This window comes from Oryctolagus cuniculus, chromosome 12 (genome assembly GCF_964237555.1).
Source record: "Oryctolagus cuniculus chromosome 12, mOryCun1.1, whole genome shotgun sequence".
Classification (NCBI taxonomy): domain Eukaryota; kingdom Metazoa; phylum Chordata; class Mammalia; order Lagomorpha; family Leporidae; genus Oryctolagus; species Oryctolagus cuniculus.
Genome location: NC_091443.1, coordinates 115,502,605 through 115,563,996, shown reverse-complemented (window position 1 = coordinate 115,563,996; position 61,392 = coordinate 115,502,605). Strand labels below are relative to the sequence as shown.

Below are 61,392 nucleotides of genomic sequence, written 5' to 3'. Positions count from 1 at the left end.
TTTGGAGGTAGTATGTATCCAGTCTGCCATTCATTTGGCAGGACCAGTGAATGGTTGGTAGATCCCCAGCCAGCTCACAAATTTAGGGGAACCTTTCTAAGAAGAAAGAACAGTAAGGACATCACTTTCCTACCTCTGAGCTGCCTTTTGGGAGAATTGCCACGGCATGTTGACAGTTAATTACTTGAAACGTCTTAAATCCCCTCATTGAATTCCTGCCCTGTTGAGGAATCAGCTGGGAGGAGCCATAGGCACCCACCCCAAACGTCCCCAGGAGTTGGAGCAATGTTCAAAACGAAAACCTGAGTGACAACTCCACTGCCTGCAACAGATGAGACTGCACTGCTTGTGTTAAATGTATAAAAAGCCATATGTTCTGTTTCCTCATTTCCAGTGTTTCTGCTGTGTGGATTAATAAAATTAAGTGCAAATTATGTGACTGGCCCAAGAAAAAAAGGTTCTTTTAAAATACAGTATTTTTTTAAACAATAAACTTACTCTTTTTACAGCAAAAAAAAAAAAAAAAGCAAAGGAAAAAGCAGTCTGAAAATCAGAAACCAACACAGTGCTCTGATGTGCTTATGCTTTATACTGCAGAACTATTACTATGCATCAGCTGACTACATCTGAGTGGCTTCTCATGGCCACTCTGGAAACACAACTAATGGGAACTTGTGCTATTAAAACCATGCTTACACCAGAGAGGTGGGAAAGTAAATAAAATCGAGCAAATGAAGGGAAAAAGGAAACTACCTCAAGATTATCTGTCTTTAATGTTAAAATGATCTCCTTAGGTTCACATTAAAATGAGTTTATGCTTTCATCCCTTCATGAATGACAAGAGGGAACCTCATATAATGTTTGCAGTCAATAATGCAGAAGGGTTGGTATCCCAAAGAGCAAATGCAAATTCATAGAGAATAAAGAAATGACTGGAAAAATCAAGGATGAATAGATTTATTAACAAAGGCAATGTTTAAAAATAAAACTACTTTGGGCTGACATTGTGGTATAGCAGGTTAAGCTGCTGTCTGTGACGCTGGCATCCAGTATGGGCACAAGTCCAGGACCTGACAGTTTCATCTCCTGTCCAGCTCTGGGCTAATTTGCCTGGAAAAACAGTGGCAGACGACTCAAGTGCTTGGTCCCCTGTACGCATGCAGGAGACTTGGGAAAGATCTCTGGGCTCCTGACTTTGGCCTGGACCAGTCTGGGCCATTGTAGCCTTTTGGGGACTGGGCCAGTAGATCTAAGACCTCTCTGTCTTTCTCTGTTACTCTCATATAAATTTTAAAATCTTTAAGAAAACTAAAAAAAGAAAAAAGTCACCTCTAAATCTTGAAATTTACAGTTAATATGCAATGGAATTTGATCCTTCAACTCTCACAATAAGCAAGCTTCCTGGGTTTTTCAGTGCCTCATGTCTGGAGGGTTTTATGGCAAGCTCTTTGGTCATCAGAGCTGATATCATGAATTTTTCTACATAAAGTAGAGAATCATTCAATGTTGCAAAGCTGTGTGCTTGTCTAACATATGTATACATCTCTGTTAGAGATGAAGGTACACATGAAGATATACAATAACAACACTAACAGAGATGTATGCATATGTTAGACAAGCACACACATCACAATGCATGCATGTGAACACTAACATATACTCATGCACATGTGCACACAGATACAGACACAGATGCACAATCAGAAGGTTCCAGAGAAAGTAAATTTATCTCTATTAAGATGTTTGAGAATTTTAAAATGAAGAAAAGGAGACATTAACACAAGAAAGGTGGAATAAATATTCCCAAGCCTCTGAGAAACAGGGGTGCAGATACTAAAGCCTACGTCTTACTGCTCTCTTGTGGTGGTTCTAAAGAACACCTTTCTGAGCACTGAACAGTCTCTCCTTCCTTCCCAAATGTCCAAAAAATAATAAGCCTCTCCAAATGTTTTGGAATCCACTATGAGAAACTGAAGATATTTGACAATTATTACAAAACCAATAATGGAGTATCATTTGGTCAGAACTAATTACCTCCTGATTGCCATGTTCTGCATTCAAGGACAATCATATACCAAATGCTTGGATTGGTTTAAATTATTATACCCTAAGAATTCCCTCACTATATTTGTTAGCCATTTGCATTTCTTCTTTAGAGAACTGTCTTCTGACGTCCTTTCCCCATTTCTTAACTCGATTGGTTGTTTGTTGTTGAGTTTTTTATGTTGCTGATATATTTTGGATGTTAACCCCTTATCAGATAAGTAGCTCACAAGTATTTTTGCACTTTCTGTTGGACGTCTCTTCACTCTATCTTTTCCTTTGACATGCAGAAGCTTCTGAGTTTTGATATACCATTTGTCTAGTTTTGCTTTTGTTGTCTATGCCTTGGAGACCTTAACCAAGATGTCACCATCTACACCAATGTCTTGAAGTGTTTCCCCTATATTTTCTCCTAGCAAATTTAGTCATAGGCCTTAAATTCAGGTCTTTAATGCATCCCCAGTAAGCTTAGGAGCCCCAAAATTATTCAGCTATCTGATGGTAATAAGGTATATAACATGCAATATCTTTTAAGATGATTTATTTACTTTATTTGCAAGATAGAGTTAGAGGAAGAGAGAGAGAGAGAGAGAGAGAGAAAGAGGAGAGAGAGAGAGAGAGAAAGGGGGCATCTTTTATCTACTTCACTCCCCAGATGGCTGCAATGGCCAAGGCTGGGCCAGACCAAAGCCAGGAGCTGGGAGCTTCTTCCAGGTCTCCCGCGTGGGTGCAGGGGCCCAAGCACTTCTGCTACTACCCCAGGTATGTTAGCAGGGAGCTGAATTGGAAGTGGAGCGGCCAGGACTCAAACTGGCACCTGTATGTGATGCTAGCACCTCAAGCAGTGGTTTAACCCACTGCACCACAGTACCAGCCCCCAAATGCAATCTTATTGTAAATACATCCTTAAGATGAACATTTTCAGAGAAAGAAAACAATTAGGAAAAATATTTTAATTCGGTGCGATTGCAGCATACAACACAATGAAAAATGGCTCTCAGATGAAAGGCAATCTTCCCTCATCAAAGCACAGACAAACCAAAGAGAAATTGTTTATTGATATTTCTCATTTCTAAAGTAAGTGCACTCTGAAGTCCCTTGTATGTTGATTTTCTACCAGTGTCTTGCATCAATCTCTTTGCATGGTCTGAGCATCGTATGCAATGTTCATCTGTGAGACAAAACCTCTGCATCACATGTCTTTGTGAACACTTGACTCTCTTTTCAGCAGGAAGCATGGACTCGTGTGTATACTCTTGTCCATGCTTCTGCCATTCTTTCTTGGGCTCATCCTAATTGGGCATTTACCACCGTTCTAGGGACACTTCCTGTATGGTCACTAGCAACCATGAGTCCCGTAGCGCCGCCTCAGCTCCTGACTTGTCCAACCTGCTGCAGCCCTGGAGCTGATGCTAAACTTTTGGTTGCCTAATAGTAACTATTGTAAAGGACTCAGCCTAGGTATTATCCATTGTGATCCAATATTGTTGTTTCAAAATATTTGGCATAGCATTCCTTATGTTTTCCTTTAAGAACTCCCCCTCCCTCAGACCCTTTGAGTGCACCATAGTCTATTATGACACATGTTCAACCATTGTGTTGCTCTACCATTTCCAAATGAATATCATTCTTTACAAAACCTGATTATTTTTGCTTTTGAGATTGCCATTGTCCTGGGGATATCACAGAAAACCTGGCCAGGTGGCCCAAGGCATCATGTTCTCTCCCAAGAGGCCCCTTCTTTTCCTACATGCCCCAGACAGGTTCCAAGAGGCCTGACTGCTGGCCTTGGAGTTGTCACTGAGATCATATGTGAAGTGGGGGCCAGGATGAGCTCATTCTGGTGTTGAAGGTGCTGACCTTTTGAAAGGATGAGAGGTTGTTCTCTAGTCACTGAGCTGCAAGGGGCATCTCTACTCCTAGATTCAATTAATCCATAGCCTGGGGGAGAAAAAAACAATTTCCTGCAGCCTCAGGCCCCCATAGGCAAAAGTCCCTTCTGGCTCAGTCATCCTGCCCTCCCTGTGTACTCTCAGAGCCTCCAGAGGTTTTGTGGGGAGTCTCAGAATACCCTGATGCTGGTCAGTGGTGGTGAGGCAGGCCTGAGAATGGATCTTAGGCACCCAGGGTGTGGGGCTGTGTGAGTGGGCAGAAATGAGTGCAGGCATCCTCAACTCTAGCCAAGTACAAAGCACTAGAGAGAATCCTCTTCCTGGATCCAGGCCTTGGGGAGCTCCGGGCTGGTCTATGTATCAGTGTGTGCAAAGCTCATGAGTATTCACGTGGGGCCCAAATCACCTCATCGTTAGAGAAGTAACACCAGTAACTGGAACATCTCTTCTATGTGGTGTGGATACCTGTTCATTTGTCAGGCACCCCCCAAGTGGCACCTGGAGACCTGGTTTGGACTGGAAGCTGAGTATGAATTCTTGGTTAACAACATCCAGGTGCAGAATGCAGTTTCTCTCTGAATAAAGGAGAGAAGATAAAAATTTGGATGGGGGAATGAAGTAGCAGGGTAAGACCCTTCAAGCTAATCAAGGGTGGGTTATCAGGTAACTAACTAACAGGAGCTACCCTGCAGATTCTCTCTGGCAGGTGTGTTCCTGCAGGGCTCCTGGAGCTACATCCAGGCCTGCCTGTCCTCAAAGAGGCACCCCTGGTCCAGAGTGCAAATCTTGAGTTTTAATCCACATTCTGAGGCAGCCCCTGCTTCCCCCCTGAACTTAATTGTTACTGTGGATTCATTCTGAGAGGAGGAGCGCAGTGGGGGCAAGAGGCACGGAGTCACCACACAGATCCCAGGAGTTGGGTGAAAGTGGGTGAAAGGCGAGCAGCCTGCAGACTTATTTATTTCAGTTGGTACAACAGCTTATATAGTCGAAGCAGCCAATCCAGTCAAGGGGCGGTTTATGCCCTAACCAATCATAGCCCATTGCCAGGCAGGCTCCATTGCCATGTGGTTTCCAAAGCCATCCAATCACAGGCTATTGCCAGGCAGGCTCTGTTGCCAGCAGCCATCTTGGCATGGCCTTCTTGTTCCACCACATTGCCCCCTTTTTGTTTATTTTCTTTTTTTTTTTAGAAAAACCAAGATGGAAGAATGTTTAATTAAAAATCGCATCACTTCAGATAATACTCAGGCAATTTTTAAAATGTTCTGTTTCTGCCAGCACAGGAGTGTCTCCTTGGCACTAGGTAAGAGAAGGGGCCACATTCTCACCTTATAGTCTCCTCTGTTTGGTCCACTTCACCGACTTAACCAGGGAAGGAGGGGATGGTGACGTTGTCTACTATCAAATTCTCCTCCCCACAGCAACATAAATAATTGCTGTGGGCAAGAGTGAGCACACACCAAGTTCATCACCTGTCTCTATCTTGGTAAGTAAGGCTTAGTCTCATCCCAGGGGCATTGGAATTAAAACAAAATAACAAACAAAAGGAGCAGACCAACTGCCCGCTTCTCTTCAGTGAATATTCTGGCCGGCAAGCCAGGGAAGTGTCCTTGAAGCAGGTGTGCCGGCCCTCTGCCCAAAGGCCCAGCAAAGCAACTCTGACAGACTGTTGAGGCCACACATATGTCCACATTTCTTAGCTATTTTAGAGAAAAAGGAACTTTGGCCTGAATGTTAACTATACCTCTCGTACACATTTCATTTTAACATAAATAGAAATATATTATAATCCATTTAGAAATTCAGAAAAGGTTTAAAAAAGAAAAAAAGAGAAAACTGTCCCAAGCATCCTACTCCAATATAGTTTACACTCATCTCTTGGTATATTTCTTCCAGGTCTTCATACAAGGTATGTAAATATCACAGGGTATTGGCAAGTTTATAATTTTCAATGGAATTTCTATCAGTATTACCTCATAATTATAAATACAGTTATTGACAGGCTACCTAAAGGGTCCAAGTTACATTTTATAATTAATGTAAACATTTCTCAGTTTGGGGGTAAACTGTTTCTAAAATTTTGCTTTAATGGAACTGCAACTTCAGCAGTGTGGCTCTGGGTAACTTTTTAGCTTTTCTAAGCTTCTGCTTTTTTTTTTTCTCTTTCAAAACATATAAATAATATTAGTGAGCATTAGACTTTCATGATAGTTAAAATAGATAATGCATTCAAAGCAAGTCATATGTCATAAAACATAGGCTTCTGCTGAGTAAATAGTGGGTACTAGAGGTTAATTTCTCATTGGATTTTCTTGGAAGAAATATCTGCATACAAGGCAGAAACACATGAGAAAGGTAAGGATGCTCCAGTCTTTCATTTGGGAAGGAGATTCCACTGGGAATGTTAGTGGAGAGACAGTCAATACTGCCACAGCGAGAAGCCCAGGCATGACCAACCTGGTCTTTGCGAGGTCAGGGCCATTTCAATTTTAGAGGTAGTGGAGTTAGAAGTACACTCACAAAAAGTATGGTCTTAGAAACTGTACATTTTAAACATGCACATTTAACAAAGTAACAAATTAAGAAAAACAACAGAAGTCAGAATAAGGGTGGCAGCCGTGGCACAGCGGGTTAAGCCACCTCTGGTGATGCCCACACCCTACATAGGAGTACTGATTGGGATCCCTGCTCCTCTGCTTCTAATAAAGCTTCCTGTGAGGTAGCAAATGGTGGCTCAAGAGCTTGGGCTCCTGCCACACTTAGGCCAACCCTGGCTGTTGGGGACATTTTTGGGGGATGAACCAGAAGATGGAAGGTCTCACCCTATGTGTTTGTGTTTTGCTCTATAGCTCTGCCTTAACAAGTAGATGAAAATAAAAAAATAAGAGTAAAGGCAACATAATAGCTTCTGTACAAAGCACTGGTTCTTAACTAGCACAATTCTGCCCCTTGCCAGGGAATATCTGGCAACGCCAAGAGGTATTTTGGGTTGTTACACCTGGAAAGGAGTGGTTAGGAGGCCAGGCTTGCAATGCACTGGGCAATCTGCAGCACAAAGACTTACTAGGCCCTGCTATGGTTTCTTTTTTTTTTAATCTTTTATTTAATTAATATAAATTTCCAAAGTACGACTCATGGATTACAATGGCTTCCCCCCCCATACCATCCCTCCCACCCACAACCCTCCCCTTTCCCACTCCCTCTCCCCTCCCCTTACATTCACATCAAGATTCATTTTCAATTATCTTAATATACAGAAGATCAGCTTAGTATACCTTAAGTAAGGATTTCAACAGTTTGCTCCCACACAGAGACATAAAGTGAAAAATAATAGATGATTTTTTTTAAATGATGATGAAATCAGATCAGACCTATTGTCATGTTTAATCCCAGTGAGAGTCAAGTTGGGAGTTGATAATTTTTTTTTTTACAGAAGATCAGTTTAGTGTACATTAAGTAAAGATTTCAACCGTTTGCACCCCCATAGAAACACAAAGTGAAATATACTGTTTGAGTACTCGTTATAGCATTAAGCCTCAATGTGCAGCACATTAAGGACAGAGATCCTACATGAGGATTAAGTGCACAGTGACTCCTGTTGTTGACTTTACCAATTGACACTCCTGTTTATGGCATCAGTAATCTCCCTATGCTCCAGTCATGAGTTTCCAAGGCTATGGAAGCCCCTTGAGTTCTCCGACTCTTATCTTGTTTAGACAAGGTCATAGTCAAAGTGGAGGTTCTCTCCTCCCTTCAGAGAAAGGCACCTCCCTCTTAGAAGACCTGTTCTTTCCACTGGGATCTCACTCACAGAGATCTTTTTGCCAGAGTGTCTTGGCTTTCCATGCCTGAAATACTCTCATGGGCTTTTCAGCCAGATCCGAGTGCCTTTAGGGCTGATTCTGAGGCCAGAGTGCTATTTAGGACATCCGCCATTCTATGAGTCTGCTGAGTATCTCACTTCCCATGTTGGATCACTCTCCCCTTTATTTATTCTATTGGTTAGTGTTAGCAGGTACTAGACTTGTTTATGTGCTCCCTTTGACTCTTAGTCCTATCATTATGATCAATTGTGAACTGAAATTGATCACTTGGAATAGTGAGATGGCATTGGCACATGCCACCTTGATGGGATTGAACTGGAATCCCCTGGTATGTTTCCAACTCTACCAATTGGGGCAAGTCAGCCCGAGCATGCCCCAAGTTACACATCTCTTCCCTCTCTTATTCCCACTCTTATGTTTAACAGGGATCATATTTCAGTTAATTTTCAACACTTAAGAATAACTGTGTGATAATTGCAGAATTAAACCAGTCATATTAAGTAGAACAGACAAAAAAAATACTAGGAGTGATAATGTATTAAGTTGTCCATTAACACTCAGGGTTATGCTGATCAAGTCACCGTTTGTCATAGTGTCCATTTCACTTCAGGAGGTTTCCTTTTTGGTGTTCAGTTAGTTGTCACCGATCAGGAAGAATATATGGTATTTGTCCCTTTGGGACTGGCTTACTTCACTCAGCATGATGTGTTCCAGATTCCTCCATTTTGTTGCAAATGACTGGATTTCGTTGTTTCTTACTGCGGTATAGTATTCTAAAGAGTACATATCCCATAATTTCTTTATCCAGTCTACCATTGATGGGCATTTAGGTTGGTTACAGGTCTTGACTATTGTGAATTGTGCTGCAATAAACATTAGGGTGCAGACCGCTTTTTGTTTGTCATTTTAAACTCCTTTGGGTAAATTCCAAGGAGTGGGATGGCTGGGTCGTACAGTAGGGTTATCTTCAGGTTTCTGAGGAATCTCCAGACTGATTTCCATAGTGGCTTGACCAGTTTGCATTCCCACCAACAGTGGGTTAGTGTCCCTTTTTCCCCACATCCTCGCCAGCATCTGTTGTTGGTAGATTTCTGTATGTGAGCCATTCTAACTGGGGTGAGGTGAAACCTCATTGTGGTTTTGATTTGCATTTCCCTGATTGCTAGTGACCTTGAACATTTTTTCCTGTGCCTGTTGGCCATTTGGATTTTCTCTTTTGAAAAATGTCTATTGAAGTCCTTGGCCCATCTCTTAAGTGGGTTGTTTGTTTTGTTGTTGTGGAGTTTCTTGATCTCTTTGTAGATTCTGGTTATTAACCCTTTATCTGTTGCATAGTTTGCAAATATTTTTTCCCATTCTGTCGGTTGTCTGTTCACTCTCCTGACTGTTTCTTTTGCAGTACAGAAACTTCTCAATTTGATGCAATCCCAATAGTTGATTTTGGCTTTGACTGCCTGTGCCTCCCGGGTCTTTTCCAGAAATTCTTTGCCTGTGCCAATATCTTGAAGGGTTTCTCCAATGTTCTCTAATAACTTAATGGTGTCAGGACGTAGATTTAGGTCTTTAATCCACGTTGAGTGGATTTTTGTGTAAGGTGTAAGGTAGGGGTCTTGCTTCATGCTTCTGCACGTGGAAATCCAGTTTTCCCAGCACCATTTATTGAATAGACTGTCCTTGCTCCAGGAATTAGTTTTAGATCCTTGATCAAATATAAGCTGGCTGTAGATGTTTGGATTGATTTCTGGTGTTTCAGTTCTGTTCCATTGGTCTATCCATTTGTTTCTGTACCAGTACCATGCTGTTTTGATTACAACTGCCCTGTAGTATGTCCTGAAATCTGGTATTGTGATGCCTCCGGCTTTGTTTTTGTTGTACAAGATTGCTTTAGCTATTCGAGGTCTCTTGTGCCTCCCTATAAATTTCAGCACCATTTTTTCCAGATCTGAGAAGAATGTCTTTGGTATCTTGATTGGTATTGCATTGAATCTATAAATTGCTTTTGGGAGAATGGACATTTTGATGATGTTGATTCTTCCAATCCATGAGCATGGAAGATTTTTCCATTTTTTGGTATCCTCTTCTATTTCTTTCTTTAAGGTTTTGTAATTTTCATCGTAGAGATCTTTAACGTCCTTGGTTAAGTTTATTCCAAGGTATTTGATTGTTTTTGTAGCTATTGTGAATGGGATTGATCTTAGCAGTTCTTTCTCAGTCATGGCATTGCTTGTGTATACAAAGGCTGTTGATTTTTGTGCATTGATTTTATATCCTGCCACTTTGCCAAACTCCTCTATGAGTTCCAATAATCTCTTAGTAGAGTTCTTTGGATCCTCTAAGTACAGAATCATATCGTCTGCAAAGAGGGATAGTTTGACTTCTTCCTTCTTAATTTGTATTCCTTTGATTTCTTTTTCTTGTCTGATGGCTCTGGCTAAAACTTCCAGAACTATGTTAAATAGCAGTGGTGAGAGTGGGCATCCCTGCCTGGTGCCAGATTTCAGTGGAAATGCTTCCAACTTTTCCCCATTCAATAGGATGCTGGCCGTGGGTTTTTTATAAATTGCTTTGATTATATTGAGGAATGTTCCTTCTATACCCAATTTGCTTAGAGTTTTCATCATGAAAGGGTGTTCAATTTTATCAAATGCTTTCTCTGCATCAATTGAGATAATCATATGGTTTTTCTTTTGCAGTCTGTTAATGTGGTGAATCACATTGATTGATTTGCGAATGTTGAACCATCCCTGCATACCAGGGATGAATCCCACTTGGTCTGGGTGGATGATTTTCCTGATGTGTTGTTGTACTCTATTGGCCAGAATTTTATTGAGGATTTTTGCGTCTATGTTCATCAGGGATATTGGTCTATAATTTTCTTTCAGTGCTGCATCTTTCTCTGGCATAGGGATTAAGGTGATGCTGGCTTCATAGAAAGAATTTGGGAGGATTCCCTCTTTTTCGATTGTTCTGAATAGTTTGAGAAGAAATGGGATTAGTTCTTCTTTAAATGTCTGGTAGAATTCAGCAGTGAATCCATCTGGTCCTGGGCTTTTCTTTGTTGGGAGGGCCTTTATTACTGTTTCAATTTCTGTTTCAGTTATGGGTCTATTTAGGTTTTCTCTGTCTTCATGGTTCAATTTTGGTAGATTGCATGTGTCCAGGAATCTATCCATTTCTGATAGGTTTTCCTGTTTGTTAGCATACAGGTCCTTGTGGTAATTTCTGATGATTCTTTTTATTTCTGTGGTGTCTGTTGTTACGTTTCCTTTTTCATCTCTGATTTTATTGATTTGGGTCTTTTCTTTTTTTAGTTAGTTGGGCCAATGGGGTGTCAATTTTGTTTATTTTTTCAAAAAACCAGCTTCTCGCTTGGCTGATTTTTTGTAGTGTTTTTTTTGGATTCAATCCTGTTAATTTCTTCTCTGGTTTTAATTATTTCTCTTCTTCTACTAGATTTGGGTTTGGTTTGCTGCAGTTTTTCTAGGTCCTTGAGGTGCGCTGAAAGCTCATTTATTTGGTACCTTTCCAATTTCTTGATATAGGCACCTATTGCTATAAATTTGCCTCTCAATACTGCTTTTGCTGTATCCCATAAGTTTTGATATGTTGTGTTATTGTCTTCATTTACTTCCAGAAAGTTTTTGATTCCTCTTTTGATTTCTTGAATGACCCAGTGTTCATTCAGGAGCATGTTGTTCAGTCTCCATGTGTTTGCATACTCTCTAGGGATTCCTGAGTTGCTAATTTCCAGCTTCATTCCGCTGTGGTCTGAGAAGCTGCATGGTATGATTCTAATTCTTTTGAATTTGCTGAGACTTGCTTTATGGCCTAGTATGTGATCAATCCTTGAGAAGGTTCCATGCACTGCTGAGAAGAATGTGAAGTCTGTAGATGTAGGGTTGAAAGTTCTGTAGATATCTGTTAGATCCATTTGGGCAATAGTGTCAATTAAATCTGCTGTTTCCTTGTTGATCTTCTGTCCGGATGATCTGTCTATTTCTGAGAGTGGAGTATTGAAGTCCCCCAGTACTATTGTATTGGAATCTAAATCTCCCTTTAAGTCCCTTAACATATCTTTTAAATAGACCGGTGCCCTGTAATTAGGTGCATATGCATTTATAATAGTTACATCTTCCTGTTGAATTGAACCCTTAATCATTATATAGTGTCCCTCTTTGTCTCTTCTAACAGTTTTTTTTTTTTTTTGACAAGCAGAGTGGACAGTGAGAGAGAGAGACAGAGAGAGAAAGGTCTTCCTTTTGCCGTTGGTTCACCCTCCAATGGCCGCCACTGCAGCCGGCGCACCGCGCTGATCCGATGGCAGGAGCCAGGATCCAGGTGCTTTTCCTGGTCTCCCATGGGGTGCAGGGCCCAAGCACCTGGGCCATCCTCCACTGCACTCCCTGGCCATAGCAGAGAGCTGGCCTGGAAGAGGGGCAACCGGGACAGAATCCGGCGCCCCGACCGGGACTAGAACCCGGTGTGCCGGCGCCGCAAGGCGGAGGATTAGCCTATTGAGCCACGGCGCCGGCCCTCTTCTAACAGTTTTTGTATTAAAGTTTATTTTGTCTGATATTAATATGGCTACACCTGCTTTTTTTGTTTCTGTTGGCATGGAATATCTTTTTCCAACCTTTCACTTTCAGTCTGCATGCCTCTTTGTTAGAGAGATGTGTTTCTTGTAGGCAACAAAGAGTTGGGTTGTGTTCTTTGAGCCAGTCAGCCAAACGGTGTCTTTTAACTGGAGAATTCAGACCATTAATGTTCAATGTGACTATTGATACATAGTGACTTTGCCCTGCCATTTTCCCGGAAATATTTTCTAGTATATGCTTTGAGCTTCCCATGCTCTTTTACTGGTAGGTGTTCTTCCTTTAGCTTCTTTCATATTGATGGCCGTGTTTCTGTGTTTCTGAGTGTAGCACATCTTTAAGTATCTTTTGCAGGGCTGGACGAGTGGCCACAAAGTCTTTCAATTTCTGTTTGCTATGAAAGGTCTTTATTTCACCTTCATTCACAAATGAGAGCTTGGCAGGATATAATATTCTGGGCTGGCAATTTTTCTCTCTTAGCACCTGTGCTATGTCTCACCATTCCCTCCTAGCCTGTAGTGTTTCTGATGAGAAGTCTGCTGTGAGTCTGATTGGAGATCCTCTGAGAGTAATCTGACATTTCTCTCTTGCACATTTTAGGATCTTTTCTTTATGTTTCACTGTGGTAAGTTTAATTACCACGTGTCGTGGTGAGGATCTATTTTGGTCATGTTTATTGGGGGTTCTATGCCTTCAGGAACTCCTAGAACTCGAATGTTGGTTTTTTTAATAGTATCCTGTAGATTCCCAACAATATTTTTTAGATTTCTAATTTCCTCTTCTTTTCTTTGGTTTGACTGTATGTTTTCCTGTGCTCTATCTTCTAAGTCCGATATTCTCTCTTCTGCTTCACCCATTCTGTTTTTAAGGCTTTCTAATGTGTTTGTCATTTGATCTATTGAGCTCTTCATTTCATTTTGATTTCTCTTCACTATCACACTTTCCTGTTCTACTAGTTTCTGAGTTTCATTTTGACTCTTCCTTAAAATTTCATTTTCACGAGAGAGATTTTCTATCTTGTCCATTAAGGATTTCTGTAGTTCAAGGATTTGCTTTTGAAAACTTCTAAATGTTCTTATCATAAATTTTTTGAAATCCGTATCTTGCATTTCTTCTATCTCATCATCTTCATACTCTTGGCTTGGGGTGTTTTGCTTATTTGGAGGCATCATAGTGTCATCGTTGATCTTGTTCCCTCGATTTCTGTGTTTGTTACTCGGCATAGTTAATTCTTCTTGTGTCACTGTGAGTTTTTTTTTTTATTTTTTTATTTTTATTTTTTTTATACTGTGTCCGTGTTAAGTGGACTGCCTGCTGTTGGAGGAGCCTTGGAGGCTTGAGATGGGTGCAGCCTGAGAGCTCTGCCTGGTTCTTCCTGGTTAAGGGTGTGCAAAGGTGACACCCTCAGGTTATGCGTGGTAAATCTCTCTCTTTTTATTTATTTATGTATTTTATTTATTCAGGGGGTAAGTAACACCGCACAGCACGGCTGTGCAGAATTGATGGTATTTCGCTTTCAGTCTTTGGCTTCTACCCGCAGAGTCCCAGAGTCCCTTTAGGCTCCTCTGGACTCCCACTGGGTTGCCTAGGCTACTGAATTGTAGTGACTCAGTTCCTTAGCTCTCCCCCATTGATATGTAAATCCAGAGAGGGGGCCTGCTCTTTGTCTCTTGGGAATTCTTCAAGCCTTGCAGCCTTGCAACCTTTGCAAGGTTAGGGGGAAGAGAAACCCCGAAGCTTTTTTTTCCTTCTTTCCGGTAGTGAGTTTGCTGCACTTTCCGGCCCCCCTCTAGATTCTGACCCCCGTTTCCCCACCAATGTCTCGGGTTATTGAGCTCACCTCCCCTTCCAGCGCCGATGTGTGGACTCAGAGCCCTGAGCGTCCCAAGTCTCCCCGCTGTTGTCTGTGTGGCATGCACTCCCCTTCGAGCACTGGCGTGCAGACCCTGGGGCTTCCGCGGCTGGGTCCCGCAGCTTGGCTTCCGCGCGGTGGGCGACCTTGTTCTCCCAGTAGGTCCTCCGATTCATGGCCACTGGATCCAGAAGAGTTTCCCCTGCAGTATTTTCCTGGTTCTTTTTTCTGCGGCTACCGTAACTCCCCTTTTATTAAACTAAATTTTCCCGGACTATCGGTGTGCGCCCTCACTATTCCGCCATCTTCCCCTTTTTGTTTATTTTCGAGCAACAGGAGGCATGATTCTTGGCCATACCATTGTTGACCCCGTTTCCATGTGGTCTCCGTTCATGGCTGTGCCTGTCTTAGGTTGTCCGCCAGGGGATCTTACCCGTCATTGACTAACCAGCACTCAAAACGGGAGACCATAGGAGTGCTTGCTCAGATGGGGGTAGGAATGAGGAACAATGGTAACCGCATGCAGGCTGTGGGCCATTTGAGTGGCTGACCAGAGCTAGTGGGGGTATAAAACAGTAACAAATATGGCTATGGGCAGTTCCTCAGGGTAGGATGATAGGGCAGTAGCTTGACAATTGGTAGCAGGTGCATCCACTAACAAGGTGGACTCTGTCTTGTTCAGCTAGTTCTGGTTGACTATCAGTTGCAGGCTTGATGTTTCTGGCTGGTACCCAAATGGGCTATCCCACATTCTCTGGATAGACACAAGCATATCCTTGGCCCTTGGTCAGCAAAAGCCTTTCTATGGGTGTTGGAATCCAGGGCCTGAATTCCACATCTGCTGCTACATTTAGGGCAAACATGCAGGTGGGATGGGGTCTAGCAGCTGCTCTGAGAGCCTGGGGTACCTGGGAACTGCCACAAACATGGGGACCCTCACTGGGTGCAGATGGGATGACCTCACATGGGTTATTGCCTCAAGGTCGTCTAAGTTCATCCCATGGGTATCTGGGGGGTGTCTAACTAGGCATTGCTGCGTTGTCTGCTGACACGTCATTTTCACTGTCAGAGCGCTCTCTCCCTAAGTCATCAACTGATGTCTGTGAGACAGGGACCTGGAGTGACAGGCTCTCATCACTCACAGATTCATTATGTTTGGTCATCTGTGTGGGTTTCTGAGAGGGGGTATCTTTCCCATGTTTGAGTGCTTAAGAGCAGAACGGCACGCCAACTCTAGCCAAAGGAAAGACACGCACAGCACTGCTGCCATAACAAAACAAATTCCTAGCACCTCAGTGGTTGATGGCATTATGCAGGGGTTCCCTACGTTAGACAGACAGACAGTGGTGTATCAGGTCGTACGTTTGTCCTGTGCTTAGTGGGAGACTTCCTTGATTCGTTAGGTCAAGGCCATATGCTCACACGGTGTCTCCGGAGCGTCAACTCTCTCAAGGGAGGGTAGATGACTTGGTTCCAAATTCTGGGATGATCAGTCCCTTATGTGAATTCACCAGGTGAACTGAAAGTAAGAGGAGCTGAGAAGCGGCGTACACTTCTGGGCGATGTGTGCTTAACCTGGGATCACTTAGACCGAGAACAAGGACAAGGAAAGGGGCGTAGGAGGGGGTTTTGTGCTCACCCTCACAGAACCGAACAGCACACAAAACACCGAGGGGCCTACTTGCCAAAATCAAGGGAGGACCTCACCGAGTCCGACACACTGTCTCTCTCTCAGTCACATTGGTGCCAGATGTTGCTGTGGATTCATTCTGAGAGGAGGAGCGTGGTGGGGGCAAGAGGCACGGAGTCACCACACAGATCCCAGGAGTTGGGTGAAAGTGGGTGAGAGGCGAGCAGCCTGCAGACTTGTCTATTTCAGTTGGTACAACAGCTTATATAGTCGAAGCAGCCAATCCAGTCAAGGGGCGGTTTATGCCCTGACCAATCACAGCCTGTTGCCAGGCAGGCTCCATTGCCAGGTGGTTTCCCAGGGAGTTTCTGAAGCAATTCCTGAGTAACTGATGCTTTCTTGCCAGCAGCCATCTTGGCATGGCCTTCTCATTATACCACACGATCCCTTAAGGGTGCAGGGGCCCCGACATGTGGTGCCAGTGCCCCCCGAGCCATGAGGGTGCCAGCATCCCCAGCCCCATGAGTGTGCCTGAACTACCAACCCCATGAGGGTGGCTGCTGCCCCTGACCCTGTGAGGATGGCTGCCACCTGACCTGGTCAGGGTGGCTGTGGCCACCGACCCTGTGATGGTGCCCATGCCCCCTGACCTGTGAGGGTGCCTCTGTCCCCCGACCCATGAGGTTGCCAGTGCCCGCCAACCCCTGTGGTGCCAATGTCCTGCATCCCCCATGAGGATTTCTGAGCCCACCCAATGGGGAGAGGTTGTCTACATGCCCCCCCACACAGTGGCAGTCACAGCTACCCCCAGCCCTCCCCCACCCCAACCACAGCCCACAGTTGGGCCTTCCTCAGTCTTCCTGGGCAGACAGAACTCCAGGAGGCTCCCGAGCTGTCTTTCAGAATCCCTCTCAGTGCCCCCTGAGGAGAGTCAGCCAAGGTAGGCACCTGCCACTCTACCTGCCTCAGGACCGCATCTGCCCTACTGCACCAGCCCCACACTGGGGGGCGCCCCTGTGACCTCAGGGCCAGGCCCCTCCCTCTCCCTGCAGCTCCAGACTCCCTCTTTCCTGTTTCTGTCCTTGGGCCAGCTGGCTCTCTCCTCTTCCTTCCCAGGCAGCCTCGGGACTCAGTGTTGCTGCCCAGGGCCTCCGTGGCTGAGCCTGGGGGTTCTCGGGACAGGATCCACACCACTGGCAGAGAGGCCAGGGAGCTTGTGGTTGATGGTGTAGGGGCTGGGAACTTGGGGGGTGTTGTTGTGGAACAGCCAGAGGTCTTTGAACTTCCTCCTGGGCGTGCCACACCTGCCCCAATCTGAGTTGTGCTGCTGGGGGCAGGGGGCAGGGAGTACTAAGCCCCCCAGCCTGGGAGCCCCAGCACAGGCCAGGGTGAAAGGCTGGGGGTCACCTCGTCCCTTGGGTGTGCAGTTGAGAGTGGCCGGGGGTGAAGCCTTCGGTTGCTTGATGACCTCAAAGCCTGAGAATCCTCTGCACCCATCAGCCCAGGTGAGGCGGGGACACACAGCCTCCTGCCTCCCATCTGGGCATTGTCACACCTGCTACTGGCTGAAGGCAGGGTCCTCAGCCCCAGATGAAGCCCCGTAGCCAGGACAGGTCAGCTACTCTGAGTTCCGCCTGGCCGGGCCGCAGAGTTGGCCTAGGGCCCCACCTACCACTCTTTGCTGGCCTCTGACTCTCCCTCTTCTGCTTTTCCCCAGCAGGGAGGGCCCAAACTCGCCTCCATGACCTGCAGCCTCCAGACCAGCCGAGGCTCCCTCTTAGATTTATGAGTCTGTGGCCCCCTGCCCGCCCTGCCTCCTCAGGGTCCCCTCAGAGGACTCCTGGGGTTTTTGAGTACCCGAGGGGCCTCCGGCACCCCCTCCAGCCATCTGTTTTAGCTGCACGCTCCTGGTTCAAGCAGGGTTCTTCCTCCTGTCTTTCTCCATCAGGCCTGCTGGCTGCCACGTGAGCCTCCCAGGCTAGTGCTGGCCCTGGCCAGTGGGTCCAAAGGCAGGGCCGTCAGTGAGGAGGGAAGCCCGAGAGGGCCAGGCAGTGTCAGGACTGTGGCACTGCTGCCTGGGAGGTGAGTGAGAGGTGGCATGAGTGGCAGGGGAGGCCCTCTCCAGCCTCGACTCCCCGGAAATTCTGGTCATCTACTCCAGCTCCTCCTCCCATCTTTCTTCCCCTTCCTGTCCATGGCCTTTTCCAGAAAGCTCACCCACATGCCCACCTGCTGCTGCTTCCCACCTCCGCCCTGCCCACCAGTGCCATGGCCTGGCTGCTCTTGCCTTACCACCTGTCTCCCTCCTCTCTCTCTGCTGTTCTCTCTGCTTTCTCTCCCACTGCCAGCCGATTGGGTCAGGCAAGGCCGTCCCATCCTGAGAGCCCCAGACCCCCCTTTGACATCTAACCAGATCCTTTCTCTTCCTCGGAGACCTCCCTTTGCCAGTCTGTCCAGAGAGCTGTTCTGTGACTTGACAGTGGCCCCTCAGCCCCTAAGCCTCCCCCTCATCTGTGACTTTCTGTTGTCTGGTGAGCTCACACCTCCAGGCATGACCTTGGTGAAAATTTGTGCCCCTCTGCGGTCCTACTCCTGCCCTGTTCTATAAATATAAATACTCATAAATACACACACACACACACACACACACACACGTGGCAGTGCCCCTGGAGTTGCAGTGTAAGGAGACCAGCCTGGAAGAGGCCTCTTCACCCCACTGAATGCTCAGCACAGCACAGAGGCTTCCCACTGCTGGCAGGCCCTGCTGCCCTGTGCAGTGCCCACCCGCAGCAAAGTAAACCCTGGGCCCTGTGACAAAGCTGCTACACATGGGCCAAGCAGTATGGCTCTATCTCTTTATTTCAAGATAATAACAGGAGCCACATCACCATGGTGCCACAACCCTATCTCCGCCTCTTTCCTGGGCCATAGACTGTCAATAAATAAGTTTCCCAGCCCCAAATAATTATTATGACCTCCTCCTCATTTGCGAGCTCCAGCCTCAGCTATGATACAGGGGAGGCCCTACCCCCAGCATATACAAAATATACACAAGTACAATATGTACGTGGGGGTGGGGGTGGGGAGGCCCACTGGAGGCAGCCTCTTCCCCTCATCAGGCCTAGAGTTAGCCCCAACTGTCCTAGGGCCTGACAGAATGCTGCCTACTGCCCTGCCCCAAAGTGCCTCCAAAGAAAAGGGAGTCCCCTGAATGCCTGCCTAGCCTGCCTCGGCCCTGCCTGGCTGGTGTGCCTCTCTTAGTAAGGGGACAGGCGCCCCTGCATCGCCTGCTCCAGCCTACCCTTTGAGGGCTGTTGACCGTGCCTCCCAGCTGGCCTGCCTGGGGGCACAGGCACGGAGTAAAGAGCTGGACCACGCCTGGCCTACCATGAGCGCCACCTGTGGTAAGCACCCGGCCTCCCATTAGCCTCAGCTTGCCCAGGCCACCCTGCAATTTGGGACCAGGAGCCCAGAGAGGACCCTCATCCTATTGTGCCCTCCTCGCCCATATACCCTTACCCATGATGCCCTGGCCCAGAAGTGACCCTTACCCATGATGCCCCTGGCCTGGAAGTGACCCTTGCCCATGATGATGCCCCTGCCCCGGAAGTGACCCCTGCCCAGCGATGCCCTTGCCTGGGTGCCCCCGCCCAGCAATGACCCTCAATCAGATGCCCTCCTTGCCTGATGCCCTCATGTCCATGCCTGCTGATGCCCCCATGTGATGTTCCTGGCCAGATTATGCCGGCCAGGCTGACACTTAGCCCCAAGAGGGGCGATGAAAACTGCCTGGCTGACTTGCCCAAGTGGTTGAGCATCCCCTGTTCTTGGCTGTTCTGGGGGCCACACAAATGCTGCCTGTGTTGGTCATGGCCTCTAAAGATGGAGCTGGAAATGAGGAGGCCCCAGGAGCCCCCGGGGTCCTCCAGAGAGGCAGCCTAAAGAGGCCTTTCTCTCCCCATCAGGGGTTCTGGCTAAGGAGGGAAGGGAACTGGGAAGGAACGGCAGGGGATAGGGTGGCTAGCAGGGGTGCAGTGGCAAGGATGGGGTTGGGGCTCTCCGGGCTGACGGCATCTGGTGTTTAGACGATAATTTCGTCATGCTCGTCAGCCTGGTAGAAGAAGGGGATGCAGTGGTTGGTGCCCAAGCCTGGGCGCTCCCAGGGGTTCTGCATCTCCTGTGGCTGCTTCCTGAGCTGCTGCACAATAGGGTTCTGCTTGTGCAGCGCCTTCTTCTCAGAGTGCAGCTGTTTGTAGGCGGCAACGTGCTGCTGCAGGTGGAACAGGCACTGGTCGCGCTGTTGGTGCAGACCCTGAGCCTTCTGGCTCTTCAGCTCCATCTGCGGAAGACCAAGGCGGGTGGGGGAAGCATGAGGGCAGGTGGTGGCTTGCTAACTGATTCCACTGGTTGCAGGGGAGTGGCGCAGAGCCCTGCGTCTCCTGCACCCAGCCTCACACCTCATCCCCTTCTTTCCCATCACTTTAACTTGAGGCCACACACGAGAGGGAAGGCATCATCTTTAGGGGAACACTTGTGCCTAATACTTTACATGCACAATCTCAGCTCATCCTCAACACCTCTGTAAGGAAAAAATGCTAAGTTCCTTTGTCAGGAATCTGAGGCTTAGCAAAGGGTAGCTAAGGTGGGTGAAACGCCTCTCGTGGGACAATGATGTCCAGGCCTGGGAGGATCCCGGGGCTACCAGCCCTAAGAGAGGCAGGACAGTCGATATGGAGGTCACCTGTCACTCCAGACTGGAGCGGCCTCCCTCCTGGGCCTAGCACTGCCCTCCCCAGAGACTTGTCCCCATGGCCCAGTCCTTCACAGTCAGGCTGAGCATTACCGTTTCCTTCAGCTCCCCCAGCTTCTCCTGCAGCTGGCCGAGTTCCCTGGACAGCTCGTTCTTGATGTGCTGCTCTGCCTGCAGCGAGAGGGTGAGCCGCATGTTGTCATTGCTCTGCACAGAGAGAAGCAATCCGTTGCCACCCAAAGCGGCTGCATCCGGATCCCAGCACCAGGTGTCCACCTCCCATAGTGCCTGGAGGGCTGGAAGCTCAGCCCCTCTCCTCCGACAGACATTTGAGCAGGGTCCTGGCTCACAGGGCACCTGCCTAGGTCATCACCGTCCCCTTTGGTGGCGGGGGAGTGAAGGCCCAGAGGGAAGTGTTTTGTGCCAGAGGCCTTGCCCAGGGAGGCCGAACGCACCAGTCTCACGAAGCCATCCTGCAGCTCAGCCAGCTGCTCCTTGAGCTCCCAGTTCTGCAGGAGCACGCGGCTGATGGTCACGCGGTTGCTCTGCTTGCGCTCCTCGGCCTGGCTGCCCCACAGCTCCACCTCCCGCTCCAGCTGCAGCAGCCGCTGTTCCTGCTGCTGGTTCAGGCGACTCAGGCCTGCGTTGTCCTGCACCTGGGCCTGCAGCTGTCCCGCCAGGCTCTCCAGCTCCTTCTGCAGCTGCTCAGCCTGCGCCTGCAGCTGCTGTTCTGCCTCCGACGGCCCCGTGGGGGAAGCTGGGGACTCTGGGGTGGGAGGCTCAGCTGAGAAAGGAAGCAGCCATCAGGGGCCCTGGCCTCTGGGTTTTCAAAAAGCTCCTGTCTTGGTCCTTAGCTCCTCAGGCCAACTTCTTGCCCCCACCCCGGTGCTGGCTTTTTGGCTAACAACTTTCCATATTCAGATGGTCATTACCCTTCCAAGCCAGGACACAGAGTGCTTGACCGTGCATGGTGGACAGTGGGTACACCACCCCTATTTACAGATGAGGTCACCTATGCTCAAAGAGATAACAAGACTTGCCATCCACCGGCACAGACCTGCTTCCCTCTGCCACAACACCCCTCGCCGGGGCACCTGACACCCATCCGGCTCCCAGGCCACCTCTGCCCCTGCTTACCCATCTGGCTCTTGAGCTCGACCACGGTGGTCTCCAGCTCCCGCTTCTCCTCCCTCAGCGTGCAGAGCTGCCCAGAGCACAGGGAAAAGAGCCATGAGCAGGGGCCACTGCCTCCCTCTGCACCGACGCTGCCCCCAAAACCCAAACACGCAGCCACCTCTGGCTGCAGGCCTCAGCAGGTGCACTTGCTGTACTGTGCAACTTAGGAAGCAGCAGGGGACGGCCTCCTGGGATCCTGACACCCACACAGGAGGTCTGGATTGAGTTTCAATCTCCTGGCTTCAGCCCTGGCTGTTGAAGGCATTTGGAAAATGAACTAGTGGATGGAAGATCTCCCTCCATCTCTGTCTGCCTGCCTCTGCCTTTCCAACAGAAACCGAGATGCTTAAATACACATTTTTGAAAAGCTGTATCACTGAGATTCTGATTGTGTAGGTCCAGGCAGGGACTCTCTCTGCAGAATTCTAGCAATTTCTGGAGGATTCTAGGGCAGGACCAGAATAAGGATTCAGAATTTCCATCTCTTGGCTGGGGGCCTCCCTGACAGTCCCTGGGGATGGTGGCCCCCGCGGGCTAGGGCTGGGGCTCCGTGGGCTGCAGCCTCTTACTTGTTGCAGCAGCAGCTCAGACATTTCCAGCTTCTTCTGCAGCTCCTCCGTGCCCAGCTGCAGGGTCTTCTTTTCGGTCATGAGGACTCGAAGCCTCTCTTGGAGCTCAGAGTTCTGCTGCTTCAGGTCCTCATTGTTTTTGCTGTAGTGAGAGGAATGAGCAAACAGAGTGGACCACTTTGGTGACCAACCCACCTTTTGCTGCACCTGCCAAGAACCTTGGTGTTGGAGGGGTCCCCAACAATCAGGTCACTCCCGTGGCAGGCCAGAGAGAGGACCTGAGCTGCCTGAGGCCATCGCATGAGCTGGTGGCACAGCTGGGACCAGAGCTTGGCTCTGCACACGTCCCAGCCTGTACAGCCACTTCCTCCTCATGCTCCCTGGCACCCCTCCCCTCGTCACCTGTACTAAGGTCCCCCAAACTCCTCCCGCCACCTTCCCCTTCTTACTTGTTCTTGTATAACAGCAGTTTCAGAGCATCTCGCTCTTTGGTCAACTCCTTGGTGTGCTGCAAACACAGAAAAGCTACGTCAGATCTCAGGGACCCTGGAGGGGGAGGGGGTGGGGTGCAGACACAGCAGCCGTGCCATGAGCAGACACAGAAATCACATTACTTTTTCCGCTTGCTCCATAGTTTCTTGGTTCTGTTGTTTCTGTGGGGAGAGTCAAAGAAGGGAAGGTGACTAAGGATGTCCCCTCTACTCCACTCCCAGAGCAAGAGGGGGTGGGCAGGGGGCCAGGGCGGGATGGGCACGTTCTCAGACCCTATGGGCACAGGACCTGTCCCGAGGCTCCCAAGGAAAGAGCATGTGGGTCTTTGCTGGTTTTTGCTCACAGCTGTGGAACCGCGTCTGAATCGGGATTCTTCTTAGGGGACAGTAAGGTGAGCCTCCAGAAACGGAATGTAAGAAAAGACGGGCCTTCCACTAGGTTTGGATTTACAGGGGTGTGCGCATCGTTCGACGGCTCAGCACATGTTACATAGGGGTTGGGGCTGCTCTTAACAGCGGGGATACAGGAATGAAAAGCACAGGTAAGATCCCTTCTCTCCCTAAGGTTGACGTCCCAGGGAGCCTGGAAATCTTGGATTCTTAGAGCTAAAAGAGACCTTTGACAACTGCCATTTCAACCTCCTTGGGAAACTCAAGCCCAGGGTGGAGAGGCGCTTGTCCAAACTCAAAGCTCAAGTCAGGGCCTGAGTCAGGGCAGGGACATGAGGCTCGTGGCCAGCGCTGAACGAGAGGCCACAATCCCAGGGCCAGTGTGGCCAGGGTGCAAGCAGGGGTGTCTGGAGAAGAGAGGAGGCGGAGAGGGCAGTGACAGGACGAGAGCCATGCTGCATGCTCCATGCTCTGGGGTCCCTCCAGCTGAGACCTGGCCCACCCAGCACCCCACTCTCCCTCGGCACCAGGGGGCCCCCAGCCCCTTTCTTCAGAGCCCATGGGGAAGCGGAAGCCCAGGGTGGGCAGAATGGAATCAGGGGACCCCACTGGGCTCTTACCAATTCCTCTATGGTGTTACTGAGCTGTTTGTTTGTTAGATAGCTGGAGTCCAGGGCTACTGCCAGCTCTTGGTACCGGCTCTGAGGCGCATGCAGAGAGGAGGAGTTGCAGGAGGGTTGGGGGAGAGGTAGAGAGAGCAGTCATTAGGGCTGGTGGGGGGGCATGGGCTATCTCAGCTGGCAGTGGGGCACTCAGCCCCCGCTGTGGGAGAAGGGGGGGGCTGGCCCTGCAGAGCCACTCACCTCCAGATCCTTCATATAGGAAGATGTGAGGCCCTCTCCACCGATGTAGGACGTTGACTAGAACAGACAAGAGCTCCCATGGAGACGCTACGTCCTCTACCGCCAAGTCCCTACCCTTGGACTACCTCTCTACCCCACCTCCACCTGGCAACTCCTCTGCCCAGCCTGCCTCTTCCTCTCATCACCCTCTATGCCTACCCCCAGACTACTTCCCCCCCCGCCACCCCCACCTGGCAACTCCTCTGCCCAGCTTGGCCTCTTCCTCTCATCACCCTCTATGCCTACCCTCAGGCTACTTCTCCCCCCGCCACCCCCACCTGGCAACTCCTCTGCCCAGCTGGGCCTCTTCCTCTCATCACCCTCTATGCCAGCTTCTCCTGGGTCTCATCACCATCCCCCTCCCTTCCCTAGTGATGCTCTCCCTATGCTTCCTGCGCTGAGATACATTGTCACCGTTCTCATGGCCATGTCCTTCATCTGTATGGCTTCCAAGAAGAAGCCATCACCCAGCCTGCCCAACACGGCCCAGCAGGTCAGTCTATTCCAGGATCTCCCCATCTCTCAGGAATCCCAGCCTCCATTTCTGTCCTTTCCTCTCTCTCCTCCCTTCCTGAGTCCCAGTGTCTGGGGTACCTCGGAGACAAGACCATTGAGCTGCTGAGCAGGTTGACGCAGGCTCTCCGTGGAGGACAATGTCCTAGGGACAGACACACAGAGGTTAGGGGTGCAGGGGCTTGATGCAAAAGAGGTCCTTGGGCCGTGGCCTGCCCTCACTCCCATGGCTTAGGGACTGCTGCCCGCACAGGAAGACACTCACTTGGTCTCATCTATGAGGACAGGGCCATAGTCAGCATCATGGATCTGAGGGAGAAGAAAGAAACAGTGATCACCTGATTTCCAGTAAGAACCACCCAGGGGTGGCAGGGGCCCAGCTCCTTCCAGCAACCTGCCACTGCCACAAGCTCAAGAGAAAGCCCCGCCTTGGCCTCCCCCACCCCAGTGCCGGGAAGGGTGCTTGGCATTGGGAACCAAGCTGCGGGAAGAAAGGAGAAGAGAAGGCACAGCAGGCGCAGTCCTCTGGGAAGGGAGATGGTGCAAGCATACGGGGGTAGCAGGCACAAGGACAGAGGCACAAACCTGAGTTGGTGCCATGCTAGTTAGACTAGCGCCAGGGGACGCTACACCTCCAGGTAACACGGTGGCATCAGCAGAGGGTGGTGCAGGAGCAGCGCGGTCTTTGGGCGCCTGTCAGGGAACAGAGCAGGGGGTTAGGGGGCCATGCAGGAGAGGAGGTGCCTCGCTGCCATGGACACAAGGGCGCAGGGCAGGTAGGAAGATGTTGTAGCAGTCAGAGTGACAGTCACACATGCTGGGAACCACAGGGGTTGTGGGAATGGCTTGCCCAGGCTTGGGGACACGTGGCATCTTTTCAGGTGGCCAAAGCTCAAAGGAAGGGGGGGCTACGACCTCCGTGGACACGAGGCCCTGGTTCTCCCTGGACCTCTGCAAGGGCTCTGACCTCCGGCAGCCACAGCAGGCAGAAGGAACGGGCACCAACATCAGGGAACACGGCAGTGTTCTTCTAGAAAGCCAGTCTCTGCCGCACAGTGACCCTAACTCTAGGCCCCTGCTGGGCCGAGGCTGCTGGTGGTGATGGGGCTCCCTCCAGGTAGCTCTCTGCCGCTGCCCTCTCCTGCTCTCCGCCCTTTCTCCCTGCCCTCCTCTCTGCCTCAACCATCAGCTGCATTTCTCTGATTCAGGCCTTTCCAAGGAGAAATGTTGCCCAAGAAGCCCCTCCCTGCTTTCTGGAGATAAAATCAACCACAGCCGCCTCATGGGCATACCTCTCAGCCCAATCCCGCAGCTCCAGAAACACCTACTCTACCAAAAGAAGCCAGGAAATCACAGGTAAGACATCTGCTCTTTGACTTGGCACATGGAGGTCATGGCGCCTCATTGCCAGAAAAACTGCTAGGGAACAATGTGGGGATCTAGCACTTGGAGCCATGGAGAAGCCTCTCCTCCTTCTCCCGCAGCGGGACCCCCTCCCTCGGCCAGCCCCATCCAGCTTCTTCCCAGGCTCAGGCCTAACTCTCGGTCCAAGCATCTGGCTCTAGAGACCACCTCATGTCAGCAGGCCAGATGGCCTCACACAGCCAAGATGGCTGAACAAGTGACAGTAGCCAGAGGAGCTGAGTGGAGGCAGGCAGTTGCTGGCTGCTCTCTGGACCCTTCAGCCCTGGCCTCTGAAAACCCCAATCGGCTGCCTCCTTAGAGTCCAGGCTGCAAAGCCTACAGATGAGGATGAGGCGTGCTGAGTCTGCAGTTTTACCGTGACCATGGCCTGGAACCCACCGCCCACAGCGATTGTTGTCCTCAGAACCCACTGTTGCCTTGACAATGTCTGTGACTGCATCTATCAGGTAAGAGCAGCGGGCCAGGCATGAGACTTTAGAGAGGCTGCACTCCCAGCCATGGACCCAGGTCCCTCTTAGCATCTTAGTTCCCACTGAGCTCTATTTTAGACACAGAAACAACAGGGGAGTGAGGAGAGCACTTCTCTGAGCAGTTTCCTTGACTTGTTAGGTTTATTTTATTTATTGGAAAGGCAGAGTGACAGAGAGAAAGGGAACTCAGAGAGAATCTTCCATCCATTGGTTCACTCCTCAAACGGGCACCATGGGCCAGACTGGGCCAGGCCAAGCCAAAGCCCAAGAGTCAGAAACACCAATCAGATCTCCCACATGGGTGCAGGGGCCCAAGCACTTGGGCTACCTTGTGCTGATTTCTCAGGCACATTAGCGGGGAAGTGGATCAGAAATGGAGCAGCTGGGACTCAAGCACTCATATGGATGCCAGTATCATAGGAAGTAGCTCAACCCACTGTGCCACAACACCAGCTCCTCTGAGCAATTTTAAATATAGGTACCGTGGCCAGTGCTGTAGTTTAGCAGGTAAAGCCACCGCCTGCAGTGCCAGCATCCCATATGGGCACCAGTTCAAGTCTCGGCTGCTCCTCTTCTGATCCAGCTCTCTGCTATAGACTGTGAAGGGAGCAGATGGCGGCCCAGGTCCTTGGGCCCCTGAACCCATGTGGGAGACCTGGAGGAAGCTCCAGGCTCCTGGCTTCCGATCAGCCTAGCTCCGGCCGGCGCAGCCCTTTGGAGAGTGGACAGCAGATGGAACACTTCTCTCTCTCTCTCTCTCTCTCTCTCCTCTGTAACTCTGCTTTTCAAATACATAAATAAGTAAATAAAAATTGAATCTATGTATCGTGATTATTTTGTGAACAATCAATTCACAATTCTAAGTCTTAAGGTGGGAGCTTAGCCTAGGTGTCGGGATACCAGATGAGAAGGCTACACCTCGCTTCAGAGTGCCCGAGCCTGATGCCTAGCTCCAGCTCTAACTCCAGCTTCCTGCTCATGCCAACCTAGGGAGACACGGTGATGGCTCAAGTACACTGAGCTCCTAGAAGTCATATACACAGCTGTCAGGACTTCTCCGTGCCTGGGCCCTGCCCAGACTATGCCACTTGGTGTCTCCTCTGAGGCCATAGAGTGAGTCACGGCCCCTGGCCAGACCTAACTGGGTGGGAGCAGCCATGATGGTTGACCAGCCACCTGTCCCTTTCCCCAGGCCCATCTCTGGATCAGCCCTGCTACACTGGCTTGGCTGAAGGCCCTGGAGCAGTTAGACAGGAAGTGCCAACATCATCTGCAGGTTATGGCCTACCTAGCCCCATGTGCCTGTGCCCTGCCCCTCCCCCAACCCAGGCTCCCTGCAGCCCTGAAAGGTGTTCTATGACCTCACAATGCTGCCTATGACCTCTTTGCTCCCTCTGCCTCCCCCACTCACCACGTGGATGAATATTACCCACTTTTAATCTTCACACTGGCCTCAAATGCCACCTCCTCAAGCTGCAAGTCCATTCGGAACCCACCTCCCTCACCTAGCCACGCAGCTGGCCTATTGCCGCCTTTCCCCTGCCCCTCTCAGAGGACTCTGTCACCCCCACGGTGTCTCCTGTCTTGTTCTTCTACTTCCACCACTGTGCAGCCAATGCCTTTGCCGTCCACGGGCCCAGTGAATACGGTTGAGCATCCCATCTGATTTGTCAAAGAGATGAGGGGCAGGCAGAGTGTCCTAGCACTGGTCTGTCTGGGTAGCCTCACATCCTTGCTGGTTAGTTCCTCTGAAAAGCTGACCTCCATCCTTGCGATTATAAAGCCAATTCATTTTCTCTTAATTCTACCTTCTCACTCTCAAACCAAAATGGAATTCATCAAGTTGAAAAATCACTCACTTCCATCTGGTCTACTTGCCCAGAGGGCAAAATGTAACAGAGTTTGTATTTTTTCAAATATCTCCTGGTCTGACCGCACCGGGCATTCAAAGCCCAAAACCCCACAGACCTGCTCTGAAAGTTATTCCCAAATTACCGAATCTTTGAGGTGTGCCTTACCCTCTCCAAGATGATAAAAGACACGAGGGAAGGGAAAAAATGCAATTAACCAAGCAGGGGAGGAAGCAGACATAAGCAGGCCGAGGGTTAATGGCAGCAACATAAAACAAGCCAGGGGCAGAGGCTCCCCCAAACGAGACAAGCCTCAGGGACATGCACACCTGCGAGGCAGCAAGCCAGAGAGGGGGTCTCGGCACTGCCTCCCCTTCCACTTGTCCTATGGGGCAGCGCTACCCCATCGGAACGGTTAAGGTCAGACACCAGCACCTTCAGTATGGCCTGCATCTAGAGGCGGTGAAAAGGGGAAAACAAGGGCAGGGGAAGACACAGAGACGTGGCTTAGAGAGAGGCGAGGATGTCGGGGAAGGAAGAGGTGGAGTCAGGAAACGGAGGCTGAGGAAGAGCAGAGATCCACACCGTGGCCCCCCAGGCCATCCTCTCAGACTGGCCATTGCTGCCTCACCAGACAGAGGGAAAAGTCCCCAGGCCCCAGAGTCACATGAAGCGCAGTCACTGACCAGCGCGGCTCTCAGACCCTCCCCCAGACACGACCCCCACTCTCCATGTTAAAACCAGACTTCTGCAGAAGGGTTCTCTTGAACAAGGGAGGCTACAGCTCAACAATTAGAAGACACTGTTCCAATCCAATAATATCTGACAGCCTGAAACTGAAGCTCAGGGGAGGCTGTGACTTTTCTGAGGTCACCCAGAGCCAAGGCCGAATCCCAGTGCCTGGGGCTTCCTAAGGGGACAGCCTGATGGCCAGGCTGCTCTCGCTGACCTGGCTTTTCCTGAGGCCAGGGATGAGGAAGTCGCAAATACCAGCGACTATGAATGTTACAAGACCCTGTATTCTGGATTAATATGAGAACAGCAAAAACTCTCAAACTTTGTGAGTAAAACATCAGCCCTATCTGTTTCACAGATGTGGAGAGAGAGGCCCAGAAAGCTTGAACAGTTTGCCTTACATCATATCCCTAGCAGAGGGAAAGGGAGCATTCAAACCCAGAATCCTTGACCAGTAGCTAACACTCCCTTCCACCATCTTCCACTGTCCTCTGGATCCCCAACCCCCCACCCCCCATTGCCCCTTAGCCCCCGAGCCCCCAGCAGCCTGGCCAGCCAAGACTCACATCCTCAGTTGAGTGACAACCCCGAGAAGTGGTTGTCTCAGGGCTACTGCCGTTTTTAAGGTTTTTCTTCTTTTTTCCTCCTGCAGGACCACCAGGCCTGTTCTTCCGCTGATACTCTCTTAACTGTGGAAAGGAAAAGCAGTTGATTCTCTGGAATGCCCTAAGCCCCTGCGGTCACATCCTACTTCACAGTGTTCACAAGAACTCTCATGTCCACCACTGACTTCATGCCACTGACAACCCTTCAAGGGGCTGGAATGATCAGTTAACCTCTGAAGAACTGACAACATGGCTTCAATAAAAGGGAATGATGGAATTTAAAATCAGCTTCCAACTCTCACTTCTGGGGTTCTGCCAAGAATCAGCAGCTGCTGGGAGCAAAACCAGAGGTAGAGGTAGAAGGTTAAACATTATGGGGTCAGGAATTGTACTTTGTGTGGTTTGGAAACAAGACATTGGGTCCTTTCTTCCATATCAGAACCTCACAGAACTTCGAGGGGCACCCCGAGGAACCCTGGACACCGAGGAGAAAGAGTAGAACCCAGGCATTATTCCAGCCAAGGGCCCATTATGATGTCTTGACAGGTTCCGTCCCAAGCCACAGGATGGCCTCACCAAGCTGCTCCCTCGCTCCTCTGTGGCAGTGCCCTCACCCAGCTTCAAAAACTCCCCTGGGGAGGGTTCAGGCTATAAAGTTTAGTCTCCCAAGGTCTGTTTCACAGACGGTCACACAGCTGTCACTCCAGAGAGCCTGAGTGTGGGGCACTCTGCTCCCAGGGTCAGGGAAATTGAATGGGAGCCTGAGAACTCGCACACCCCCCAAAGTCTCTGGAGAGTAGAAACCTGGGGGAAAACCAAACCAGTTTTCCCGCGGTCACCCAGAAACACTGCCCACACTTCCAGCTCCCCGGGAACGGGACACATCTCACTGTCAGTGTCCGAGCTGAGGAAGGGGGTCCCCAAGTCCCCAGTCCCCTTGCAGGCGGAAGCCGAAAGGGGGTGAGGACTTAGGGGACTGGGCCGGGAGATCAAAGCCCGAGCTGGAGGTAATGCCAGTCCCCAGGGGGATTTGACCTCACTACATCCCACTCTGCCCTACCCACGCTCTGCGCAGGGGGAGGTGGGGCACAGGGTAGGGACCCGAGTCCTTGGAGACTGAGCCCACAGACCCCAAGGAGGTCCGGCTTCGGGAGGCCGGAGGTGAGGTCTGAGGCTGGGCCGAGGAGCCCCAGGAGCCAATGGCCCAAAGTCACCCAGGGGCGACAAGCCAGGGCGGGGGCTGGGTGCTGAGGGGGTGGTGCTGGCTGAGAGGACTTGGGTGGGGGAAGCCAAGGGGCGCTCGGGCTCGACCCGAGTGTCTGAGGAGCCGCACAGACCCCGCCACGGACCGACAATCAGACGGGCAGTGGGCTGGGCCGGGGGGCGCGACCCGATGTTTTACCTTTTTCTTGGCCGCAGCCAGTTTGCTCTGTCGAGTTTCCTCCGACATCGCGGGGCGGGGAGGGGTCGGGGGGAGGGGGGGCCACATCACCACGATCCCGGCAACCAATGCGAATTGCTCCCAGCAGCTACCGCGCAGATGTGTGACTGAGCCAGGAGACGCCCGTTCAGGGCAGAACTAGGCGGGGCTGGGTGGGCGTGGTCGCCACACTTCAAGCCCATTGGTCAGTGAGAAAGATGAAACAAAGAAGGGCGTGGTCCGAGGCGTCAAAATGGGAGCTGCGCGTGCAGCTGTCACCGCCCACTCTGGGGGCGGGGCGATTTCCCTTGGGTGCGCGCGCAGCTTTCTCTAGTTAGTCTGCGGACCCCAGAGGCCGCTCTCCGGCCCGCGCCCTGGACCCCCTTTCTCCACAGGCGCCCCCGAACCGGGGCCTTCGGAACCCAGGGCTCAGGAGGTGGGCGGAGCGCAGAGCAGGGGACACTGCATCAGTTCACGAGCCCTTTCTGACTCCTCCCAGATGTGCCCCAGACGTTCTCGTTTCAGAAATCCCCTCGGGGGTCCCTTTCACGTCCTCCATACACTGCCCCTCTCACACCCAGCCCTTCCTCGAGGGGCCCCACGCTGATCCCGAAAGCGCGTCTGTCCCCGCCCAGCTGGATCCAGTCGGGCGCGCCCAGGTCTCGGCGGCTCCTCCTCCCGCGCCCCCACGGGCCCCCTTTCCCCTCAGAGCAGCTCCGGGGCCTCAGCCTCTCCCACGCTTCCCTCCAGGGCTGAGCAGACCCGGCCGCAGCTGCCGCGGGGCCTTCCGGTCACGGTGAGTAGCCCGCGCCCCCCCGACCCTGTGCGTGTGCCTGCGCCCCCCGACCCGTGAGGAAGTCTGTGCCCCCGACCCATCCGTGTGCCTGCGCCCCCCGACCCGTGTGGATGCTTGCAGACCCCATCCCGTGAGGTTGTCTGTGCCCCCCGACCCGTGTGTGTGCCTGCACCGCCCAACCCCATGAGTGTGCCTGCGCCCCCCTATCCGTGAGGATGTTTGCGCTCCCGAACCGTGAGCATGGCTACGGACCCAGACCCCGTGAGGATGCCAGCACCTCCCGACCCCGTCATGGTGGCTGCACCCCCCCGATCCGTGAGGAAGTCTGTGCCCCCAGGTCTCTTGCGTGTGCCTGCGTTCCCAGATCCGCGCGGATGTCTGCGCCCCCAACCAGTGAGGGTGCCTGCGCCCCCTGACTCCGTGCATGTGCCGGAGCCCCCAGACCCTGTGAGGATTTCTGTGCCTCCCGGACCGTGAGGGGGCCTGCGCCCCCCGACCTGTGAGGAAGTCTGCGCCCCCCAACCCCATGAGTGTGCCTGAGCCCCCCGACCAGTGAGGATGTCCAGGCCACCGAGCCGTGAGCATGGTTGCGGACCCCGACCCCGTGCGGGGGGCTGCAGTAGACATCAACCCGTGAGGGTGCCAGCGCCTCCCAACCCCGTGAGGGTGCCAGCGCCTCCCAACCCCATGAGGGTGGCTGCACCCCCGACCTCTTGAGGTTGCCTGGGCCCCTCGACCCGTGAGAGTGCCAGCGCCCACCGACCAGAGAAGATGCCAGCACCCCGACCCTGTGAGTGTGCCTGGGCCCCCAACACTGTGAGAATGTCCGTGCCCCCCGACCTGTGAGGGTGCCCGTGCCCCCTGACCCGTGAAGTTGCCAGCGGCCTCCAATCCGTGAGTGTGCCAGCACCCCCGATTCTGTGTGGGTGCCAACGCCCTCCATCCCGTGAGGATTTCTGAGCCCACCCAATGTGGGGAGGATGTCTATGTGCCCCCCCACACAGTGGCAGTCACAGCTACCCCCAGCCCTCCCCCACCCCAACCACAGCCCACAGGTGGGCCTTCCTCAGTCTTCCTGGGCAGACAAAACTCCGGGAGGCTCCCGAGCTGTCTTTCAGAATCCCTCTCAGTGGTCCCTGAGGAGCGTCAGCCAAGGTAGGTACCTGCCACTCTGCCTGCCTCAGGACCACATCTGCCCCACTGCACCAGACCCACACTGGAGGGCACCCCTGGGATCTCAGGGCCAGGCCCCTCCCTCTCCCTACTGCAGCTCCAGATTCCCTCTTTCCTGTTTCTGTCCTTGGGCCAGCTGGCTCTCTCCTCTCCCTTCCCAGGCAGCCTCGGGACTCAGTGCAGCTGCCCAGGGCCTCCGTGGCTGAGCCTGGGGGTTCTCTGGACAGGATCCGAACCACTGGCAGATGTGGGTGCCTGTTGCTGTTGATTTCTCAACAATGTTGCAGTGGATTCATTTCTGAGAGGAACAGCGTGGTGGGGGCAAGAGGCGCGGAGTCACTACACAGACCCCGGGAGTCCAGTGAAAGCAGGCTTGAGGTGAGCAGCCGGCAGACTTGTTTATTTCAGTTGAAACTACCTCTTATATAGCCAAGACAAGCCAATATGGTCAAGGGGCAGTCTATGCCCCATCCAATCACAGCCTGCCAGGCAGTTTCCAAAGCCATCCAATCACAGCCTGCCAGCAGCTTCCAAAGCCATCCAGTCACAGCCTGTTGCCAGGCAGTTTCCAAAGCCATTCAATCACAGCCTGTTGCCAGGTGGGTTTCAAAGCCATTCCTGAGTAACTGATGCTCCCTTGCCAGTGGCCACCTTGGCATGGCCCTCTCATTCCACCACACCAAGCCATAACAAAGAGCTGGATCAAAAGTGGAGCAGCTGGGACTCAAACCGGTGCCCATATGGAATGCTGGCACTGCAGACAGTGGCTTTACCTGCTACACTACTGTGCCAGCCCCAGAACAAGCATGTATAACACAGCAAGTTAGAATATTGGATTTTGAATATGAATTCACATTAGGATATGCTTTATATTGTAGGAGTTTATGGATAGAGGTTATGGGCAAACACAAGACTTGTGTAGGTAAGTTTTACATAGATACTTAGGCATGAAGATAAATTTTTCATTACCTACACAATCATATTATTGAAAAATAAAAATAGAGATAAAGGATGGAAAAAGAAAGCAGAGGAGTCATATGTGATTTTTTTTCAGGGCCCATACAAATAGTGACACTTTGGCAAGGGATTTTTCATGAGATTGTTTTAAGGAAGAAATTTTTCTGAAAAGGAAACTCAAATGTAGCACACACTTATTTTCTATGATATTTCTGCTTAAGCAAAGTGCTTATGCATGTATTACTTTCTTGTAAATTCAAAATTACCGGACAGTTCATCGGGAAAAACAACAGGAGAAAGTCCAAAAATTGATTTAGAGTTCACTTTTCTTTTACAATGTAGACTGACAAAATATTTTTAAAATAAATGTAACCCTTGATATTGTAGAAATATTGCCATATTGCAAATGTGTGAAATATGGGAAATACTTATAAATAGTAAAAACACAAAAAGACACACACACACACATAAACTGTACACATACTAGGGTCTATTCTTATCTTTAGGGGGAAAGGACTCAAAGATAAATGTCTCCCCAGTTTTTTAACTCAGAACTACTCTCAGTGGTTCACACATTTTACTGATGAGTAAACTTGCTTCAAGTTTTCCATGAATAGAAATTGAGAAATTTGTCAATTGTACTCTATGGAGCATGTAAGTGACCATACCATAAACTCTCAAATGCAATGGTGTGTTGGAGTTCTTTCATGGATATTGTTCCTGACCTTGTGGGCAGTGAGAGCCACAGGAGAGTTAAAGGCACTTCAACTGACGGATCTGTTACTTGGAGGCTCCACAAGGAATCAATGACATCTTTGTGCAACTTGAGGGCTTGGCTGCTCCTCTTCTGATTCAGCTCTCTGCTATGGCCTGGGATAGCAGTAGAAGATGGCCCAAGTCCTTGGGCCCCTGCACCATGTGGGAGACCTGGAAGAAGCTCCTGGCTCCTGGCTTCGGATTGGTACAGCTCCAGCTGTTGTGGCCAATTGGGGAGTGAACCATCAGATGGAAGATCTGTCTCTTTCTCTCTCTCTCTCTCTCTCTCTCTCTCTCTCTCTCTCTCTCTGCCTCTCCTCTCTCTGTAATTGAGACTTTCAAATAAATAAATAAATCTTTTTAAAAAACTGTCAAATAACCCAGCTTACAGGTCTTAAGAGTACCTGAAGATGTAGAAAGAGAGAATGGAATAGAAGGCCTATTTTTGTGAAATAATCACAGAAAACTCCCCCAATTTGGAGAAAGAAAAGGATGCCAAGTACAGGAAGCACATAGAACACATAAGAAACATGACCTGAAAGGATCTTCACCATGACACATTGTAGTCAAACTTTCCACAGTAAGGCATAAAGAAACATGTTCGTATGTGTTTTCTGCTGTAATCAATTTCTAAAGTGTATACACTGACAAGAAGAACTACACAAAGTACAGTCATTGAACAAGGTATATCTCCTGAGAGGGGCTCCAGGCGGCTCAGCCAGTGCTACTGTTTGTGTTTCCCACACCGCAGGAGCCCTCAGGAGGATGCTAGGACTCCGGTATGCAGTGGGCTGGCCGTCAGGACCACGGGGTGGTGTGCAGTCCCCGCCTGCAGCTTCTTTGAACCCTGGGGCATCAGCTTTCCAATCTCTGTGTGGTGAGGAAGAACTTGAACTTCCTGTATGACCCGATTTCCTTGAGTGAGGCAGCAGATCTCAAGCAGGCCTCTCGGCGTAGGGGTCTGGGTCAGTTTTCTTGTTGCTAATCGTGCAGCAGCACAGGCTCGGTGTGTGAGAAGGAAGCGGTATTATTGACCTCATGGTTTTGGTGCAGGGTCTAGGGGCAGCATCCGGTGATGATCTTCTTGCTGGTAGAGTCCTGGGGTGGCACAGAGACCAGCGGACAGACAGAAGGGGTGCAGAGGGGGCCAATCCAAAGTGGTCTATGTTGCGGTCCCCTAGGGATAAGGCGTTAATCCATGAACACATGAATGGATTTATCCTGATCACTTCCTGCAGGGCCTCACCTGTTCTCACTGCTGAATTTCTCATCACTGGATTAACTGTGCCCATGAGTTTCAGAGGGGATAAACCATGTTTAATAGAGAGCATGCAGGCTTGCAGGAGGTCCCTAAATTTCCAGGTCTCCTCCCACCACCTAGTTTTGAGATTTAGTGCTTCTGCCCCTCATGTGGAAGAAGGCACCCTTTCTTAGGGCTTTCAAGGAAAGAAGGAAAGGACTTCAAGCTTTTCTTCCTACTAGGATCACCTATTATTTTCATTGCTTGCAACCTCATCTGATTTTCTGAATCACGAACATGCATATTGCCTGAGTATTACCAAGAAAATCTTACAAGTTGTCATGTGACATGCTAGAAAGGACCCGTGTGTGTTGAATGTCCTTATGTACTTCTGTTGCCATGTCAGGGATTTTGTGCCTCAAAAAATGTTCCCAAGGTCGTATGTTTATATTTGTTTTTGACAGGCAGAGTTAGACCTCGAGAGACAGAGAGAAAGGTCTTCCATCCATTGGTTCACCCCCCAAATGGCTGCTATGGCTGGCATGCTGCGCTGATCCAAAGCCAGGAGCCAGGTGCTTCCTCCTGGTCTCCCATGCGGGTGCAGGGCCCAAGCACTTGGGCCATCCTCCTGCCTTCCTGGGCAGCAGCAGAGAGCTGGACTGGAAGAGGAGCAACTGGGAATAGAACTTGGGGCCCCAACCGGGACTAGAACCCAGGGTACTGGCACTGCAGGCAGAGGATCAGCCAAGTAAGTCATGGCGCCAGCCTATGTACTTTTTTTAAGCAGTTCATAGTGAACAACATTTTCATTATTTTCAGTTCAGGAGAGCCAAAGTGTTATCTTGTAGTTTTTTTTTTTTTTTTTTTAAGAATAAGCTAAGAAAAATCCTGTAGTACTTATAATATACAAATGAACTATACTATTAGATATAAATTAAATGTTATATTTTTATGAAGATAAATGCCTAGTAATAAAAGCAAATTTTAAGTTTATTGATTTATAGAATTTCTCTTTTGGAAGGGAACCTTCAATATCAGCCATTTTCATTCAAATTATAATATTTTTTCACTTTTAAGCAATCTCTGGTGTTATTAAGATTTCTTCACTAAACTTACACATTAATAGAATTATCTTAAAATACATTATTAATTACTTAAATACATTAATATAACACATCGGAAAACAAGTCTTACTACCTGCTATTGATTATAGTTATCAGAAGTATTAAGATGTTGTCACAAATTTGAAACAAATAATTGTTTTGTCTCTGAAGTGATTTTTCAGGAATAATGAATAATGGAAATCTATAAGAGATGTTTGGATAACATCTGCCTCATGGACAATTCATAGAAATATAGTTATTTATCTCTAGTTGTAGGCTTAATTTTGAAGTTATCATTTTTATGGCAATTGTGATAATACAAATGACCACAAACTAAATAATAAAATAATTGAAATTCCTATACTTTGAGAAAATGGATAGCTTCTGTTAATGTACCAAACATAATTTTTCTATACTAATTTATTAGAAACATTTCAAAAATATTTCTTTCAATTTGGGGAGAGGTAAAATAATGAAAAAAATCAAAATTTCTGAAAATTAAAGTATTTGCATTTAATTTGTTCATTTTCTGCCTCATCACCAATGTAGTTCTTTAATTGGATAGAAAAAAAGTAGATTCAGAATCTACATTTGTTGACCACTAATAACAGAGTAGGGCAGTGAGCATCATTAGCCCAATGAAACTTACAGGATTTCAGTGGTGGGGAAATCAGGACTCTTTCTGAATTTTGTTAGGGAAATGTGTTCTCATTTTATGTGGAGCTGTCTACTTTTGGTATTTTTATTTTAATATATATTTTAAAGTTTCAGCAGAACTCAGCACTAGGAGTGTCTACCTTATTTTTTTGGGAAAAATCTGACTAATTTTTAAGAATGGGGCATCAATATTGTTTCATTTTCTCAGTTTTGAATATAGTGTGTCATTCTGTGAAAACCACCTTGCCAGTGTGCTTTTTGTTTAGTTTGCTTTTTAAGTGCAAACTTGAAAGTTTTACTTATAAAAAGTGACCTTTATGTTTTTCCATATGATTGACAGAGCTTTTACCCAGTTATCTTCATTGTATGACAATAAATCTATTCAATAAAGATTAACAAATGCATTAAAAGTGCAAATAATCACTATGGTATGCTTGCTGGTTTTATTTATGATGATGTATTGATCATCTCTGTCAGGTACTGTGATAGATATGTCTATTGGAAAATATAATTTCATTTCCCAAAAAGGCAAGCAAGTTAAAACCCTTCTGCAATTATGAAGTCATCCTCTGATAACTTACTGATTCATTTCTTGGTGTCAAAATCAAGAACCAATTATCTGTTTGACTTGGAGATATTAGGTCCCTGTGGTACTATGAAGAAAATTATTTAGTGCCTTTCAGCTAGTGAAATGATGATTGGTGGGTCTGTTTGTTGAACAAAAAGGGGGAGGGGAAGAGCACACATTAGCTATAAGGCTGTAGCTATCTCATTGGAGGTAGTCATTTCAGTCTTTGGAATTAATTCTAGAATTTAATGATAACTTTAAGTTTGTGTAAAAAGTGGTTAGTAAAAAATTTATTTACCTCATTATATAAACATAAGACTATGTTTTAAAACCTTCTTTCCCAGCCAAGATACTAATTTTAATACAAAATGGGAAAATATTCAATACAGTGTCTCCTTTGGAGGCTTCCTACAAGTGAAAGCAGATTTGTGGGGGATGATTGAGTTTTGAGCAACTTCCTTGCTTCCAAGACAAAACCCACATTGCCTTCGTCTGTCCCTAAAGTGCCAGACCCAAGCTACTTTTAAGAAGCTACTGTACTCCACCTGCCTTGGATGAAGCAAGCAGCCCCTTTGCTACCAGAATTCCCCAGAAACAGCATGGGCATTTTCCATGGTAGAGACAGCCCTTGTGAATTCTGCAACTGCAGGAGCTCTGGAGCTCTACTTGCTTGCTCTGTACAATATAGAGAAATTCTCACGGCCTCATATGGCCGTGAGAACCAGTAGCATCTCATACAGAATTCCAGAGTACCAGAACTAAAGAGGCCTCTTCTGAAACTCTAAGCACATGGTGCTGGAAGGCAGGACAGTGCATCATTTTTGCATGCCTTGTAGGCACAAAGGAAAGTTCTCTCCAATATCTGAAGCTCTAGGATTGCTGCTGCTTGTGTTATAAACCCTGGAATAACACTCATCTGTGGGAGTGATACAATCCTATCTTTGTATGCTTCAGGCTGGAATTCAACCCTGGAATAATTGGCAGTCAACCTGAGAGACCTGGATAAGGACCCCACTGTATCCCGTATCTCCAGGGCTGTCACTCTGTGTACTGTATTTCAGAGAGTCATGTAAATACACCTAGACCCTAGGGAATGGAGCCTATAAGCATTCCAGTGCTCCAGACCGAGACCTGCTGATACACAACCCTCAGCATAAACTGTATTCACCCTGTAGGACTCAGGGAATGTCTCCTTAACATTTCCCAGCTTGGGACTTGAACTCATGATGCTAAATTTCTGGGTATTAGTCAGGCTAACATATCAGGATCTGGGGAATGTCTTATCCACATAGTATAGTAAAAAGGCCATAAATTTTGCTGCCACAAACTCCAGAAATATTCATATTTGCCTGGTAGAAAAGGGTAGCATGACCAGAAATGTGGATACGGACATCACAAACCCCAGTATGGCTGACAACTCTAGGGACTAAGAACCTATGGAAGCTCATGCCACTTCAAAGTCATACTGTAACATCCACAAAAGGCTGAAGAACGGAAACCTGTGGCACATGTAGACAATGCTGACACTGATTACTAATGAAGAAATCAAGTCTCAAAAACTTCAAAAGATTGAAATCATACCATGCGCCTACCTTCTCAGACTGAAATCAATCTAACTAGACATCAATAATAATAAAAAAGGGCACTGGAAAGTTCACAGGTACATGAAAATTAAACAACATGATGACCAATGCATCATTTTAAAAAATTAAAAAGAGGTCAGAAAATTTCTTAAAACAAATGAATATGAAAACACAACATATCAAAGCATAGAACACAGCAAAAGCAGTATTAAGAGGAAATTTTATAATGACAAGTGCTTACATTTAAATTTGAAAGATCTTAAATAAATGGTCTAATGCTGCATCTCAAAAACCCAGAAAAAGTGGCCAGCACTGTGGTGCAGTGGTTTAACACCCTGGCCTGAAGTGCTGGCATCCCATATGGGCACCGGTTGGAGACCCGGCTGCTCCACTTTCTATCCAGCTCTTCTTCTTTTTTTTTTTTTTTCTTTTTGGACAGGCAGAGTTAGACAGTAAGAGAGAGAGAGAGAGATAGAGACAGTTATAGACAGTGAAAGAGAGAGACAGAAGGGTCTTCCTTCTGTTGGTTCACTCCCCTATTGGCTGCCACAACTGGCACTGTGCCAATCTGAAGCCAGGAGCCAGATGCTTCCTCCCAGTCTCCCATGTGGGTGCAGGGACCCAAGCACTTGGGTCATTCTCCATTACCCTCCCGGGCCACAGCAGAGAGATGGACTAGAAGAGGAGCAACTGGGACTAGTACCCGGTGCCCCAACCAGGACTAGAACCTGAGGTGCCAGCGCCACAGGTGGAGGATGAGCCAAGTGAGCCATGGTGCCGGCCTCTATCCAGCTCTTTGCTATGGCCTGGGAAAGCAGTGGAATATGGCCCAAGTCCTTGGGAACCTGCACCTGTGTGGGAGACCTGGAAGAAGCTCCTGGCGTCAGATCGGCACAGCACTGGTCGTTATGGCCAATTGGGGAGTGAACCAGTGAATGGAAGACCTCTCTCTCTGCCTCTTCTCTCTGACTTTCAAAAAAAAAAAAAAAACTCTGACTTTCAAAAAAATATATAAATCTTTAAAACAAAACACAGAAAAAGAAAAACAAGCCATAGGCAAAAATTAGCAGGGCACAAGAAAAAATAAATATAAGAACAGTCATAAATGAAATTGAAACTAAAAGAATATTAGAGATATAAAACAAATAGCTGGTTCTTTAAGAAGATAAACAAAATAGAAAAGCCTTTATCCAGAGTAACAAAAGAAAGAAGAAAAAAACCTCAATAAATAAAATTTGAGAAGAAAAGTAGATGTTACAGTTGATACTACAGAATATGATGGGTCATAAAAAGCTGCTATGAACTGTGTGTTAACAAATTAAAAGCCTCAAGTAAATTCCTGAATATGTGTAACATATTAAGATTAAACAAGGAAGATATAGAAAATATAAATAGGCCATAGGAAGAAATACTACTGAAGTAGTAATTAATAAAAGTTTCCCAACAAAGAAAACCCTAAATTCTATAAAACATTTAAAAAGGAATAACTCAAATACTCTTCAAATTATTGCAAAATATTTTAGAGTATACAAAACTGTAAGGGGCCAGCACTGTGGCAGAAGCAGGTAAAGCCCTGGCCTGAATGCCAGCATCCCACGTGGGTGCTACTTTGAAAATTTGAAGCCTGGCAGCTCCACTTCAGATCCAGCTCTCTGCTAATGGCTTTGGAAAGCAGTAAAAGATGACCCAAGTCCTTGGACCCCTGCACCCATGAGGAAAACCCAGAAGAAGCTCCTGGCTCCTGTCTTAGGATTGGCTCAGCCCTGGCCATTGCAGCCATTTGGGAAGTAAACCAATGGATGAAAGACTCTTTCTTGCTCACTCTTGCTTTTGCTATTTCTCTTACCCCTCCCCTACCTCTGTGTAACTTCCTTTCAAGTAAATAAATATTTTTTAAAAAGAAAACTATAAAATACTTTTCAGAAAGCTGGCATTACCAATACCAATACCAAAGACACAGCACAAAAAATAAAACTACAGACCAGTATGCTTAATGAACATAAATGCAGAAGTTTTCAACAAAACATTAGTAAACCAAATCCAAAGCTACACCAGTGATTATACATAACAGTAAGTTTGATTTCATCTAAAGATGCAAGGGTGATTCAACATTTGGAAATAAAAAACCTTATAAATCACATCAACAGAATGAGGGAAAAATCATGTGAGCATTTTAACAGACACAGAAAGCAGTTGATAAAATCGAATATCTCTATAATAAAAAAACCTCTACAAATTAGAATAAAAAGAACACATCTCAAAATTATAAAGCCTTTATGAGACAGACCAACAGCTACTTTTATACTGAAAAATATAAAGCAGAAATCACTTCTTTTCAAATATGGAATAAGAGAAAAATGTCCATTTTTCACCAGTCTTATTCAGTATATTGTTGGAAGTACTAGCAAGAACATTTTGGAGGGAAAATAAATAAGGTAATTAAAATTGGAAAGTAGTAATTCAAAATCGCCATATTTGGGGCCAGCTCTGTGGCATCGTGGGTAAAGCCACCGCCTGCAGCATGAGCATCCCATATGGTCACCAGTTGGATTCTTGGATACTCCACTCATGATCCACCTCTCTACTGATGCACCTGGGAAAGCAGCAGAGGACGGACCAAGTGCTTGGGCCCCTGCACCCATGTGGGAGACTTGGATAAATCTCTAGCTCCTGGCTTCAGACTGACCCAGGCCTGGTTGTTGCAGCCATTTGGGGAGTGAACAAATAGATGGAATATTTCTCTTTCTATGCCTTGCCCTCTCTGTAATTGCCTTTCAAATAAATAAACTTTTAAAATTAACATTTGCAAATTTCATGATGTTGTACCTGGATGAAAACCAAGCACTACAGCAAAAAGCTGTTAGAATTTATAAATCAGTTCAGTGAAATCACAGTTACAAAGGGAGCAAACCAAAACAGTAGGATTTTTATGTACCAACAATGATCTCACTGAAAGAGACATCAGGTTTGAAATCCCATTCACGATATCACAAACACAATCCAATATTTAGGAATAAATTTAACCAAAGAAATGAAAGATCTCTACAATAAAATTTATAAAATATTGATGAAAGAAATCATCAAGGACATAAAAATGTGAAGATATTTCTTGCTCATGGATTGTAAGATTTATTGTCATTAAGAATCTATAGCATCTTAAGTATGCATTCCGTGCAATCTCTGTCAATATACCAATGACATTCTTTATAGAAGTAGAAAAACAATCCAAAAATATGTATTAAAATACCCAAAATAGCAAAGTAAACTTGAGCAAAAAAGCAAAAACAAAAATAAAAACATGCTGGACATACACAGAAAGACTGATACCACAGGTTCTCCTTCATATGTGGGAGCTAAAATCACCAAAAAGAAATGCCTGTATATATTTTGATGAAAATACAATGTTTTCTCAAACTTCGTTTAAAATCTTTGTCAAATAAACTGATAGGAATTATGTAATACTGTATATTTTTTTAAATAACACTTGAAGATATTACATAGATTAGTCCTTCCTTGTTTCATTTCTCGTATGGGTATGCATTTTCTAGTCTGTCTGTGTCCTTTAAAATTGTTTCCTATTTGTGTCTTCTTTGCTTTTTTTTTGGGTGGGGAAGGGTTTTTTTATTATTTTTTATTTAATGAATATAAATTTCCAAAGTACAGCTTATGGATTACCATGGCTTCCCCCGCATAACGTCCCTCCCACCCACAACCCTCCCCTTTCCCACTCCCTCTCCCCTTCCATTCACATCAAGATTCATTTTCGATTCTCTTTATATACAGATCAGTTTAGCATACATTAAGTAAAGATTTCAACAGTTTGCTCCCACACAGAAACATAAAGTGAAAAATAATAGATGATTTTTTAAATGATGATGAAATCAGATCAGACCTATTGTCATGTTTAATCCCAGTGAGAGACAAGTTGGGAATTCCTAATTTCTTTTCTTTTTTTTTATTTTACAGAAGATCAGTTTAGTATACATTAAGTAAAGATTTCAACAGTTTGCACCCCCATAGAAACACAAAGTGAAATATACTGTTTGAGTACTCGTTATAGCATTAAATCTCAGTGTACAGCACATTAAGGACAGAGATCCTATATGAGGAGTAAGTGCACAGTGACTCCTGTTGTTGACTTTACAAATTGACACTCCTGTTTATGGCATCAGTAATCTCCCTATGCTCCAGTCATGAGTTTCCAAAGCTATGGAAGCCCTTTGAGTTCTCCGACTCTTATCTTGTTTAGACAAGGTCATAGTCAAAGTGGAGGTTCTCTCCTCCCTTCAGAGAAAGGTACCTCCTTCTTTGAAGACCTGTTCTTTCCACTGGGATCTCACTCACAGAGATCTTTCATTTAGGTTTTTTTTTTTTTTTGCCAGAGTGTCTTGGCTTTCCATGCCTGAAATACTCTCATGGACTTTTCAGCCAGATCGGAATGCCTTTAGGGCTGATTCTGAGGCCAGAGTGCTGTTTAGGACATCTGCCATTCTATGAGTCTGCTGTGTATCTCGCTTCTCATGTTGGATCACTCTCCCCTTTATTTATTCTATTGGTTAGTATTAGCAGGTACTAGACTTGTTTATGTGATCCCTTTAACTCTTAGTCCTTTCATTATGATCAATTGTGAAATGAAATTGATCACTTGGAATAGTGAGATGGCATTGGCACATGCCACCTTGATGGGATTGAATTGGAGTCCCCTGGTATGTTTCTAACTCTACCATTTGGGGCAAGTCAGCTTGAGCATGTCCCAAATTGTACATCTCTTCCCTCTCTTATTCCCACTCTTCTGTTTAACAGGGATCACATTTCAGTTAAATTTCAACACATAAGAATAACTGTGTATTAATTACAGAATTAAACCAGTCATATTAAGTAGAACAGACAAAAAATACTGAGAGGGATAATGTATTAAGTTGTTCATTAACAGTCAGGGCTATGCTGATCAAGTCACTGTTTCTCATAGTGTCCATTTCACTTCAACAGGTTTCCTTTTTGGTGTTCAGTCAGTTGTCACCGATCAGGGAGAACATATGGTATTTGTCCCTTTGGGACTGGCTTATTTCACTCAGCATGATGTGTTCCAGATTCCTCCAATTTGTTGCAAATGACTGGATTTCGTTGTTTCTTACTGCGGTATAGTATTCTAAAGAGTACATATCCCATAATTTCTTTATCCAGTCTACCGTTGATGGGCATTTAGGTTGGTTCCAGGTCTTGGCTATTGTGAATTGTGCTGCAATAAACATTAGGCTGCAGACCGCTTTTTTGTTTGCCAATTTAAATTCCTTTGGGTAAATTCCCAGGAGTGGGATGGCTGGGTCGAACGGTAGGGTTATCTTCAGGTTTCTGAGGAATCTCCAGACTGACTTCCATAGTGGCTTGACAGTTTGCATTCCCACCAACAGTGGGTTAGTGTCCCTTTTTCCCCACATCCTCGCCAGCATCTGTTGTTGGTAGATTTCTGCATGTGAGCCATTCTAACCGGGGTGAGGTGAAACCTCATTGTGGTTTTGATTTGCATTTCCCTGATTGCTAGTGATCTTGAACATTTTTTCATGTGCCTGTTGGCCATTTGGATTTCCTCTTTTGAAAAATGTCTATTGAGGTCCTTAGCCCATCCCTTAAGTGGGTTGTTTGTTTTGTTGTTGTGGAGTTTCTTGATCTCTTTGTAGATTCTGGTTATTAACCCTTTATCTGTTGCATAGTTTGCAAATATTTTTTCCCATTCTGTCGGTTGTCTCTTCACTCTCCTGACTGTTTCTTTTGCAGTACAGAAACTTCTCAATTTGATGCAATCCCAATAGTTGATTTTGGCTTTGATTGCCTGTGCCTCCCGGGTCTTTTCTAGAAACTCTTTGCCTGTGCCAATATCTTGAAGGGTTTCTCCAATGTTCTCTAATAACTTGATGGTGTCAGGTCATAGATTTAGGTCTTTAATCCATGTTGAGTGGATTTTTGTGTAAGGTGAAAGGTAGGGGTCTTGCTTCATGCTTCTGCACGTGGAAATCCAATTTTCCCAGCACCATTTATTGAATAGACTGTCCTTGCTCCAGGAATTGGTTTTAGATCCTTGATCAAATGTAAGTTTGTTGTAGAAGTTTGGGTTGGTTGCTGGTGTTTCTATTCTGTTCCATTGGTCTATCCATCTGTTTCTGTGCCAGAACCATGCTGTTTTGATTACAACTGCCCTTTAGTATGTCCTGAATCTGGTATTGTGATGCGTCTGGCTTTGTTTTTGTTGTACAAGATTGCTTTAGCAATTCGAGGTCTCTTGTGCCTCCATATGAATTTCAGCATCATTTTTTCTAGATCTGAGAAGAAGGTCTTTGGTATCCTGACTGGAATTGCATTGAATCTATAAATTGCTTTTGGGAGAATGGACATTTTGATGATGTTGATTCTTCCAATCCATGAGCATGGAATATTTTTCCATTTCTTGGTATCCTCTTCTATTTCTTTCTTTAAGATTTTGTAATTCTCATCGTAGAGATCTTTAACGTCCTTGGTTAAGTTTATTCCAAGGTATTTGATTGTTTTTGTAGCTATTGTGAATGGGATTGATCTTAGCAGTTCTTTCTCAGCCATGGCATTGCTTGTGTATACAAAGGCTGTTGATTTTTGTGCATTGATTTTATATCCTGCCACTTTGCCAAACTCCTCTATGAGTTCCCATAGTCTCTTGGTAGAGTTCTTTGGATCCTCTAAGTAAAGAATCATATCATCTGCAAAGAGGGATAGTTTGACTTCTTCCTTCTCAATTTGTATTCCTTTAATTTCTTTTTCTTGTCTGATGGCTCTGGCTAAAACTTCCACAACTATGTTAAATAGCAATGGTGAGAGTGGGCATCCCTGTCTGGTGCCAGATCTCAGTGGAAATGCTTCCAACTCTTCCCCATTCAATAGGATGCTGGCCGTGGGTTTTTCATAAATTGCTTTGATTATATTGAGGAATGTTCCTTCTATACCAATTTGCTTAGAGTTTTCATTATGAAAGGGTGTTGAATTTTATCGAATGCTTTCTCTGCATCTATTGAGATAATCATATGGTTTTTCTTCTGCAATCTGTTAATGTGGTGAATCACATTGATTGATTTGAAATGTTGAACCATCCCTGCATACCAGAGATAAATAATCCCACTTGGTCTGGGTGGATGATTTTCCTGATGTGTTGTTGTATTCTATTGGCGAGAATTTTATTGAGGATTTTTGCGTCTATGTTCATCAGGGATATTGGTCTATAATTTTCTTTCAGTGCTGCATCTTTCTCTGGCTTAGGGATTAAGGTGATGCTGGCTTCATAGAAAGAATTTGGGAGGATTCCCTCTTTTTTGATTGTTCTGAATAGTTTGAGCAGAAATGGGATTAGTTCTTCTTTAAATGTCTGGTAGAATTCAGCAGTGAATCCATCTGGTCCTGGGCTTTTCTTTGTTGGGAGGGACTTTATTACTGTTTCAATTTCTGTTTCAGTTACGGGTCTATTTAGGTTTTCTATGTCTTCATGGTTCAATTTTGGTAGATTGCATGTGTCCAGGAATCTATCCATTTCTGATAGGTTTCCCTGTTTGCTGGCATACAAGTCCTTGTAGTAATTTCTGATGATTCTTTTTATTTCTGTGGTGTCTGTTGTTACGTTTCCTTTTTCATCTCTGATTTTATTGATTTGGGTCTTTTCTTTTTTTAGTTAGTTGGGCCAATGGGGTGTCAATTTTGTTTATTTTTTCAAAAAACCAGCTCCTCGTTTGGCTGATTTTTTGTAATGTTTTTTTTTGGATTCAATCATGTTAATTTCTTCTCTGATTTTAATTATTTCTCTTCTTCTACTAGATTTGGGTTTGGTTTGCTGCAGTTTTTCTAGGTCCTTGAGATGCGCTGAAAGCTCATTTATTTGGTACCTTTCCAATTTCTTGATATAGGCACCTATTGCTATAAACTTGCCTCTCAATACTGCTTTTGCTGTATCCCATAAGTTTTGATATATTATGTTGTTATCCTCATTTACTTCCAGAAAGTTTTTGATTCCTCTTTTGATTTCTTGAATGACCCAGTGTTCATTCAGGAGCATGTTGTTCAGTCTCCATGTGTTTGCATACTCCCTGGGGTTTTCTGAGTTGCTAATTTCCAGCTTCATTCCTTTATGGTCTGAGAAGCTGCATGGCATGAATCTAATTCTTTTAAATTTGCTGAGACTTGCTTTATGGCCTCGTATGTGATCAATCCTAGAGAAGGTTCCATGCACTGCTGAGAAGAATGTAAAATCTTTAGATGTAGGATTGAAAGTTCTGTAGATATCTGTTAGATCCATTTGGGCAATAGTGTCAATTAAATCTTCTGTTTCCTTGTTGATCTTCTGTCCGGATGATCTGTCTATTTCTGAGAGTGGAGTATTGAAGTCCCCCAGTACTATTGTGTTGGAATCTAACTCTCCCTTTAAGTCCCTTAACATATCTTTTAAATAGACCGGAGTCCTGTAATTAGGTCCATATGCATTTATAATAGTTACATTTTCCTGTTGAATTGAACCCTTAATCATTATATAGTGTCCCTCTTTGTCTCTCTTAACAGTTTTTGTATTAAAGTTTATTTTGTCTGATATTAATATGGCTACACCTGCTTTTTTTTTGTTTCTGTTGGCATGGAATATCTTTTTCCAACCTTTCACTTTCAGTCTGCATGCATCTTTGTTAGAGAGATGTGTTTCTTGTAGGCAACAAATAGTTGGGTTGTGTTCCTTGAGCCTATCAGCCAATTGGTGTTTTTTAACTGAAGAGTTAAGACCATTAATGTTTAATGTGATTATTGATACATAGTGACTTTGCCCTGCCATTTTCCCGGAGATATTTTCTAGTAGATGCTTTGAGCTTCCCATTCTCTTTTACTGGTGGTTTTTCTTCCTTTAGCTTCTTTCATATTGATGGCCGTGTTTCTGTGTTTCTGAGTGTAGCACATCTTTAAGTATCTTTTGCAGGGCTGGATGAGTGGCGGCAAACTCTTTCAATTTCCATTTGCTATGAAAGGTCTTTATTTCACCTTCATTCACAAATGAGAGCTTAGCAGGATATAATATTCTGGGCTGGCAATTTTTCTCTCTTAGCACCTGTGCTATGTCTTGCCATTCCCTCCTAGCCTGTAGTGTTTCTGATGAGAAGTCTGCTGTGAGTCTGATTGGAGATCCTCTGAGAGTAATCTGATGTTTCTCTCTTGCACATTTTAGGATCTTTTCTTTATGTTTCACTGTGGTAAGTTTAATTGCCACTTTTCGTGGTGAGGATCTCTTTTGGTCATGTTTATTGGGGGTTCTATGAGCTTCCTGTACTAGGATGTCACTGTCCTTCTCCAAACCTGGAAAGTTCTCTGCTAGTATCTCACTAAAAAGGCCTTCTAATCCTTTCTCTCTCTCCATGCCTTCAGGAACTCCTAGAACTCGAATGTTGGTTTTTTAATAGTATCCTGAAGATTCCCCACAATATTTTTTGGATTTCTAATTTCCTCTTCTTTTCTTTGGTTTGACTGTATGTTTTCCTGTGCTCTGTCTTCTAAGTCCTATATTCTCTCTTCTGCTTCACCGATTCTGTTTTTAAGGCTCTCTAATGTGTTTGTCCTTTGATCTATTGAGCTCTTCATTTCATTTTGATTTCTCTTCACTATCACACTTTCCTGTTCTTCTAGTTTCTGTGTTTCATTTTGATTCTTCCTTAAAATTTCATTTTCATGAGAGAGATTTTCAAACCTGTCCAATAAGGATTTCTGTAGTTCAAGGATTTGCTTTTGAAAACTTCTAAATATTCTTATCATAAATTTTTTGAAATCCGTATCTTGCATTTCTTCTATCTCATCATCTTCATAATCTTGGCTTGGGGTGTTTTGTTTATTTGGAGGCATCATAGTGTCATCGTTGATCTTGTTCCCTCGATTTTTGTGTTTGTTGCTTGGCATAATTAATTCTTCTTTCAACACTGTGCGTTTTTTTTTTATTTTATACTATGTCTGTGTTAAGTGGACTGCCTGCTGTTGGAGGAGCCTTGGAAACTTGAGATGGGTGTGGACTGAGAGCTCTTCTTGGTTCTTCCAGGTTACAGGTGTGCAAAGGTGACACCCTCAGGTTATGTGTGGTAAATCTCTCTCTATTTATTTATTTATTTATTTATTTTATGTATTTATTCAGGAAGTAAGTAATACCGCATGGCTGTGCAGAATTGATGGTATTTAGCTTCCGATTTCTGGCTTCTACCCAAAGAGTCTGTGCAGGCTCTGTTTCTCCTCTGGACTCCCACTGGGTTTCCTAGGCTATTGAATTGTAGCAACTCAGTTCCTTAGCTTTCCCCTGTTGTTATGTATATCCAGAGTGCTGCCTGCTCTTTGTCTTTTGCTCACCTTTGCAAGGTTGTCGGAGAGAGAAACTCGTCTGTACCAGTACCCCCCCACCTTTTTTCCTTCTCTCCTGTAGTCAGTCTGGTGAACTTTCCTGCTCCCCTCTAGATTCTGACCACCATTTCCCCACCAATGTCTCGGGTTACTGAGCTCACCTCCCCTTCCAGCGCCGATGTGTGGACTTGGAGCCCTGGGCGTCCCTGCTCTCCCCGCTGGTGTCTGTGTGACATCCACTCCCCTTCCCGCACTGGCACGCAGACCCTGCAGGTCCCGTGGCTTGGCTTCCGCACTGTGGGTGACCTTGTTCTCCCAGTAGGTCCTCCGAGTCACAGCCACTAGATCCAGAAGAGTTTCCTCTGCAATTTTTTCCTGATTCTTTTTCTGAGGCTACCGTAACTCCACTTTTATTAAACCAAATTTTCCCGGACTATTGGTGCACACCCTCACTATTCCGCCATCTTGGCTCTGCCCTCCTATTTGTGTCTTCTTTGTACATAGCAATTCTGTTGATTAGATGGATAGATAGATATGTCTCATTTAAAATAATTTTTAATGTTTTTCTTTATTAATTTGAAAGTCAGAGTTACAGAGAGAGAAAGAGGAGAGAGAGAGAGAGAGAATCTTCCATCTACTGCTTCACTCTCCAAATGGCTACAACAACTAAACTAGGCCAGGCCACAGCCAGCCAGAAACCAGGAACTTCTGGTCTCCCACATGGGTTCAGGGGTCCAAGAACATGGGGCATCTTCCACAGCTTTCCCAGGCTATTAGCAGGGAGCTGGATCAGAAATGGAGGTACCAGGACTCAAACTGGTACCCATTTGGAATGCTGGCTTTGCAGGCAGTAGCTTTACATGCTATGCCACAATGCCAAGCCCTATATTGATCTTGTACCTAGCAATCTGTGTCATTTCATTTTTCAGTAAAGGTCGAGGTATCATAGTACCTGATTCAAAGCATATTACAAAGTTTCAGTAATAACATAAAATTGTCAAATAGATCAATGGAAGAAAATAAAATGTCCAGAAATCACTTCATGTGCATTCAGGCAACTGATTTTTGACCAAAGTTCCATAGAATGTACATTTAAAAAGGGGTAGTCTTTTCAATAAACAGTTCTTCAAAACTAAAGTGTGTGTGTGTGGTATTAACCTTTCATTATATATAAAATCAACTCAAGGTGGATCAAAAACCTAAATTTAAGGTTTTAATCTATGGCTCTGAACTTTCTGAAAGAAAATATAGGGGGAAACTCTCCAAGATATTTGTGTAACATGATGACTTCTTGGATAAGACCCCCAAAACACTGACAAATGCAGAACTAGACAAATGAATTTATATCAAACTCAGAAGCTTCTGCACAGCAAGAGAAGCAATCAGGGAGTTAAGAGAAGTCTGAAAAATTGGGAAAAAAATATTTGCAAGCTCCAACAAATGGTTAATATGAGAGTATATCCGTAACTCAAAAATCAATCCAGTTTAAAAATGAGCAAAGAGGGGCTGGCACTGTGGCACAGCAGGTTAACACCCTGGCCTGAAGTGCCGGCATCCTATATGGATGTCAGTTCGAGACCCAGCTGCTCCATTTCCAATCCAGCTCTCTGCTATTGGATGGGAAAGCAGTGGAAGATGACCCAAGTCCTTGGGCCCCTGCACACATGTGAGAGACCTAGAGGAAGCTTCTGGCTCCTGGCTTCAGATTGGCACAGCTCCAGCCATTGTGGCCAATTGGGGAGTGAACCATTGGATGGAGGACCTCTCTCTCTCTCTGACTCCCTGCCTCTCCTCTCTCTGTGTAACTCAGACTTTCAAATAAATAAATACATATTTAAAAAATGAGCAAAGGACCTGAATAGACAGTTCTCAAAAGTATAAATGCAAATGATCAACACACACACTCACACACACACACATATATATGCTCAATAATGTTAGCTATCAGGGAAGTGCAAATTAATATCACTTCACCCTTATCATAATGAATATTATCCAAAAAGGAGAGAGCATTAATATGCTGGTGAGGATATAGAAAAAGTAGAATTTTGTACACTGTTATCAGGAGTGTGCTTTATACAGTCACCATTGAAAACAATATTGAGATGTCCTAGAAATCTAGAAATAGAATTTCCATATGATCCAATGATCCCAACACTGAGTATTATCCAAAATATTTAAACTCATTGTATCAAAGAGATTCTTCTCCACCATGTTTATAGCAGAACTGTTCACAATAACCAAAATATGGAATCAACCAAATATGCTTAATAAGATGAATGGATAAAGAAAATGGGATATATATTCACAATGAACTATTATTCAACTATAAAAAGAATGAAGTCCTGTCATTTGTAGCAAAATGGGTGCTACAAATAGAGAACATAACATTGAGTGAAATAAGCCAGACTCAGAGACACAAAAACTGCTTGTTCTCCTTTGCATGTGGAAGTTAATATTAAAAGAAAAACTTATTCTGAACACAGAATGTTAATTGACAGACTCTGGGCTGGGTGGAAGAGATAAAAGAAATTTGGGTTAAAAAGTTTATAAACATAGCTGTGGTTCATTAATTGTGATAAGTATATAAGTATAATGATATGAGATATTATTAGGGGATATTAGATATTATTAGGGGATAAGGGGCCAGAGATATGGGGAAATTTGTAATGTACCACAAAAATTTTGAGGGAAAGATGTCTATATCTGGAAATATTCTATTAGAACCTTTAAAAATCAAAGATAAAGTTAAAATTCCAAAAAGTCTAGAAAAAGTAAAAAATAACTTGAAAATGATGAATTATCAAATGAGTCTAAGACATTTCTAAAAATATGTGTATAATATGGTAGCCAGGAACAGTTGTAGTATTGTGATGGAGTTGGAGACCTCATAATAACAAAGCCAACCAAGATGGCCATGGGATTCTACTGCTAAGATTGACTTGCACTAGGATGTTAATATACAGGTATTAGTATTAACTACAATTTATAAAACAGATGAAAAAGCATGCGGATGATATGAAATAAATAAATGATGATCACTTTGAAAGATGTGAGCAATTTTGTAGGAGCAATATAGAGTGACCAACAGATATAAATGAAATTGTTGAAAACTAAACAATTACAATATATTAAGAAAGAATATACATTAAAAATTTTCACAAAATTTAAAAATCCACATCAAATACTATTATAACCATGAAGGAAAAGTGTCAGTAACTTGAATTAAACTATTGACACTTTCAGAAATCAAAGATAAATGTCATAGTTCTGGAAAAATCCATAATTGCCATCAAATATGATACTTGGAAAGGGAGAATGACCAAATTTCCCTAAGAAGTCTCTGAAAAATTGTATACATGAAAATTGTCAGAAGAACTTATGCAATTTTGTGGCCAATGAAAGTTTCTTTAAAAACAAAATACAACCCTGTCGGAATAAGATTGAAGTTGGCAAACTCAAAAGGCTTCCATAGCCTTGGAAACTCATGACTAGAGCCTAGGGAGATTACTGATGCCATAAACAAGAGTGTCAAGTTGTTAAGTCAACAACAGGAGTCACTGTGTACTTACTTCTCATGTGGGATCTGTCCTTAATGTGTTGTCCAATGTGAAGTAATGCTATAACTAGTACTGAAACAGTATTTTACACTGTGTGTTTCTGTGTGGGTGCAAACAGATGAAATCTTTACTTAATATATACTAAATCTATCTTCTGTATATAAAGATAATTGAAAATGAATCTTGGCCAGTGCCGTGGCTCAATAGGCTAATCCTCCACCTTGTGGTGCTGGCACACCAGGTTCTAGTCCTGGGCAGGGCGCTGGATTCTGTCCCGGTTGCTCCTCTTCCAGGCCAGCTCTCTGCTGTGGCCAGGGAGTGCAGTGGAGGATGGCCCAAGTGCTTGGGCCCTGCACCCCATGGGAGACCAGGAGAAGCACCTGGCTCCTGCCTTCAGATCAGCGTGGTGTGCCGGCCACAGCGCGCCAGCCGCATCGGCCATTGGAGGGTGAACCAACAGCAAAAGGAAGACCTTTCTCTCTGTCTCTCTCTCTCACTGTCCACTCTGCCTGTCAAAAGAATTCATAAAAAAAAAAAAAGAAAATGAATCTTGATGTGAATGGAATGGGAGAGGGAGCAGGAGATGGGAGGGGTCAAGTGGGAGGGAAATTATGGGGGGGGGAGCCATTGTAATCCATAAACTGTACTTTGGAAATTTATATTTACTAAAATAAAGTTAAAAAAAAATACAACCAAGATGGCCTCAAGTTCACAGTGGTTAGATTAGCTTTAAATGGGATACCAAGGATACACATGGGTAATATAAGCTCAAACACACACACACAAAATAAATACATAAAAAGAGGATCCAGGTGTTATGAAATAAAATACACTGTGACCAGGGTAAGTAACAATTATTTTCTAGAAGTAATAGCAGAATGACAAGCAAATATGAGGGAAATTACTGGAAATGATAACAATTACCTTAAAAAAGGAAAATGAAATAATTTTCACAAAATGTAAATCAAATGAAGATCATACACTTATCAGAGAAATCTTTAAAATAGATGGATTTTTAACTCATTCTATTGAAACTTTCATATATTAATGGGAAGTTTAGAATTTCATGAAATATAAAAAAGAACCTGAAAAGAACCTAAAAAAGTACCTGAAAAGAATGACTATCATGTGGGTCTAAAATGTCTCTGAAAACATGTGTGCATGATGGTTGCTAACACAACTTTTAGAATTTTGATGGAGTTCATGACTTCATAATGAACACTTAACCAACATGGCCATGAATTCACAGTGGCAGGTCTGGAATACACTGGGATATTAAAGAAAAATACAGGTGATGGTAATCTTAAAGACAGTAATAAAAACATGTTGGATTTTTATGAAATAAAATGATTACTGTGAGTAGAAATGAGCAATTCAGTAGGAGCCATAATAAACAGACAATGAGATAATGGGAAAGCTAGTGAAAAATAGATTATTATAATACATTAAAAAAGAAATATTTTTTAAAAAACAATAAAATTATAAGTCAAAGATTGTGCTGCTTATTAGAATTAACTCAAAATATGTTAGCTTTTAAATCTAGTGAAATTTAAAGTTCCATAACAATCAAGAAATGTACTAAGTATATTACCTGGTACTTGTGAATGACTACATTGGACAAAGATAGCCCTGAAAAATTTTGTATATGAACATCATCAGGACAACTTATAGAACTCTGAGGAAGCTGATGACTCAGCTTCACAGTGTAAGTACTGCCTTCAGCTAAGATACTAAAGATGCTCATAAGTGATATGTCTAAATTCAAAGAAAAGAAAGTTTAAAAGTGATACACACCTTACGATATACAATATATTGTCATTACTGCGAAAAGAAATCAGTAGCTTGGTCAGAACTATAATAAAATGACAGAGATAAAAGGGAAATTGCTGAGAAGTAGCTCATTATAATTACATTTAAAAAACAACCTTTTCTGTAAATGTAAATTAAAGATGGTATCAATTAAGGGAATCTTAAAATGTGCCAGTATTTGTAACTAGTCTTTCACAGCTTTTTTTAAAAAAAAGATTCATTTATTTACTTGAAAGAGTTACACAGAGAAAGAAAGAGAGTCAGAGAGAGAGAGAGAGAGAGAGAGAGAGAGAGAGAGAGAGGTCTTCCATCCACTGGTTAACTCCCCATTTGGCCACAGCGGCCAGAGTTGCGCCAATCTGAAATGAGGAGCCAGGAACTTCTTTTGGGTTTCCCATGTGGGCCATCTTCTACTGCTTTCGCAGGCCATAGCAGAGAGCCGGATTGGAGGAGGAGTAGCCTGGACTGGAACCTGCAGCCATATGGGATGCTGGCACTGCAAGTGGTGGCTTTACCCACTATACCACAGCGCCGGCCCCTGCCACAGCTTTTAAAGCCCAAAGATGGGGCTTGGCAGTGAGGTCTTCAGCAGAGAACTCCAGATACCTGAACCTTTCCTTGGCTGTGTTGGAATTGCTTTAAGGAGACATCAATGACTCTGCCAAGTATGAGATGTTTACATTTCAGAATGGAGGTGTTCAAATTTTATGCAAATACCCCGAGATTGTCCTGCAATTCAAAATGCAGCTGCTGACAGGGAGACAAGTCCTCTGTGACCTTAGGCAGGCAAAGGAGAGTGGAAACACGGTGTCCATTAAGGCTCTGAAATTCTGTCAATATTAGTTATTCAACAACAGTTTCTCTTTTTTACTATATAATTTGGACAGTTCTCATGCCAGCTATTACTTCTGCAAACTATCAATTTTTGACCCTCCTCCTTTTCAAGTAGAGATTCTCAGAGGAGAATATTTGCATATTTATGGATCACAAGCTCTGTTGCCAGGTGAAGTTCTGGTTACCCATAGGATGTGCAGCTTTTGCGGTAGTCTACATTTTTGAATGCATATTTATTTTTCGGCTTACAAAAGAGAAATATCAATCAAGTGTGCATGACCCGAATAGTGAGTACGTGTTCATAGCAGCAGTGAACACAGCTAAAAAATCTGCACTGACAGAACTCTCAGGCACCTGGGCATGGCACACATTGGTCGGGTCTCCTCAACTTGAAGTGAGAGAGTCCCTTGTTTCCTCGACTAGAGTCCGACTTGACTTGATTGGACCACATCCATCTCCTGCTCATGTTTTGTTCATTCTGCACCAGTGACTCTAAAAGCCAGCAGGATTTGCACAGATTTCCTTGGTGCTGCTGCTTTCTCAGAATAAACACCTTCTTGCAACTAGCTTTATAGAAAGCCCATCTCATATGCACTCAACAAACAAACCTCACTGGGAAGAAATCCCTTTGTCTAGGCCTAGTTTTAGCAATGCAGTAAAACAACTCTTTTATTTTTTTTCTTTAAAGCAGCCATTTTTTTTTCTTTAAAGCACAGCCAGCACTGTGCTGTAGCAGATAAAGCCGTCACCTGCAATGCCAGCATCCCATATGGGTTCTGGTTCAAGTCCCAGCTGCTCCATTTTCAGTCCAGGTCTCTGCTATGGCCTGGAAAAGCAGTAGAAACTGGTTCAAGTCCTGAGCCTCTAAACCCATGTAGGAGACCTGGAAGAAGCTCCTGGATCCTGCCTTCGGATCAGCTCAGCTCTGGCCATTGTGGCCATCTGGGGAGAGAACCAGTGGATGGAAGACCTCTCTCACTGTCTCTCTCTCTTTTTCTGTCTCTCTCTCTCTCTCTCTCTCTTTCCTCTCTCTCTCTCTCTCTGCCTCTGCCTCTCTGTAACTCTGCCTTTCAAATAAGTAAATAAATCTTTTTAAAAAATACTATCAGGAACATTCAGATACTTAGTAAAAATCTGATCGAGTTTTTAGGTTAATAAATTCTCCTTGATTTTGGCCAGCACTGTGGCTCACTAGGCTAATCCTCCGCCTTGCGGCGCCGGCACACCGGGTTCTAGTCCCGGTCGGGGCGCTGGATTCTGTCCCGGTTGCCCCTCTTCCAGGCCAGCTCTCTGCTGTGGCCAGGGAGTGCAGTGGAGGATGGCCCAAGTGCTTGGGCCCTGCACCCGCATGGGAGACCAGGAGGAAGCACCTGACTCCTGGCTTTGGATTGGCACAGCGTGCTGACCATAGCGGCCATTTGGGGAGTGACCCAACAGAAGGAAGACCTTTCACTCTGTCTCTCTCTCTCTGTCTAACTCCACCTGTCAAAACACAAAAAAGACAGTTACTTTAAGCCTTTGTCTAGTAAATATAACACCTGGGCTTCCTAACAAGATTTTCTGAGAACTGCTTTTTTTATCTCTATATTTATGTGTTATGTCTTCTTATATTTACTGTTTTCCTTTTATATTTTTTGAAAAACCCACATTATGAATAGTATAATGTGTAAACTCTAAGAATTACATTCTATATCCACTTAACAGGGCTTGTTGTTGCTGCTGTTTATTTTAGCCAACCTTCCTGGAATATTCTTTGTATGTTAACCACTTAAATCTCTGTTAATTTTGTTAGTGTATAGCTAATTATCAGACAAAAATTTTCTTAAATTTCTTAAACTACTTATTACCCTATTATTATTTTCTTAAATTTCTTCAACTATTTGTTACCCTATTAAACTCTGTGTGTGTGCTGGCACATGCTTTTATTACTACAGAGTAAACAGCTCTGCCTTAGCAACCACTTCCTGTTTGCACACTCCATCAAGTCCAAACAGAGGTGAGAGTTCTATGGCTGCTCATTTTCTCAGTCTGCAAAAAAACTGCACAAATGTGTGGCCTTCTAGATCTCTGGGAACATTTAGAAGATTTTCAAAGCCCACTATAGTTATCTCATTTCCCATATTTTCACTTTACATTTTTTGGTCAGCCTTTTTTTGGCCTCAATTAGAATCATTGTCTTGGGCAGTTATAATGTTAAACAATTGCTTCTAATTGTTTTCAAAAAGTATGACCAGCAGTGAAGTTTTTCTCACAGAGTGTGCACTGAGTCAGGTCAAAGACATGCCTTGTAAACACTGCTTTTCCAGGGAGCTGTCAGTCAATTTAAAGAGCAACAGCTCTCTGAGGATGGGCCTTCTTGGAAGCTCTATCCTCATTTTGCCTTTTCCACTAGCTGCTGGGCTGCTGATTTTCACAGCTATTACAAGGCAATTAAAGGCTAATATTTCAAGATTACTATGGAGCTTAGGAAATGAATATGAAAATAAGGCAAGTTAAAACACCACAAACCTTATTGTTCCTATTGAGATTCAGCATTTTTCTTGAATAACTACCCCCTCAGATTGTTGTCGTCCTTTGGTTGAATTCCAAAGGTCTCAGAAAGCTGATTTGGATAATATTACCGTGGTTCTTGTTGGCTTAACAAATGAACAGGTTATCAGAGGCTCTTATTCCTATATTTCAAAAGTGCTTCACATTATTCATATTTAATGTATTATTTCATGTTTATTTACATTGTATTGGTCCTCTTTGCAATAATAGGCTAAAAGATTCACATCAGATACTGTGCATTCATAATTTCATACTACATTCAAATATTTCCATTAATGGGTTAAAAGTTATTTTGTTTTAGATTTACCCATTTGGAAGGCAGAAATAAAGAATGAGAGAAAAGAAAGAGCATGCTCCCCTCCCCTTGTTCACTCCTCAAATGTCTGCAGCGGCTGGGAGGCCAAAAACTGGAGCCAGGAACTCAATCCAGATCTCTCAGTGGGTGGCAGGAATTCATCCTCCAGAATCTGCATTAGCAGGAGGCTGGAATGAAGATCTAGAGCTGGGAATTAAAGTGAGTTACTCCTATATGGGATACAGGTAAGTTTTTTTTAAGATTTGTTTATTTATTTGAAAGGCAGAGTTATAGAAGGAGAGAGAATGGCCAGAGCTGGGTTGATCTGAATCCAGAATCCAGGAACTTTTTCTGGGTCTCCCATGTGGGTGGGGGGCCCATGGACTTGGGCTATCCTCCACTGCTTTCCTGGGCACATTATCATGTAGCTGGATGGAAGTGGAGCAGCTAGGACTCAAAATAATGCCCATATAGGAGGCTGGTGCTGCAGGCGGTGGCTTTACCTACTACACCTCAGCAGTGACCCTGGATACAGGCATTTTAACCAGCATCTTAACTGCCAAGCCAATTGCTCACTCTAGGAAGTTAGTTTTTGAAGTCTTTATGTATTGCAAATACCCTTAGCAAATTATTATATAGGTTGCACTTTCTTCCATCTAAGATAAAGCAATACAGGCTATTGTTATCAAAAAATATTATTCAGTTTACTTGAATGGATTAGATTCAGGAAATAAGAAAGTTCAAGGTGCTATGATAAGTGCACAAATTTGGAGCATTTCCATAGTCACAGTAGGTATGGGAGAAAGCGTGTGGATGGTGGCAGGCTGTCAGCAAAATCTTTCTAGTAGAGGTGATATGAATGTTACTTTGCAGTAGGAGTAAAAGTCAATTAGGAAGACCTGGGGTGTAAAAGCGGGAATCAGAATTAGGTTTTCCTGGAAGAGCAAATGGCATGAAAAAATAAAACAGCATGGTCTGCTTTGAGCACTAAGTGTTGTGTTGTATTGATGCAATAGAAAATAGTGCAACTGCAGTGTGCTTTAAGCTGCCTCTTACATATCACTTTGTTTTTTGACAGGCAGATTTAGACAGTGAGAGAGACAGAGACAGAGAGAAAGGTCTTCCTTTTTCCATTGGTTTACCCCCCAAGTGGCCACTACGGCTGGTGTGTTGTGGCAAGCACACTGTGCTGATCTGAAGCCAGGAGCCAGGTGTTTCCTCCTGGTCTCCCATGCAGGTGCAGGGCCCGAGGACCTGGGCTCCTGGGCCACAGCAGAGAGCTGGACTGGAAGAAAAGCAACTGGGATAGAATCTGGCACCCCAACCAGAACTAGAACCTGGAGTGCCAGCACTGCAGGTGGAGGATTAGCCTAGTGAGCTGCGGCACTGCACATATCACTATTAAAACTACTAGCAGGGTTGGTATTATGGCACAGCAGTGTAAGCCTTTGCCTGCAGTGCTGGCATCCCATATTAGTGCTGGTCCCTGTCCTGGCTGTTCCTCTTCACATCCAGTTCTCTGTCTTGGCCTGGGAAAGCAGGAGAAGATGGCCCAAGTACATGGGCCCCTGCACCCATGTTGGAGACCTGGAAGAACATCCTGGCTCCTGGCTTCGGACTGCCTCAGCTCTAGACATTGCAGCCATTTAGGGGGTGAACCAGTGGATGGAAAACCATTCTCTCTGTCTCTGTCTCTGTCTCCCTCTCTGTAACGCTACCTCTCAAATAAATAAATTTTTGAAAATAAATAAATAAAATCATTAAAAAATACCAGCATGGCTGATATCATATATAAGGTAATGAGTAGCAAAAGATAAAAGTCAACATATTGTTTTACATTTCATGGAATAATTTCAGTTACTCTTAGATTCTGAAAAGCAATGTAACTTGAAAACTTGAACATTCTATTAACAAGCATTTTACTACTGAGAATTAATGCAATTTGCTTTGTAGTTTTATATGCCTAAGTTGAAATGTTCATTTTCAATCACTGAAAAGTTTAGAGCAGTGA

The 61,392-nt window shown here is 45.6% G+C and overlaps 1 protein-coding gene, 1 long non-coding RNA gene and 1 pseudogene across 7 annotated transcripts; 2 read left to right on the top strand and 1 right to left on the bottom strand.

Moving 5' to 3' along the window:
- Positions 1-16,889: 16,889 nt before the first annotated feature.
- LOC138844568 (golgin subfamily A member 2-like) lies at positions 16,890-31,271 on the bottom strand. 3 transcript variants are annotated; one of them, XM_070053434.1, is made up of 14 exons: positions 31,115-31,271; positions 29,674-29,796; positions 25,213-25,320; positions 24,893-24,936; positions 24,709-24,772; positions 24,076-24,132; positions 23,833-23,913; positions 22,946-22,984; positions 22,781-22,839; positions 22,332-22,473; positions 21,724-21,790; positions 21,042-21,370; positions 20,680-20,793; positions 16,890-20,175 (listed from the first exon to the last, which is right to left on the bottom strand). In XM_070053434.1, the coding sequence occupies exons 1-14, from the start codon at positions 31,199-31,201 to the stop codon at positions 19,918-19,920; spliced, it is 1,572 nt and encodes a 523-aa protein (XP_069909535.1). In that variant the 5' UTR covers positions 31,202-31,271; the 3' UTR covers positions 16,890-19,917. The 3 variants fall into 3 exon arrangements, with proteins under 3 accessions (XP_069909535.1, XP_069909536.1, XP_069909537.1); XM_070053435.1 differs by having other exon boundaries at positions 20,680-20,757; XM_070053436.1 differs by lacking the exon at positions 31,115-31,271 and adding an exon at positions 30,015-31,089.
- A 19-nt stretch (positions 31,272-31,290) lies between these two features.
- Positions 31,291-37,477, top strand: LOC127485348 (uncharacterized). 4 transcript variants are annotated; one of them, XR_011380504.1, is made up of 4 exons: positions 31,291-31,568; positions 31,883-31,928; positions 33,263-35,691; positions 36,519-37,477. It is a non-coding gene; the product is annotated as an uncharacterized lncRNA (long non-coding RNA). The 4 variants fall into 4 exon arrangements; XR_011380503.1 differs by having other exon boundaries at positions 31,406-31,568; positions 33,263-33,479; positions 33,980-37,477; XR_007912442.2 differs by having other exon boundaries at positions 31,408-31,568; positions 33,263-33,479; positions 35,566-37,477.
- Positions 37,478-53,531: 16,054 nt separating this feature from the next.
- On the top strand, positions 53,532-60,311 carry LOC138844817 (inducible T-cell costimulator pseudogene; annotated as a pseudogene).
- The last annotated feature ends 1,081 nt before the right edge of the window (positions 60,312-61,392 follow it).

What these genes read in the sequence shown, in the direction of transcription:
- LOC138844568 (XM_070053434.1), bottom strand. Translation starts at nt 31,201, where the DNA reads ATGTGGCCCCCCCTCCCCCCGACCCCTCCCCGCCCCGCGATGTCGGAG. An exon ending in TGGCTGCGGCCAAGAAAAAG is followed by an intron (nt 29,797 to 31,114) that starts GTAAAACATCGG and finishes TCCTTTCCACAG; the next exon opens with TTAAGAGAGTATCAGCGGAA. An exon ending in TGGGGGAGCTGAAGGAAACG is followed by an intron (nt 20,176 to 20,679) that starts GTAATGCTCAGC and finishes GGTCTTCCGCAG; the next exon opens with ATGGAGCTGAAGAGCCAGAA.